The 67,945-nt window shown below is 38.6% G+C and overlaps 1 protein-coding gene and 1 pseudogene across 1 annotated transcript; one reads left to right on the top strand and one right to left on the bottom strand.

Annotated features, from left to right (window-relative positions):
* The first annotated feature begins 29,956 nt into the window (after nt 1-29,956).
* Nucleotides 29,957-30,937, top strand: LOC112856875 (olfactory receptor 2C3). Its single transcript, XM_025920173.2, has one exon. It carries the CDS (start codon nt 29,957-29,959, stop codon nt 30,935-30,937), a length of 981 nt encoding a protein of 326 aa, XP_025775958.2.
* A 35,676-nt stretch (nt 30,938-66,613) lies between these two features.
* Nucleotides 66,614-67,561, bottom strand: LOC112856876 (putative olfactory receptor 2W6 pseudogene; annotated as a pseudogene).
* Nucleotides 67,562-67,945: the final 384 nt, after the last annotated feature.

Raw genomic sequence — 67,945 nt, 5'->3', positions numbered from 1 at the left:
TCTACCATCTGGTCTCCCACTTCCTCCCCTACACCACCCAGCAGAGCCACAGAGTACAAGCTGGCCTCAGTGATAATTTCCAGACAGGCGATTAGCTGACTGCTGACCCTGAGTTGTTGCTGTTGGGGGAATGAAGTAGCTTATTCACAATGTCTCTCACCCAACAGAGTGTAGAACAGATAAAAACTTCAGTTTTTATCCAACAAGGAATTGATTTGCTAACTTCAGAATTATATGCTCATCTATCCCAAAGTGTTTTTTTTAAACTGTATGATGACACCAAGACTGAGGAAGTTTGTTAGTGCTCTCCATCAGCAGAGCTCAAGGGTTTCAAATGCTTTGCAATCATTTCTAAATATTGTATTGCTCTTTTTTGTTTCAATCAGAGCATGGGAAAACTGTATTTGAAGCAGGACTGTCACACACCGCATGCTGGGGTTATGCTTTACCAAATTCATATTTGAGAACTTATGCACCAAACCCTGTTTCCCAGACTTTCACATCTTACCAATCATCAGAGGACTCTGTTAAATGCAAATTCTGATTCTGTCAAACTCAGCTCAACATTCTGCCATTCTAACAAGCTGCTGGTCATGCCACTCCAGCAGTTCCTTTGAGTAGCTAGACACTAGGCCACCAATCCTCCGAGTGTTGTTATTGAATATAGTTACACTCTGGTGAATTTGGCTGTATATACACAGTCATGATAATACCATCATCACAATCAAAGTTATAAGGGTATATATCACCTCCAAAAGTAGTTTCCTTATGTCCTTTTGGGCTGTGTGTGTGTGTGTTAAAAATACTTAATATGAGTTATATTCTTCAAACAAATTTTTAAGTTTTTAAGTGTGCTTTTGCCCCTTTACTTTACCTTGATAAGGTGGTATATAAGCTCTCATATTTTATTGCTCCATTAGAAATTCACTTCCTTGCTGTGAAACTCCATGAATGTAAAACTAAAAATTAATAAATTTGTAAGCTTTGTCTCGGTTAATCTGCCTGTTGTTAGTTTAATTCACAAGACCCCAGGAACCATGTTTTTACTGAAGCTTTTACTAAGTTTTATCTAAAGTTTTCTTCCCTTATAATTTCTTGGCTGATGATCTCTATCATGATCATGATTGCTTTGTGCTTAAGAATTATATAATTGGCCTAATTGGTCCTCATCAGGAATTTGTTGGGAATGTACCTACCTTGGTGGTCACAAAATATTTGCAAATGTAGAAGAAAAATTTCCTATTATGATGCCACTTGCCTGAATATGTCACAATGAAGTGTTGTGTTTCCTCCAGTGCTGTTGCCCAAAAATGACCAGAAATTTGAAGGCTACAAAAGTCAAAGTGTTGGAGGATTTGAGGAGGTCCTATCCGCCATCCTTTTTAGGATCAGAACCTAGTTGAAAACATTTGCCTGAATGATGAATGTTGCAGTTTGGTTTGACAAACTGCACAGATTTGTGGCCTTACTGCATGTGTCCAGAATGCAAGTATTTAACCTTTCATTAGCACACCTGTTATGAACATTCTTCCTGTAACTTCCTGGGAACATTCCTCTCAGCAGATTTCATGGTGCGCTTTTCCCCAGGCATATTGTCTCTTGTCTGGACTACCTCAGCTGCCTTTAGTGCTCTGATACTCTGTTGTTTTCTTTGACACTAGGAATTAACAAATTTTAAGGTTTCTAGTGCTTATGTTCTAACAATATTAGAGGTAAAGCTGTAGAAATTGATGTTATTATGCACTTATCACTGATAGAAAAGCAGGTGGTTTTAGATTTGTTGTAAGTATAAAGTTAAAATTATATATAATTTAGTAATCTTAATTTTGTCACTGTAGAATAACATAAAAATCTCTATTATTCAAAATGTTCTTAGAACAAGCTCTTTTGTCATTCTGCTATGTCCTCAATAATTAATAGGAGAAGAAGAATGAGAAGAAGAGGAGGAGGAGAAGGAGGAAGTCAATAAAAATATTTTCACATATTCCTCAAAATAAAATTTGAACATTCTGTTTTCTTTTCCCGTAGAAAGACACATCATACTGAGGACAATTAATCAGGTTTTATGGTTAAATTACATATGCATGGGCATTTCCTACTCCGATTTTCTTTCTTTTTTAAATTATGTCCATTTCTTTCTTTTTTTAAAGTATGAGCCTGGGTGGCTCAGTTGGTGAAGCGTCCGACTTCGGCTCAGGTCATGATCTCGTGGTTTGTGAGTTCCAGCCCTGCGTAGGGCTCTGTGATGACAGCTCAGAGCCTGGAGCCTCCTTTGGATTCGGTGTTATTCCTCTCTCTTCCCCTCCCATGCTTATACTGTGTCTCTCTCTGTCTTTCAATATTAAATATATGTTTAAAAAAAATTAAGTATGCCAACACCTTTAATTTTTTACTAAGATATACTTGACATATAATATTGTAGAAGTATAAGATGTATAAGATAATGTGTTGATTTGATACATTCATACAGCACAAAATGATTACCACCTGCATTGTCAATTACCTACCAGCTCTATCCTATCACTATGATTTTTTTTCACTTCAAAACCATTTTTAATTGATACAGTTGACATGAAAAGTTAACTTACATTCAGGTGTACAACATAGTGATTCAACAACTTTGTACATTACACTATACTCACCACAACTGTAGCTACCATCTGCCCCATTACAAACTATTATAGTATAATTTACTACATTCCTTATGCTGTCCCTTTTATACCCATGACTTCTTCATTCCATAACTGGAAGCCTGTACCTTCCACTCCCCTTAGCCCATTTTACCCAACACCCCCCACTCTATTCCCCCTGGGAACAATCAGTTTTTTCTTTGTACTTGTAGGTCTGATTCTAATTTTATATTTTGTTCATTGGGTTTTTTTAAGATGCCACATATGAGTGAAATCATATGGTATTTGTCTTTATCAGTTTGATTTTTTTCACTTAGCAGAATACCCACTAGGTCTATCCATGTTGTCTTAAATGGCACAATCTCTTCCTCTGTACGACTAATATTCCACTTAAACTAGACACGAAAATCAATGTGAAAGAATAGAGGGCCCAGAAATAAACCTAAAATTATATGGTCAATTAGTTTATGACAAAGGAGGAAAGAATATACGATGAATAAAAGATGGTCAATTAATTTATGACAAAGGAGGAAAGAATATAAGATGAATAAAAGACAGTCTTTTCAACAAATGGTGGTAGGAAAACAACAGCTACATGCAAAGAGAATACAACTGGATCACTTTTTGACAGCATACACAAAAACAAACTTAGAATGGATTAAAGATCTAAATGTGATACCTGAAACTATAAAAATCCTAGGAGAAGGCACAGGCAGTAATTTCTTTGAAATAGGCGAATGCAACATTTTTCTAGATATGTCTTCTGAGGCAAGGGAAACAAAAGCAAAATTAAACCATTGGGACTACATTAAAATAAAAAGCTTTTGCACAGTGAAGAAAATCATTAAATAAAATGAAAAGGCAACCTATTGGATGGGAGAAGCTATTTGCAAATCATACACTTGATAAGGGGCTAAATCCAAAACATATAAAGAACTTACATAATTTAATGTCAAAAAACAAAAAACCCAACTTTTAAAAATGAGCAGACTTGAATAGACATTCTTCTAAGCAGATATACCAATGGTCAACAGGCTCATGAGACTACACTCAACATCACTAGTGTCAGGAAAACCAAATCAAAACCACAATGAGATATCACCTCACATCTGTCAGTTTGACTATTATTATAAGACAAAAATAAAAAGAATTGGTGAGGATGTGGAGAAAAGGGAACATTCATACACTGTTGGTAAAAATATAAATTGGTGTAGTATAGAGGTTTCTCAAACAATTAAAAACAGAACTACCATATGATCCAACAATTCCAGTTCTAGGTTTTCACCCAAAGAAAGTGAAAACACCTATTTGAACTCATATGTTCATTGCATTATTATTTATAATATCCAATATATGGAAGCAACTAAGTGCCCATTGACAGATGAATGGGTAAAGATGTGATACACACACACACACACACACACACACACACACACACACACACACATATATATATATATATATATATATATATATATATATATATAACTTGGATGGACCTTGAGGGTATTATGCTAAATGGAATAAGTCAGAAAAAGACAAATATGATTTAAGTTATATGTGTAATCTGAAAAAGAAATAAGCAAACAAAACAGAAATAGACTCCTAGAAACAGGGAAAAATATCTGTTGGTTATCAGAGATGGGAGGTGTTGCGAATGGGTAAAATGGGTGAAGGGGTTAAGAAGTATAAATTTTCAGCTATAAAACTAATAAATCTTAAGGATGTAAAGTACATCATAGGGAATAAAGTCAATAATAATTTAATAACTTTGTATGGTGACAGATGGTACCTGGACTCATGGGGATTGTTTCATAACATAAAAAGATCTAATAACTATGACGTATAGCTAAAATTGATTGGATATTGTATGTCAATTATATTTCATTTTTTTTTTATATATGAAATTTATTGTCAAATTGGTTTCCATACAACACCCAGTGCTCATCCCAAAAGGTGCCCTCCTCAATACCCATCACCCACCCTCTCCTCCCTCCCACCCCCCATCAACCCTTAGTTTGTTCTCAGTTCTCAAGAGTCTCTTATGCTTTGGCTCTCTCCCACTCTAACCTCTTTTTTTTTTTTTTTGTTCCCCTCCCCAATGGGTTTCTCTTAAGTTTCTCAGGATCCACATAAGAGTGAAACCATATGGTATCTGTCTTTCTCTGTATGGCTTATTTCACTTAGCATCACACTCTCCAGTTCCATCCACGTTGCTACAAAAGGCCATATTTCATTTTTTCTCATTGCCACGTAGTACTCCATTGTGTATATAAACCACAATTTCTTTATCCATTCATCAGTTGATGGACATTTAGGCTCTTTCCATAATTTGGCTATTGTTGAGAGTGCTGCTATGAACATTGGGGTACAAGTGCCCCTATGCATCAGTACTCCTGTGTCCCTTGGATAAATTCCTAGCAGTGCTACTGCTGGGTCATAGGGTAGGTCTATTTTTAATTTTCTGAGGAACCTCCACACTGCTTTCCAGAGCGGCTGCACCAATTTGCATTCCCACCAACAGTGCAAGAGGGTTCCCGTTTCTCCAATCCTCTCCAGCATCTATAGTCTCCTGATTTGTTCATTTTGGCCACTCTGACTGGCGTGAGGTGATACCTGAGTGTGGTTTTGATTTGTATTTCCCTGATAAGGAGCGACGCTGAACATCTTTTCATGTGCCTGTTGGCCATCCGGATATCTTCTTTAGAGAAGTGTCTATTCATGTTTTCTGCCCATTTCTTCACTGGGTTATTTGCTTTTCGGGTGTGGAGTTTGGTGAGCTCTTTATAGATTTTGGATACTAGCCCCTTGTCCGATATGTCATTTGCAAAGATCTTTTCCCATTCCGTTGGTTGCCTTTTAGTTTTGTTGGTTGTTTCCTTTGCTGTGCAGAAGCTTTTTATCTTCATAAGGTCCCAGTAATTCACTTTTGCTTTTAATTCCCTTGCCTTTGGGGATGTGTCGAGTAAGAGATTGCTACGGCTGAGGTCAGAGAGGTCTTTTCCTGCTTTCTCCTCTAAGGTTTTGATGGTTTCCTGTCTCACATTCAGGTCCTTTATCCATTTTGAGTTTATTTTTGTGAATGGTGTGAGAAAGTGGTCTAGTTTCAACCTTCTGCATGTTGCTGTCCAGTTCTCCCAGCACCATTTGTTAAAGAGACTGTCTTTTTTCCATTGGATGTTCTTTCCTGCTTTGTCAAAGATGAGTTGGCCGTACGTTTGTGGGTCTAGTTCCGGGGTTTCTATTCTATTCCATTGGTCTATGTGTCTGTTTTTGTGCCAATACCATGCTGTCTTGATGATGACAGCTTTGTAGTAGAGGCTAAAGTCTGGGATTGTGATGCCTCCTGCTTTGGTCTTCTTCTTCAAAATTACTTTGGCTATTCGGGGCCTTTTGTGGTTCCATATGAATTTTAGGATTGCTTGTTCTAGTTTCGAGAAGAATGCTGGTGCAATTTTGATTGGGATTGCATTGAATGTGTAGATAGCTTTGGGTAGTATTGACATTTTGACAATATTTATTCTTCCAATCCATGAGCAGGGAATGTCTTTCCATTTCTTTAAATCTTCTTCAATTACCTTCATAAGCTTTCTATAGTTTTCAGCATACAGATCCTTTACATCTTTGGTTAGATTGATTCCTAGGTATTTTATGCTTCTTGGTGCAATTGTGAATGGGATCAGTTTCTTTATTTGTCTTTCTGTTGCTTCATTGTTAGTGTATAAGAATGCAACTGATTTCTGTACATTGATTTTGTATCCTGCAACTTTGCTGAATTCATGTATCAGTTCTAGCAGACTTTTGGTGGAGTCTATCGGATTTTCCATGTATAATATCATGTCATCTGCAAAGAGCGAAAGCTTGACTTCATCTTTGCCAATTTTGATGCCTTTGATTTCCTTTTGTTGTCTGATTGCTGATGCTAGAACTTCCAGCACTATGTTAAACAACAGCGGTGAGAGTGGGCATCCCTGTCGTGTTCCTGATCTCAGGGAAAAAGCTCTCAGTTTTTCCCCGTTGAGGATGATGTTAGCTGTGGGCTTTTCATAAATGGCTTTTATGATCTTTAAGTATGTTCCTTCTATCCCGACTTTCTCAAGGGTTTTTATTAAGAAAGGGTGCTGGATTTTGTCAAAGGCCTTTTCTGCATCGATTGACAGGATCATATGGTTCTTCTCTTTTTTTTTGTTAATGTGATGTATCACGTTGATTGATTTGCGAATGTTGAACCAGCCCTGCATCCCAGGAATGAATCCCACTTGATCATGGTGAATAATTCTTTTTATATGCCGTTGAATTCGATTTGCTAGTATCTTATTGAGAATTTTTGCATCCATATTCATCAGGGATATTGGCCTGTAGTTCTCTTTTTTTACTGGGTCTCTGTCTGGTTTAGGAATCAAAGTAATACTGGCTTCATAGAATGAGTCTGGAAGTTTTCCTTCCCTTTCTATTTCTTGGAATAGCTTGAGAAGGATAGGTATTATCTCTGCTTTAAACGTCTGGTAGAACTCCCCTGGGAAGCCATCTGGTCCTGGACTCTTATTTGTTGGGAGATTTTTGATAACCGATTCAATTTCTTCGCTGGTGATGGGTCTGTTCAAGCTTTCTATTTCCTCCTGATTGAGTTTTGGAAGAGTGTGGGTGTTCAGGAATTTGTCCATTTCTTCTAGGTTGTCCAATTTGTTGGCATATAATTTTTCATAGTATTCCCTGATAATTGTTTGTATCTCTGAGGGATTGGTTGTAATAATTCCATTTTCATTCATGATTTTATCTATTTGGGTCATCTCCCTTTTCTTTTTGAGAAGCCTGGCTAGAGGTTTGTCAATTTTGTTTATTTTTTCAAAAAACCAACTCTTGGTTTCATTGATCTGCTCTACAGTTTTTTTAGATTCTATATTGTTTATTTCTGCTCTGATCTTTATTATTTCTCTTCTTCTGCTGGGTTTAGGCTGCCTTTGCTGTTCTGCTTCTATTTCCTTTAGGTGTGCTGTTAGATTTTGTATTTGGGATTTTTCTTGTTTCTTGAGATAGGCTTGGATTGCAATGTATTTTCCTCTCAGGACTGCCTTTGCTGCGTCCCAAAGCGTTTGGATTGTTGTATTTTCATTTTCGTTTGTTTCCATATATTTTTTAATTTCTTCTCTAATTGCCTGGTTGACCCACTCATTCGTTAGTAGGGTGTTCTTTAACCTCCATGCTTTTGGAGGTTTTCCAGACTTTTTTCTGTGGTTGATTTCAAGCTTCATAGCGTTGTGGTCTGAAAGTATGCATGGTATGATTTCAATTCTTGTAAACTTATGAAGGGCTGTTTTGTGACCCAGTATATGATCTATCTTGGAGAATGTTCCATGTGCACTCGAGAAGAAAGTATATTCTGTTGCTTTGGGATGAAGAGTTCTAAATATATCTGTCAAGTCCATCTGATCCAATGTCTCATTCAGGGCCCTTGTTTCTTTATTGATCGTGTGTCTAGATGATCTATCCATTTCTGTAAGTGGGGTGTTAAAGTCCCCTGCAATTACCACATTCTTATCAATAAGGTTGCTTGTGTTTATGAGTAATTGTTTTATATATTTGGGCGCTCCGGTATTCGGCGCATAGACATTTATAATTGTTAGCTCTTCCTGATGGATAGACCCTGTCACTATTATATAATGTCCTTCTTCATCTCTTGTTACAGCCTTTAATTTAAAGTCTAGTTTGTCTGATAGAAGTATGGCTACTCCAGCTTTCTTTTGGCTTCCAGTCGCATGATAAATACTTCTCCATCCCCTCACTCTCAATCTAAAGGTGTCCTCAGGTCTAAAATGAGTCTCTTGTAGACAGCAAATAGATGGGTCTTGTTTTTTTATCCATTCTGATACCCTATGTCTTTTGGTTGGCGCATTGAATCCATTTACATTCAGTGTTATTATAGAAAGATATGGGTTTAGAGTCATTGTGATGTCTGTATGTTTTATGCTTGTAGTGATGTCTCTGGTACTTTGTCTCACAGGGTCCCCCTTAGGATCTCTTGTAGGGCTGGTTTAGTGGTGACAAATTCCTTCAGTTTTTGTTTGTTTGGGAAGACCTTTATCTCTCCTTCTATTCTAAATGACAGACTTGCTGGATAAAGGATTCTCGGCTGCATATTTTTTCTGTCTAGCACACTGAAAATCTCGTGCCAATTCTTTCTGGCCTGCCAAGTTTCAAAAGAGAGATCAGTCACGAGTCTTATAGGTCTCCCTTTATATGTGAGGGCACGTTTACCCCTTGCTGCTTTCAGAATTTTCTCTTTATCCTTGTATTTTGCCAGTTTCACTATGATATGTCGTGCAGAAGATCGATTCAAGTTCCATCTGAAGGGAGTTCTCTGTGCCTCTTGGATTTCCATGCCTTTTTCCTTCCCCAGTTCAGGGAAGTTCTCAGCTATTATTTCTTCAAGTACCCCTTCAGCACCTTTCCCTCTCTCTTCCTCCTCTGGGATACCAATGATGCGTATATTATTTCTTTTTAGTGTATCACTTAGTTCTCTAATTTTCCCCTCATATTCCTGGATTTTTTTATCCCTCTTTTTCTCAGCTTCCTCTTTTTCCATAACTTTATCTTCTAGTTCACCTATTCTCTCCTCTGCCTCTTCTGTCAATTATATTTCAATTTAAAAAAGAAAAAGAAAAGAAACAATATGAAAATACCTAATTGAATAGATTATTATCAAAATTGCCCTCTCTATGGGTCCCTAGATACATTATAATAAGCCACAGAAAATGGAGCTCATCCAGATGGGGAGCTGAGCTCTGCCTTATCCTGGAAATGAAACAAGCCCATAGAGAGTTATTAAAGCTACTGATTCAAACTTTTACTCTGGATAGTGGATCCAGAATCCCTGACAGTAAAGGGTCTGCATTCTTGAAGCATATCATGTCTGTGGTGCTCATGGTGCACAGCTCATGGGCTATGCTTTGTTAGAATATATGTTGGTGAAAAGGTTCTCAGTAAGAATGACACAGAGCTGGCTTTAGGATGTGGAGTACCCCATACCCCATCTTCCTGGACCAGAGATCAGCATTCTTACTTTCAAAAAAAATTTAGTTAATTAGTTAGTTAGCATTGCTTTTTAAAAAAAAAACTGTATTTATTTAAAGTATACAACATGATGGGGGAGATCTCAGGAAGATGGCAGAGTAGGAGGACCCTGACCTCAGCATATCCTATATTTTCAACTAGATATCATCCACATTCAAGTTAATAAACCAGAGAGGGATCCCAAGACTGACAGAACAAACTCCACAACTAAATACAGAGACATTGAATCTGAAAGATTAAGAAAGGGGAGCTCCTGGGTGAGTTAGTTGGTAAGTATTCAACTCAGTTTAGGCTCAGGTCCTGATCTCATGGTCCCTGAGATCAAGTCCCATGTAGGGCTCTGCAGAGTGCAGAGCCTGCTTGGGAATCTCTTTTCTTCTCTCTCTCTCTCTCTCTGCCCTTCCCACCTTGTGCTCTCTCTCTACCTCAAAATAAATAAACTTTAAAAAAATAAAATCTTAAAAAAATAATTCTTGAAAGGTTAGGAAAGTCAGATAGCCAAAGGGAGGTTGCTTGTAGGAGAGAGAGCAGGAGCTCTGCATTCAGAGAGGGCACAGAAATAGGCCTTCACCAGGGAGCCCAATCAGGAAGACTAATCTTCACAATATTTGCCTTTAATATCCAAAGGGGCTGAATTTCATGAGTTTTTTGGGTTTTTTTTTTTTTGCCTCAAACATTTATTTTATTTTATTTTATTTTATTTATATATGAAATTTATTGTCAAATTGGTTTCCATACAACACCCAGTGCTCATCCCAAAACGTGCCCTCCTCAGTACCCATCACCCACCCTCTCCTCCCTCCCACCCCCCATCAACCCTTAGTTTGTTCTCAGTTCTCAACAGTCTCTTATGCTTTGGCTCTCTCCCACTCTAACCTCTTTTTTTTTTTTTTTTTTCCCTCCCCCATGGGTTTTTCTTAAGTTTCTCAGGATCCACATAAGAGTGAAACCATATGGTATCTGTCTTTCTCTGTATGGCTTATTTCACTTAGCATCACACTCTCCAGTTCCATCCACGTTGCTACAAAAGGCCATATTTCATTTTTTCTCATTGCCACGTAGTACTCCATTGTGTATATAAACCACAATTTCTTTATCCATTCATCAGTTGATGGACATTTAGGCTCTTTCCATAATTTGGCTATTGTTGAGAGTGCTGCTATGAACATTGGGGTACAAGTGCCCCTATGCATCAGTACTCCTGTGTCCCTTGGATAAATTCCTAGCAGTGCTATTGCTGGGTCATAGAGTAGGTCTATTTTTAATTTTCTGAGGAACCTCCACACTGTTTTCCAGAGCGGCTGCACCAATTTGCATTCCCACCAACAGTGCAAGAGGGTTCCTGTTTCTCCACATCCTCTCCAGCATCTATAGTCTCCTGATTTGTTCATTTTGGCCACTCTGACTGGCGTGAGGTGATACCTGAGTGTGGTTTTGATTTGTATTTCCCTGATAAGGAGCGACAATGAACATCTTTTCATGTGCCTGTTGGCCATCCGGATGTCTTCTTTAGAGAAGTGTCTATTCATGTTTTCTGCCCATTTCTTCACTGGGTTATTTGCTTTTCGGGTGTGGAGTTTGGTGAGCTCTTTATAGATTTTGGATACTAGCCCTTTGTCCGATATGTCATTTGCAAATATCTTTTCCCATTCCGTTGGTTGCCTTTTAGTTTTGTTGGTTGTTTCCTTTGCTGTGCAGAAGCTTTTTATCTTCATAAGGTCCCAGTAATTCACTTTTGCTTTTAATTCCCTTGCCTTTGGGGATGTGTCGAGTAAGAGATTGCTACGGCTGAGGTCAGAGAGGTCTTTTCCTGCTTTCTCCTCTAAGGTTTTGATGGTTTCCTGTCTCACATTCAGGTCCTTTATCCATTTTGAGTTTATTTTTGTGAATGGTGTGAGAAAGTGGTCTAGTTTCAACCTTCTGCATGTTGCTGTCCAGTTCTCCCAGCACCATTTGTTAAAGAGACTGTCTTTTTTCCATTGGATGTTCTTTCCTGCTTTGTCAAAGATGAGTTGGCCATACGTTTGTGGGTCTAGTTCTGGGGTTTCTATTCTATTCCATTGGTCTATGTGTCTGTTTTTGTGCCAATACCATGCTGTCTTGATGATGACAGCTTTGTAGTAGAGGCTAAAGTCTGGGATTGTGATGCCTCCTGCTTTGGTCTTCTTCTTCAAAATTACTTTGGCTATTCGGGGCCTTTTGTGGTTCCATATGAATTTTAGGATTGCTTGTTCTAGTTTCGAGAAGAATGCTGGTGCAATTTTGATTGGGATTGCATTGAATGTGTAGATAGCTTTGGGTAGTATTGACATTTTGACAATATTTATTCTTCCAATCCATGAGCAGGGAATGTCTTTCCATTTCTTTAAATCTTCTTCAATTACCTTCATAAGCTTTCTATAGTTTTCAGCATACAGATCCTTTACATCTTTGGTTAGATTGATTCCTAGGTATTTTATGCTTCTTGGTGCAATTGTGAATGGGATCAGTTTCTTTATTTGTCTTTCTGTTGCTTCATTGTTAGTGTATAAGAGTGCAACTGATTTCTGTACATTGATTTTGTATCCTGCAACTTTGCTGAATTCATGTATCAGTTCTAGCAGACTTTTGGTGGAGTCTATCGGATTTTCCATGTATAATATCATGTCATCTGCAAAGAGCGAAAGCTTGACTTCATCTTTGCCAATTTTGACGCCTTTGATTTCCTTTTGTTGTCTGATTGCTGATGCTAGAACTTCCAGCACTATGTTAAATAACAGCGGTGAGAGTGGGCATCCCTGTCGTGTTCCTGATCTCAGGGAAAAAGCTCTCAGTTTTTCCCCGTTGAGGATGATGTTAGCTGTGGGCTTTTCATAAATGGCTTTTATGATCTTTAAGTATGTTCCTTCTATCCCAACTTTCTCAAGAGTTTTTATTAAGAAAGGGTGCTGGATTTTGTCAAAGGCCTTTTCTGCATCGATTGACAGGATCATATGGTTTTTCTCTTTTTTTTTGTTAATGTGATGTATCACGTTGATTGATTTGTGAATGTTGAACCAGCCCTGCATCCCAGGAATGAATCCCACTTGGTCATGGTGAATAATTCTTTTTATATGCCGTTGAATTCGATTTGCTAGTATCTTATTGAGAATTTTTGCATCCATATTCATCAGGGATATTGGCCTGTAGTTCTCTTTTTTTACTGGGTCTCTGTCTGGTTTAGGAATCAAAGTAATACTGGCTTCATAGAATGAGTCTGGAAGTTTTCCTTCCCTTTCTATTTTTTGAAATAGCTTGAAAAGGATAGGTATTATCTCTGCTTTAAACGTCTGGTAGAACTCCCCTGGGAAGCCATCTGGTCCTGGACTCTTATTTGTTGGGAGATTTTTGATAACCGATTCAATTTCTTCGCTGGTTATGGGTCTGTTCAAGCTTTCTACTTCCTCCTGATTGAGTTTTGGAAGAGTGTGGGTGTTCAGGAATTTGTCCATTTCTTCTAGGTTGTCCAATTTGTTGGCATATAATTTTTCATAGTATTCCCTGATAATTGTTTGTATCTCTGAGGGATTGGTTTTAATAATTCCATTTTCATTCATGATTTTATCTATTTGGGTCATCTCCCTTTTCTTTTTGAGAAGCCTGGCTAGAGGTTTGTCAATTTTGTTTATTTTTTCAAAAAACCAACTCTTGGTTTCATTGATCTGCTCTACAGTTTTTTTAGATTCTATATTGTTTATTTCTGCTCTGATCTTTCTTATTTCTCTTCTTCTGCTGGGTTTAGGCTGCCTTTGCTGTTCTGCTTCTAGTTCCTTTAGGTGTGCTGTTAGATTTTGTATTTGGGATTTTTCTTGTTTCTTGAGATAGGCCTGGATTGCAATGTATTTTCCTCTCAGGACTGCCTTTGCTGCGTCCCAAAGCGTTTGGATTGTTGTATTTTCATTTTCGTTTGTTTCCATATATTTTTTAATTTCTTCTCTAATTGCCTGGTTGACCCACTCATTCATTAGTAGGGTGTTCTTTAACCTCCACGTTTTTGGAGGTTTTCCAGACTTTTTTCTGTGGTTGATTTCAAGCTTCATAGCATTGTGGTCTGAAAGTATGCATGGTATGATTTCAATTCTTGTAAACTTATGAAGGGCTGTTTTGTGACCCAGTATATGATCTATCTTGGAGAATGTTCCATGTGCACTCGAGAAGAAAGTATATTCTGTTGCTTTGGGCTGCAGAGTTCTAAATATATCTGTCAAGTCCATCTGATCCAATGTGTCATTCAGGGCCCTTGTTTCTTTATTGATCGTGTGTCTAGATGATCTATCCATTTCTGTAAGTGGGGTGTTAAAGTCCCCTGCAATTACCACATTCTTATCAATAAGGTTGCTTATGTTTATGAGTAATTGTTTTATATATTTGGGCGCTCCGGTATTCGGCGCATAGACATTTATAATTGTTAGCTCTTCCTGATGGATAGACCCTGTCACTATTATATAATGTCCTTCTTCATCTCTTGTTACAGCCTTTAATTTAAAGTCTAGTTTGTCTGATAGAAGTATGGCTACTCCAGCTTTCTTTTGGCTTCCAGTCGCATGATAAATACTTCTCCATCCCCTCACTCTCAATCTAAAGGTGTCCTCAGGTCTAAAATGAGTCTCTTGTAGACAGCAAATAGATGGGTCTTGTTTTTTTATCCATTCTGATACCCTATGTCTTTTGGTTGGCGCATTTAATCCATTTACATTCAGTGTTATTATAGAAAGATATGGGTTTAGAGTCATTGTGATGTCTGTATGTTTTATGCTTGTAGTGATGTCTCTGGTACTTTGTCTCACAGGGTCCCCCTTAGGATCTCTTGTAGGGCTGGTTTAGTGGTGACAAATTCCTTCAGTTTTTGTTTGTTTGGGAAGACCTTTATCTCTCCTTCTATTCTAAATGACAGACTTGCTGGATAAAGGATTCTCGGCTGCATATTTTTTCTGTCTAGCACACTGAAAATCTCGTGCCAATTCTTTCTGGCCTGCCAAGTTTCAAAAGAGAGATCAGTCACGAGTCTTATAGGTCTCCCTTTATATGTGAGGGCACGTTTACCCCTTGCTGCTTTCAGAATTTTCTCTTTATCCTTGTATTTTGCCAGTTTCACTATGATATGTCGTGCAGAAGATCGATTCAAGTTCCGTCTGAAGGGAGTTCTCTGTGCCTCTTGGATTTCCATGCCTTTTTCCTTCCCCAGTTCAGGGAAGTTCTCAGTTATTATTTCTTCAAGTACCCCTTCAGCACCTTTATCTCTCTCTTCCTCCTCTGGGATACCAATTATGCGTATATTATTTCTTTTTAGTGTATCACTTAGTTCTCTAATTTTCCCCTCATATTCCTGGATTTTTTTATCTTTTTCTCAGCTTCCTCTTTTTCCATAACTTTATCTTCTAGTTCACCTATTCTCTCCTCTGCCTCTTCAATCCGAGCCGTGGTGGTTTCCATTTTGTTATGCATTTCGTTTAAAGCGTTTTTCAGCTCCTCGTGACTGTTCCTTAGGCCCTTGATCTCTGTAGCAAGAGATTCTCTGCTGTCAGCTATACTGTTTTCAAGCCCAGCGATTAATTTTATGACTATTATTCTAAATTCACTTTCTGTTATATTATTTAAATCCTTTTTGATCAGCTCATTAGCTGTTGTTATTTCCTGGAGATTCTTCTGAGGGGAATTCTTCCGCTTGGTCATTTTGGATAGTCCCTGGCGTGGTGAGGACCTGCAGGGCACTTCCCCTGTGCTGTGGTGTATAACTGGGGTTGGTGGGCGGAGCCACAGTCAGACCTGATGTCTGCCCCCAGCCCACCGCTGGGGCCACAGTCAGACTGGTGCGTGCCTTCTCTTCTCCTCTCCTAGGGGCGGGATTCACTGTGGGGTGGGGTGGCCTGTCTGGGCTACTTGCACACTGCCAGGCTTGTGATGCTGGGGATCTGGCGTCTTAGCTGGGGTGGGTAGGCAAGGTGCACAGGGGCAGGAGGGGCAGGCTTAGCTTGCTTCTCCTTAGGTGATCCACTTCAGGAGGGGCCCTGTGGCAGCAGGAGGGAGTCAGATCCGCTGCCGGAGGTTTGGCTCCCCAGAAGCACAGAGTTGGGTGTTTGCGGGGAGCGAGCAAGTTCCCTGGCAGGAACTGGTTCTCTTTAGGATTTTGGCTGGGGGATGGGTGGGGGAGATGGCGCTGGCGAGCGCCTTTGTTCCCCACCAAACTGAGCTCTGTCGTCAGGGGGCTCAGCAGCTCTCCTTCCCTTTGTCCTCCAGCCTTCCCGCTTTCTGAGCAGAGCTGTTAACTTATGACTTCCCAGACGCTAAGTCGCGCTTGCTGTCAGAACACAGTCCGTCAGGCCCCTCCGCTTTTTGCAAGCCAGACTCGGGGGCTCTGTTTGGCCGGCGAGCCGCCCCTCCGCCCGGCTCCCTCCCGCCAGTCCGTGGAGCGCGCACCGCCTCGCCGCCCTTCCTACCCTCTTCCGTGGGCCTCTGGTCTGCGCTTGGCTCCGGCGACTCCGTTCTGCTAATCCTCTGGTGGTTTTCTGGGTTATTTAGGCAGGTGTAGGTGGAATCTAAGTGATCAGCAGGACACGTGGTGAGCCCAGCGTCCTCCTACGCCACCATCTTCCCTCCGTTTTTTTTGTTTTTTTAACCAGTGGGACATGGAGCCTGGAACATTAAAAGTCAACTGACTCAGCACTGGACAAGTCAGGAAAACAAGTGATACCTGAGTCACAAATCTAAGATACAGCAACCTGTGCAGAGAGGCAGTATAAAAACTGGCAGGTTACTCAATGCTGGGCACTAATGAGAGACAGATATGTTCATACTGTTTCCAGAGCATGTTGGGGGACTTCTTTAAAAAGTAGGGAGATGGCAGATGCCATTTTCCTCCCCTGCCCATCAGCATAAACACAGAGCCACCTGCGGGAAGTCAGGTTGCACAGACATTTGTAGCCTAAATCCAGGTCTCATGTCACATTATGTTAAATCTCTGAATGGGCCTACCCACCATCACAAACCAGGCCCAGCCATGCCCAGCCATGCCATGGTGCACTGTGCTCAGCCTCACACACACCCACTGCCCCCCGTGAAATCCCCCAGCTGCTACAGTGCTTCAGGGGATCCAGCATAAGAGTAGTGGCTAAACACAAATTCTGCTAATACCACATGCTACTCCCAAGTTCCCTGGCAGAGTTCCTTAGAGCTCATCTGGCAGGGTTTTATAATGCAACAAAGAGCTAGCAAGACCCATAACAGGCAGAGAGTCGGTGCAGAAAACCACACTCAGAAGAAAGGTGACTCAGACACAACAGCAGAGTATAAGCAACACAGATAGGACACTCTCCTGAAGAGCCAGGTTCTGGTGAACAGGTGATAATGCACTGCAGGGCATGACAGGACCTCTCTTCATAAAGTCACTACTGTCAAGAGCACAAGACATAGTTGAATTTCTCAACACAAAGAAACACACACACAACCAAAAACCGTAAGATACCTAGGAATAAACCTTAATCAGAGAAGTAAAAGATCTGTATTCTAAAATCTATAAAACACTTATAAAATAAATTTGAGTTAAAAGGAATAAAGAAATGGAAAACATTTCATGCTCATGGACTCGAAGTACAAACATTTTTTATATACTTTTTTTTTTAATTATAGGTAATTACATTATGATTTACATATTCATAGTAAATAAGGGTGTTCTTTTTGTAATTTACATACAAGTTCATTAGCATATAGTGCAACAATGATTTCAGTAGATTCCTTAATGCCCCTTACCCATTTAGACCATCCCCCCTCCCACAATCCTTCCATCAATCCTCTGTTCTCCATATTTAAGTATTTTATATTTTCCCCCTCCCTGTTTTTAAATTATTTTTGCTTCCCTTCCTTTATGTTCATCTGTTTTGTATCTTAAAGTCCTCATATGAGTGAAGTCATATGATATTTGTCTTTCTCTGACTAATTTTGCTTAACATATGCCCTCTAGTTCCATCCACGTAGTTGCAAATGGCATGATTTCATTCTTTTTTATTGCTGAGTAATACTCCATTGTATATATACACCACATCTTCTTTATCCATTCATACATCAGCAGACATTTGGGCTCTTTCCATACTTTGGCTACTGATGATAGCGCTGCTATAAACATTGGGGTACATGTGCCCCTTCAAAACAGCACACCTGTATCCCTTGGATAAATACCTAGTAGTGCAATTGCTGAGTCATAGGGTAGTTTTGTATTGTTGTTGTTGTTGTTGTTGTTTTTTGTTTGTTTGTTTTTGGTTTTTTTGTTTTTTTTTAGGAAACTCCATACTGTTTTTCCAGAGTGGCTGCCCCCAGTTTGCATTCCCACCAGCAGTGCAAAGGAAATCCTCTTTCTCCACATCCTTGCCAACATCTGTCATTGCCTGAGTTGTTAACTTTAGCCATTCTGACTGGAGTAAGTGTTATCTCATTGTGGTTTTAATTTGTATTTCCCTGATGATGAGTGATGTTGAGCATTTTTTCATGTTGGCCATCTGGATATCTTCTTTGGAAGTGCCCATTCATGTCTTTTGCCCATGTCTTCACTGGATTATTTGTTTCTTGGGTGTTGAGTTTGATAAGTTCTTCATAGATTTTGGATACTAACACTTTATCTGCATTGTCGTTTGCAAATATCTTCTCCCATTCCATAGGTTGCCTTTTAGTTTTGTTGATTGTTTCCTTCACTGTGCAGAATCTTTTTTTTTTTTTTTTTTTTTTTTTTTTTTGATGAGATCCCAATAGCTCAGTTTTGCTTTTGTTTTCCTTGCCTCCAGAGATGTGTTGAGTAAGAATGCTGGGCCAAGGTCAAAGAGGTTTTTGCCTGCTTTCTCTTCTAGGATTTTGATGGCTTCCTGTCTTACATTTAGGTCTTTCATCCATTTTTGAGTTTATTTTTGTTTATGGTATAAGAAAATGGTCTAGGTTCATTTTTCTGCATGTTGCTGTTCAGTTCTCCCAGCACCATTTGCTGAAGAGACTGTCTTTATTCAATTAGATATTCTTTCCTGATTTGTCAAAGATTAGTTGGCCATACATTTGTGGGTGCATTTCTGGGCTCTCTATTCTGTTCCACGGATCTGAGTGTCTGTTTTTGTGCCTCTACCATATTTTTTTCATGATTACAGCTTTGTAATATATCTTGAATGGATGTACAAATATATTTTTTAAGTTCATACTACCCAAAGCAATCTACACATTTAATGCAATCCTTACAAAATACCAATAGCATTTTTCACAGAGCTAGGACAGACCTATGGTACCACAAAAGACCCTGAATAGTCAAAACAAACTCGAAAAAGAAAAGCAAAGATGGAGGCATCAAGATTCTGGACTTCAAGCTGTATATACACACAGATATATAATATATATACATACACGTACAAATAAGAATATTACTCAGCCATTAGGAAGAATGAAATCTTGCCATTTGCAATGAATGACTTGTATGGTGCTAGACTTATTATGCTAAGAAAAATAAGTCAGTCAAAGAAAGACAAATACTATATGATTTCAATTATATGTGGAATTTAAGAAACAAAACAGATGAATATGGCAGAAAGATGAAAAAGGAGAGAGCAAGATAAATCATAAAAGAGACTTTTAAATATAAAGAACAAACCGAGGGTTGCTGGAGGACAAGCAGATGGGAGATGAGCTAAATGCGTGATGGTCATTAAAGAGGGCACTTGTTGTGATGACCACTGGGTGTTATATGTAAATGATGAGTCACTTAATTCTACTCCTGAAAGCAAAAACAACAACAGCAACAACAAAAACAATAAAACAATATTCACCACGCTGTTCATTAGATCGTCAGAACTTAATTATCTAATAACTAAAAGTTTGTACCCTTTGAGTAGTATCTCCCCATTTTTCCCACTCCCTAGCCCTTAACAACCTTCATTTTATTATCTGATTCTATGAGTTTGAATTCCTTCCTTCCTTCCTTTACCTCTCATTTTCTTTCTTTCTTTCTTTCTTTCTTTCTTTCTTTCTTTCTTTCTTTTTCTCTTTCTTTCTTTCTTTCTTTCCTCTTCCCTTTTTCATTTCCACATGTAGATGACATTATACAGTATTTTTTCTCTCTGTATGACTTATTTCACTTAGCATAACACCCTCCGGTTTCACCAATGTTGTTTCAAATGGCAGGATTTCACTTTTATGGCTGAATAATATTCCATTATATATTTGTATATCCATATTTTCTTTATCTATTCACGCTCCAATAGACACAGGTTATTTCCATATTTTGGCTACTGTGAATAAGGTTACAATGAACATGGAAAACCAGGTACATAAAAAGGGGGCTTAACACCACTCGTCATTAGGAATTGAAAATAAAAACCATAATAAGATAGCACTTCACACCTGCTGGAATCTTTATTTTCAAAAAGATAAGAGATAACAAAAATAAATGAGAATGTGGAAAAAAGGAACTTATGTGCATTGTTAGTAGGACTCTAAATTGATACAGATACTGTGGAAAACAGTATGGATGTTCCTCAGCATCCACAGTTTAAATCTCAATTAATTCCATAGATCATGACCAGTTAAGCAAAGAAACAGTAAAAAAAATAATAATAACCAAGTCAAATAGCATCCTGCTTTTGTTTTTCCCAAACCAGCAAGCTGCTCTAATGTATCTGTGGTATTAGAAAAATTTATTTTCTATTTCTGTAAGTAGACTGAATGATACTCGGATGCTAACCTGTGTTTCAGCAAAGATGGTGGACAATAATAGGATGTGTATTTGTGGGTGTATGTGTATGTGAATGTGTGCAGCCACGCACACAGGTATCATGAGTTTTTGCCTAAGTAAAATTTGTCTTCTCAAATTGTCTGGAAGGGATGTAAGAACTCACATGCTAGCCTGAGAGGTGTCCTTTGTGACATTGTTTCTGTATTGCTTGCTTAAATGAGAGTTTTTAGAATTTGTCAGAGCTAACTAACATGAGAGTATAAGCTTTCAGCTATAGGATTCATAAGTTCTGGTGGTGTAATATACAACACAGTGATTGTAGCTAAAAATCCTGTTATATACTTGAAATGTGCTAAAATGGGCACCTATGTAGCTCAGTCAGTTGAGCATCTGACTCTTGATTTCAGCTCAGGTCATGATCTCATAGTTATGAGAATAAGCCCCATGTTGGGCACTGTCCTGAGTGTGGAACCTGCTTAATATTCTCTCTCTCTTCCTCTGTTCCTCTCTCCCACTCCCACTCTCACTCTCTCTCTCTTTCTGGAAAAGAAAAAAAAAGGAATGTGCTAAAAGAATAAGTCTATGTTCTCACCACACACAGGGGCCAAAAAAGGCAAAAATGTGTGGTGATGGATAGGTTAATTATCTTAATTAAGGGAATCATTTTGCAATGCATACATATGTAAAAATATTGCTATGCACACCTTAAATATATACATTTGTCAATCATGTCTCAATAAAACAGAAAAAAAAATTGAACTTTTTCCTCTTAAGGCATTGACCATTGTTCTGAACTTTTAGAATTGAAAAACCACAGTGCTACGGACTGAATTATGTCCCCCCCCCCCATTCATATTTTGAAGGCTTGATTCCAGTACCTTAGAATGCATATTTGAATATAGAATCCTTAAAGCAGTAATTAACTTGAAATAAGACCAATAGGGTGGGTAGTAATCCAAAATGACTGGTGTTATAAAAAGAGATTTGGACACCCAGACACCAGAAATGCACACATAGAGGGGAAAAAAAAGCATGTCAAGACACAAAAAGGTGTTACCATCTACAAGCCAAGGAGAGAGGTCTCAGGAGAAACCAACCTTGATGGAACCTTGATCTTTATAGAACCGTATCCTCCAGAACAGTGAGAAATAAATTCCTGTTGCTTTAGATACTCATTTTTTTCATATTTTGTTCTATCAACATTAGCAAACTAATGCATATGTTCCCATCACAGTTTGCCACACACATATTAACTCACTAACACAAAAACAAGGAAAGAAAAATTAAAAGTGCATTTCTTTCACTGTAGATGGGAGTTACACTGAAGATTGAGGGCGGGGGGACACAATTCAGTCCAAAACACCACCCAAACAAAGATTCAGTAAAGGCAGTTAGCTACATAAATCTGAAGTTTGGCGTAGAGGTGCTGGTCACAGATATAATTTGGAAAGTCTTCAGGATTTAGTATTTGAAGGGATTACACTAGGTCACTAAGGAAGTGCATGAAATATAAAAGAAACATCACTTAGAAGTGCAAGCTTATGTGCAGTCCTTGCTCTACCCTTTAATAGCCATTTGACCTTTAGCAAGCCCATTCAAAGCCCCAGGGGCCCCATTTCTAAGGTGGCATTCATAATAGCCCTTTACAGAGTTAAATTAGGAGTAATCTGGATAATTCAGGGATAATTCAAAAATCAGATAAAATTATTTTGGATGTAAAATGACTCATATTGGAGTAAATCATGTCAATTGCATATTCTAATGACTATATTCCTGTGTTATATCAAAAGCATTATAACACTCCTAACAACCAACAAAACTAAAAGGCAACCAACGGAATGGGAAAAGATATTTGCAAATGACATATCGGACAAAGGGCTAGTATCCAAAATCTATAAAGAGCTCACCAAACTCCACACCCGAAAAACAAATAACCCAGTGAAGAAATGGGCAGAAAACATGAATAGACACTTCTCTAAAGAAGACATCCGGATGGCCAACAGGCACATGAAAAGATGTTCAGCGTCGCTCCTTATCAGGGAAATACAAATCAAAACCACACTCAGGTATCACCTCACGCCAGTCAGAGTGGCCAAAATGAACAAATCAGGAGACTATAGATGCTGGAGAGGAGGTGGAGAAACGGGAACCCTCTTGCACTGTTGGTGGGAATGCAAATTGGTGCAGCTGCTCTGGAAAGCAGTGTGGAGGTTCCTCAGAAAATTAAAAATAGACCTACCCTATGACCCAGCAATAGCACTGCTAGGAATTTATCCAAGGGACACAGGAGTACTGATGCATAGGGGCACTTGTACCCCAATGTTCATAGCAGCACTCTCAACAATAGCCAAATTATGGAAAGAGCCTAAATGTCCATCAACTGATGAATGGATAAAGAAATTGTGGTTTATATACACTATGGAATACTACGTGGCAATGAGAAAAAATGAAATATGGCCTTTTGTAGCAACGTGGATGGAACTGGAGAGTGTGATGCTAAGTGAAATAAGCCATACAGAGAAAGACAGATACCATATGGTTTCACTCTTATGTGGATCCTGAGAAACTTAACAGGAACCCATGGGGGAGGGGAAGAAAAAAAAAAAAAAAAGGTTAGAGTGGGAGAGAGCCAAAGCATAAGAGACTGTTGAGAACTGAGAACAAACTAAGGGTTGATGGGGGGTGGGAGGGAGGAGAGGGTGGGTGATGGGTATTGAGGAGGGCACCTTTTGGGATGAGCACTGGGTGTTGTATGGAAACCAATGTGACAATAAATTTCATATATAAATAAAAAAAAACAAAAACAAAAACAAAAGCATTATAACACTCCTAAACAGAATAGACCCAGAATCATTCATTCATTGATTAATAATAATAATAATAATAATAATGTATATGTATTGGATGCTGTCATATCAAGGCATATATTAGGATAAGGCACAATGTAATAGTAACTAGGGTAAATATAGCCCTTATCTTCACAGAATTTAAAAATTTAGAATTATATTCTGCAAATATTTTAATATACATATCAAAAAATGGAAGGCAAGTAATTTAAGAGGCTAGACTAATAGCCAGAACTAGTTAGTTGAAGTGCAATGTGCAAATCCAGTCTTGACAAATTTCAAAGGCCAAATTCTTAGTAATTATGCTTACCCAAATGTTTACACAAACTGAAGAGTAAATTAATCATGGTTCAGTTGGGGACCAGTGCTAGAGAAATAAGAAATACTATCCAGTGAAATTATTCCATAATATGTGTAAAAGTGTATTGCTGTCAGATAAAGACATTGAAGACAGGAGAATTGCAGAACAATGTACTTTATGAATATAGATACAAAAATCTTCAAAGAAAATAGCAAATTAAATCTTTCAGAGCATACTGAAAACATTATATGCCAAGTCAGATTTATTACAGGAATGCAAAGATGATTCAACATACAAAAATCAATTCATGTAATTTAAGAAGGAAACTGCTTCAACATAATAACGTAATATGTTTTTAAAAACTCACAGCTATGGGGCACCTGGGTGACTTAGTTGGTTGAGCATAGAACATCAGCTCAGGTCATGATCTCACAGTTCATGAGTTCAAGCCCCACATCAGGCTTGCTACTGTCAGCACAGGGCCTGCTTCAGATCCTCTGTCCCCCCATCTGCCCCTCTCCTGCTCACCCTCTCTCTCTCTCAAAAATAAATAAATATTTAAATAAAGTAAAGTAAAGTAAAAATAAAAACCCACAGCTAACATCATACTCAATTGTGAAAACCCAAGATTACTCCTAAATTCAGGAACAAGTCAATGGTGTCCACTTTATCATCTCTATTCAACATTGTGTTGAAGTTCTAGCCTCAGTATTTAGGCAAACAAGAGAGATAAAAGACTTCCAAAATGAAAATTGAGAAGTAAAATGACCTCTACTCACAAATGGTATGATTTTCAATGTGTACAATGCTGAAGAATCCACAAAATTATTAAAGTTAATAAAGGAATTCATTAAAGTTGCAAGATATTTGATCAAACACAAAATGCAGTTGTATATTTGTACACTGTCAATAAACAATTCCAAAAGGAAGTTAACAGAATAATTCTATCTACAACATCATGGGAGAAAAAAAATACTTAGGAATAAATTTAAGGATATTTAAGACTGAAAACAACAAACTATTAATGAAAAGAATTGAAGACCTAAACAAATAGAAAGGCATCCATGTCTATGAATGGAAAGACCTAATATCACTAAGATGGCAATATCCCCCAAAGTGATCTATGGGTTTAATGCAATGCTTATCAAAATACCAATGTTTTCTCTTGTCATTGCTGCAAAAATACAAAAGCCAATTATCAAATTCATATTGAATTACAAAGGACCCAGAATAGCCAAAACAACATTGGAAAAAAAATAACAAATTTGGAGACCTCACATTTTCCAATTTCAAAACTCACTACAAAGCTATAGTAATCAAAAGTGTGGTATTTACATAACTATATACATGTAGACCAGTGGTACAGAAATAAACTCATAGATCTATGGCAACTGATTTTAGATAAGGGTGCCAAGACCACTCAATGGGAAAAGAACGGTTCCTTCAACAAATAGTTCTGGAACAACTGGATAAATATCTGTTTAAATAATGAAGTTGAATCCCTATCTTATGCCATATTTAAACATGAATAATAAATAAGTAAGTAAATAAGGATAAATGACCTAATTATAAGAGCTAAAATTATAAAACTCTTGGAAGAAAATACAGAAGAACCACTTCATGACTTGATTTGGCAATGGTTTCCTAAATATGACACCCTAAACATAAGAAGCAAAAGAAAAAATAGACAATTGGACTTCATAAGGAAAAAAGATTATCAAAACACACTACAAAAAAGAGAGGGGAAAAAAAGCGGCAACACAGAAGAAAATATTTGCATATCATGTATTTGATATAAGCAGAATATATAAATAACTCTTCTCTTAACAACAAAAAGACACAAGTAATGCAGTTAAAAGTGGACAAAGGATCTGAATAAAACTGTTCTAAAAAAGATAAATTCACCAAAAGTACATAAATAGATGCACAATATCATCAATCTTTAGGGTATGGAAATAAAAAACACAATGGAATCTGATTTCACACCCACAGGATTATTACAAAAAAAATGTTTAAGTGGCAAATAAAAAGTATTTGCAAAAATGTGGAGAAATTGGAACATACAGTGCAGTACTTGTAGGAATGTAAATGGTGCAGTCACTGTAAAAAGTTTGGCAGTTCTCCAATAAGTTAAACACAGAATTATCATATGACCCAGGGGTTCCACTCCTAGCTGCACACCTGAAATAACTGAAAAAAGACATTCAAACAAAACTTGTAGAGAAATGTTCACAGAAGCTCTATTCACAATAGCCAAAAGTAGAAACAGCCAAAATATCCATCAACAAATATATCCAATGTTCATCAGCAGATGAATAGGTAAATATAATATGGTGAAGTCACACAATGGAATATTCATTCAGCTATCAGAACAAATGAAATACTGATATATGCTACAGTGTGGATAAACCTTGAAAACTTATGCTAAGTGAAAGAATCCAAACACAAAAAGCCATAAAATATCTGATTTCATTTATGTGGAATATTCAAAATAGGCAGATTCTTAAAGACAGAAAGCAGTTTAGTGGTTGCCAGAGCCTGGAGAGAGAAAGCAAATGAACAGTAACATCTGGGGTGACAAAAAAGTTCTGGAACTAGATGTTGGTGATAGTTGCACTATTTTGTGAATGCACATCATTCACTGATTTGTATACTTCAAAAATTGTTAGGACAGTAAATTTATATGTTGTATGCATTTTAATACAATAAAAAATAATCTCATTTTTAAAGAAAAGATGTTAGCTCATTGCTGTGGTATACACAAATGATTATACAATTAAATTTTTAAAAAATCTATAGCAGCATGTACTAAAATTACTGTAATAAGAAAATATTCAGACTCTCTCCTCCACTGCATGATAAATCTTTGTGTAGAGAGACTTCATTCTTATGTTCTTATAAACAATGTTTGGCAGTATAAAGACAAAATAATGTTTTATTCATAAAAGTAATCAATTATTTTGATTACAATGAAATTATAATTATTCAGTAGGGAAAAAAATCCCCAAAGTTTCTTTCCTTCCAGTTTCACTCCCCTGACATATACATCACCCTCTGTCTCCCTCCTCAATGCTCCAGAGGATAAAATGAATGTCTCATGATTATACAGGTTTTATGACACACTTGGTCCTTTGAGGGTTGGCATGTATATCCCATTCTGGAAACACTGTGAGCCATCCTCATTCCTTTTGCTAACAGTTTTCATAGGAAAAAAAAGTGTTTCTAATTTCAACCTATTCTGATTTTAAAACTCAAGAATGTGTTTTTAGACATGCATTTAAATAGAATCTAACATGTCTTCCATCAATGAGTTGGAGATTTACAATATTTTAGGGCTTCTCAAATCCCATGGCTATTTTCCTACTTTTTAATGCCACATCCACTGAATTTATGGACTTTATCCATCTTTGAAGTAAAATACTCCCCATTATACAACATTTCCAATCTCCATACAGAGAGATGCTGCTGTTAGATCACCATCAGTAAGTGACATTCTTGGCTTTGTTTATTTGTTTGTTTGTTTATGGTATTTAAGGTGAACCGGTGTAACAGAGTTTCTGTCAATTCCAGTTAAGATTGATGAACACTGATCTATTTCAATAATCTGACTTGCTCTTCTTGAGGTCTTTGGTATTTTAGCAGGTTATCTACATCCAGAAGTAGAGTTTGTGACTGCATAATTGACTCAAAACTTGAACTCAAAACATTTTCATAACTGTCTCTATGCTACCTTTCTTTGTCATCATGTCAAAGACTTTGGGCAGGGATCACATTTTCAAGAATTATTATTTATTGTGACAGTTTTGGTGAATCTCTGTGAATGAACAAACCTTCTCCTCTACTTGGAATGCTATTTTTGTACTAAGAATCTGAAAGTCTCTGGTGTAGCTGCAGTACTAGCACTGAGCAGCTATGGAACTTTGGGTAAATCACTGAAAAGTTCTAGAAATAGATCAGGTCACCATAAAGGTCTCTACTTCCTCAAAAATTCTACTGAACTGTTATGTCGTGACTGACCTTATAGCCACCATCTCTGGTGATGTTCATACAGTTTCTTCATATGTGAGTCCATGTGCTTTCCCCATCCCCACAGAGGGTAAGCTAATATCCACAGGCAACAATATAGTTTTCTGTTTTGCCCTTTACTTTTGCATGTCCCCATGCTCACCCAAGATGACTTCTGTAAGGGATAATCACTCTATTGTATCATGGTTCAGTTGCACACATCTGTCCTCATTCACTTCTCTTTCATATCCATATTATGAAGCCATCTATGTTCTCACAACTCTCAATGTTTCCCCAGTTTGAAGGGGGTCCATATCCATCTTCCAGATGCTTTTACAGAGCATCAGTTCTATACTGATCTACTATATAACAATCAGATAATTGTCTCCTAATGTTGGCTGAGTGTCCTCCACATTGGTACAGCTTCTGCTCATATATTTTTGCAAATGGCTGAAGCTCTCTGAGCCCCATTTTTATATATTCATGATGGAAACTGTGTATGTATTTTTAAATATGTGAATGAACATATGTGTTTAAGTTTATTTTCCTTGGTTAACCTCCAGTTTTAGAGATGAGTTTAGAGTTTTAAAACCCCTTGGGATTTTTTTTTTAATTTTTTTTTTCCAACGTTTATTTATTTTTGGGACAGAGAGAGACAGAGCATGAACGGGGGAGGGGCAGAGAGAGAGGGAGACACAGAATCGGAAACAGGCTCCAGGCTCTGAGCCATCAGCCCAGAGCCTGACGCCGGGCTCGAACTCCCGGACCGTGAGATCGTGACCTGGCTGAAGTCGGACGCTTAACCGACTGCACCACCCAGGCGCCCCGAAAACCCCTTGGGATTTTAAAAGAGATGACAATTGAGTTTATAGCTGTTCTGTTCTTCACACCTGGATGGATTGTAGTTATAATGAATTTATTCTTCCTTGTAAAAGACAAGGAAGAAAAATATTAATGCTTTTTTTTAAAGAAGGACCTCAGAACTTTTCATGGACATCTGAAGCAGACTGGAATTGTCCATTTTTCTCTATGTGGATTTCTGGCTTCCCACATTCTCCCTGCTAAGTCATGGTTTATTCTCTTCCACCTGTGTAAGAAGAGGGACTAATCTGGGTCAATAGTTCTTTCCTGAAAACACTGCTGTGAGATTACACTGAAGATTCCTTAATTATGCCTTTATATCATTCTGGTACTTCTTCCATCATGACCATAAACATATTCTAATGACCTGTTTCACAATTTTTCATTCAATTACTATTGATTAAGGGATCTTCATAAGCCACACACTGAGCTAGGCACTGGGGACCCAGAAGCAAAATAAACACAGTCATGAGTCCATGGAATTTATACCCTAGCTGAGTTAGACAGGTACAAACATAATAAATTAGAATAGCATATTTGTTCTATGGTGATAAGTAATACAAATAAAAAGAAAGCAATAAAGGAAGAGAAGGGAGCTGGGAGGTTTTCAGTATTAAATTACACCTTTGCTTCAGTGTATGGAAGGGCTGAATCACTATCTTGTACACTTGAAACTAATATTACACTATAGGTTAACTGATTGGAATTTAAATAAAAACTTAAAAAATATAACACATTTACCTCAATGGAAGATGACTTTTGAAAAACAACCTGAAGAGGGTGAGAAAGCAAGTCTGTGGATGGATGTCTTGGGAGAAAGACACTGCAAGCCTTACTCAAAGAAAATGAGGGTGTTAAGCAGTGGAGACATATGATCACATTGTATCTTAACATAATCTTCTGGCCTCTGTGTTCAGAATGCCCTGAAGGGAACTAATGAGAAAAGCAGAGAGGCAAGTTTAGATACTAGATCAATAATTCAGGTGATAAATGATGGCAGCATAGTCCAGGGGTGTAGCAGTAAGGCTACAAGAAATGATGAGAACCTGAATTTTATGATAAAGCAAAAATTTGTTAATAGTGGGATTTAGGAAAAAGAGAAATGTCACGATGGATTTTATTTGGCCATTAACTGAGAGAGGGAATGGCAAGGGAACAATTTTAATGCCTCTGCAGTGTTTCATCACATGAAATACCATCTGGTACTCAAGAAAAACCTGATCACTAAACACAGGTTGACTCCAGATGTTGCTACTGTAAGCAATATTTCAATAAAATAATCAGGGTACAGATTTTTGTATCAATGTCCATTTTCCCCTAGGTTATGCATATTTTCATGTCTTTCCAAACTAGCCTTCAGAAAGATGATGTAACATCATCCACAGAGCAGTTGAGTAGATGGTTTCAAGAACAATGGATATAAAATTATGCCTAAAGTTTGCTAGCTGACAGAATCATTTTATACCTCATATCCTGTGCCCCCCACTCACTGCAGGTGGTCTTTTAGTCTTACTTCTGGCTGCATGTGATGATGGGAATAGCCAATGCAAGTTCTTCAGAAGTCTTTGTACTCCTGGGCTTCTCTGCACGACCCTCACTGGAACCTATCCTCTTCATCATTGCCTTAGGGTTTTATGTGGTGTCTATCTTGGACAATGGCATCATCATTCTGGTTTCCTGCATGGATGTGCACCTCCACACTCCTATGTATTTCTTCCTTGCCAATCTCTCCTTCCTGGACATTAGCTTTACCACAAGCATTGTCCCACAACTCCTGGTCAACCTCTGGGGACCACAGAAAACCATAAGCTCTGTAGGGTGTATGGTCCAGTTCTACATCTCTCACTGGCTGGGCGCCACCGAATGTGTCCTCCTGGCAGTCATGTCCTATGATCGTTATGCCGCCATTTGTAGGCCATTACATTATACTGTCATCATGTATCCACAGCTTTGTCTCAGCTTGGCCTTTGCTTCCTGGCTTGGGGGTCTGACTACAAGCATAGTGGGCTCCAAACTCACTATGCTTCTGCCACTGTGTGGAAACAATCGCATTGACCACTTCTTCTGTGAGATGCCCCTCATTATGCAACTGGCTTGTGTGGATACCAGCCTCAATGAGGTGGAGATGTATGTGGCCAGCTTTATCTTTGTTGTCTTGCCTCTGGGTCTCATCCTGGTTTCATATGGCCACATTGCCTGGGCTGTAATGAAGATCAGGTCAGCAGAAGGACGGAGAAAGGCCTTCAACACCTGCTCTTCCCATGTGGCAGTTGTGACTCTATTTTATGGGAGCATCATCTTTATGTATCTCCAGCCAGCCAAGAGTAACTCTCATGAACAGGGTAAGTTTGTAGCCCTCTTCTATACTGTTGTCACCCCGATGCTGAACCCCCTGATTTACACACTCAGGAACAAAGATGTGAAGAAGGCTCTCAGGCACATTGCATCAGAGAATTGCTGTGGCTTTGCAGGATCATTGGGGCATATTAGAGATGTGAGTAACTTGTGAGAAGTAAGAAAAAAATTAAAGATAACAAAATTGATTGGGGAGACAGGATATTTGGGATGTAGCTTCTATTCCAATATTTCTTGAGTTCAAGGTAGGTGACAATCTGATATGAATGTGCTCATACATTATTTTCAGACTAAGAGAAAGTATTTTCTGTTTTAATTTTTTGTTAATAATCCTATTGTTTTGTTTGTTGTTTATGTTGTTATATATATGTAATATATATGCTAATTGTCATATTGTTAATTGCTTGTATAGTTATATATATTCATTCTTATTTTTTAATTGCTTTTAGTAATTGCCTTTGGAGATGACTAATCTGTGTGAAGTGTTTTACATTTTTTCCTAATATTTGTAACAAATCCACAAGTTAAATGTTATGAATTTCATAAAGGTTAGGCAATTACAACACTACTAAGATTTTATGCTAAGATTTAACTTTAGATCTATCTATCCATAGACATGCTTACCATTTTGTCTATAACCCCTAACCATACAATAAGAAATATATAGGAATTTGGTCTTTGTGCCTGGAGGCACAAAGCTTCTAGGACCATTGGAATTTCTTGAGTGATTTGGATGAGAGGTACGTCTTTTGTTATTCATAATGAGTCCATTTCACACATTTTCTCTATCCATTTAGTCGAACTATCTTTAGTCTGACCATTGGGAAAACTTCCTTTTACTATCATATTTTAGGACATTCATAGGGACTGTCCTACAATCTTGTTCTTTTCACTCTGCTGCTGGTATAAGATGTTGTTACAGCTGTAAAAATGGTACATGCTTTTTCTTTCTTTGTTAATGGCTAAATATTGTACAACTTTTATGGGCTTTTAGGTAGGAGAAGAGAAGCAAGAAAGGGCAGAGACACATGATAATGTTAGTCCATGAGTCGTGAAGGGAGCAATGGAGTGCATTAACATTTTTAAATTTTATTTAGTACCAAAAAATGAAAAAGAAAAAATGAAGGAAAATAATTTTTAAAGTATTATATAAAAATTTTCAATATCTGAAGAAAAAAACTTTAATCTGAATATTAACTTTCCCTGACTACTCGGAAAGATGAATGAAAATCCTCCAAAGTTTAAAGGCAGTTATTGTCCTTTGCCTGCTTGTGGTTGTGATCAAGCTCAGTAGATAACGTTTTACAGATTCATAATATAGCAGCAAGGAAGGGGCAGGAGGACTCTCTGGTCTCCCCATTTCCCCAAACATGCAGTATCTTCCTGACCTCAAGTCTAGGTCTAACTTAGGACAGCAGTGCAGATTCTCATCAATTTATTCAGAGAAAGCCGAGCACAGAGGTCGTCCCAAAACCATGAAGCACAGCACTGGGCTCTGTTCTGCTCTTCTCTCAAGCCCTGTCTTGTACAGAGGATAATAATAAACATTACTCATATTTTTCTCTACTTTCCTTAAGTGCCTGGGCTGATGGGTCATTTACTATCCCAAATGTTACCTAAATGCTTAACATGAAATTAAGACATCCTGTCTGGAATTCAAGAAGATATACTCAAAGTGTGATTGTGCCTCAGATTGATGTCCAAAATAACTGAAATTAGCACCAAGTATTTCACACACTTTCTGGCCCCATGTTCGTAGAACTTGGGGAAGCCTCCAACAGACCTATTCTGAGTCAGTGCAGCCTGCCTGAGGAGAAGTGAGGAAAGGTCTCCTTATTTAGGAACAGTGAATGCTTATCCTATTTGAGTATATGTCCTATAGTCACAGTAACAGTAGAAAAGATGTTTACATGCTATATTGGAAAGCCAGCCACCTACTTTGTGTATTGAACCCCTTTTCTGCCCAATACATCAGACCTTCTAGATTCCATCGTAACTCTTGTCGCTCCTGCCCCTCTTGCTGCAACCATTTGCACAATCTTTGATAGCTTCTCAAAGAAGCCGAGAGGTCCAGGATCACCCCACTTCCTGTCTGGGTCTCCTTGCATACTGTTTGCTGTGAAGATCATGCTGAAGTTAAGCCTGCACAGCCTTGAAATGAAGACACACTGACCACAAGAACAAGAGGTGATTGAGATGTGATTCCCCTTCATCCCTCAGGGAATTGATCAATGTATTTTGTGTGGGTGTTTTTCTCACATCAGCCAATTCTCTGACACCAGCTGGGTGTTACAATTTAATTCAATTTGTATAATATCTACCTAGAGATAGCATCAGACCCCCAGGTTAAGGACTCAGTCCCAAAGCCTACCCTCACTTTAGAGGCCAAATGCAAATTCAGTTGGTCACCTGTGCTTCTGAGCAACCAGCTATAAATCAGAGGCTCCCACATCTCCCTTCTAAGGTTTGATTACTTTACTAGAGTGGCTGAGAGAACTCAGAACAGTTTCTTAATAGATTACTGATATATTTCAAAGGATATTAAGGGATACAAATAAAGAGCCAGATTAAGTGATACATGGGGGGAGGTCTGGAAGGGTCCCAAGCACAGTTTTTGTACACATGGAAGTTGGAGTGCATCACCCTAACAGCACACGGATGGTTCTTGTTCACCAACCCAAAAGCTCCCCAAGCCCCTTACTTTTGAGTTCTTATGGAGTCTTCTTTACCTAGGCTTTATTGATGAAACTATTGGCCATTAGTGATTGATTCAACTTCTAGCCACTCTCTCCACCCCAGATGTTGGGGAAGTTGTGGGGGCTGAAAGTTCCAATTTTCTAATCACATGAGCGAGTCCCCTGTAAACGACCCTGATCTGGTGTTTATCAAGAAATTTTCCAAAAGTCACTTCATTATCATGAGCTCAAGTGTGGTTGAAAGGATTTTTTTTTAATAAATAACAAATGACAGCCATTTAACCTTTATTGCTATAAAGCTACTTCAGGAATCGAGGGGGAAAAACAATATTATAATGAAAGATTATTGCTCTAATCACTGAGGAAATTACAGGGGTTTGGGGAATTACATGCCAGGAAACGTGGACCATAGACCAAGACTAATGTATATATTTCAACATCACAATACCACAATTTCATACAACTCTCTGGCCCCCATAGGACTGAGCACCAGTCACGCTTGGTCATGGCCAAATCCATCTTTGCCCTTGCCCTGCATCTCTGTTCTTAGAGATCATAGCCCAATTGCATTGGGCATGGCCTCTGCCTTGGGGGCATCCAGACTAAGGCTATTTCCTCAATTTCAGTACACACCAATTTTTCTTCCAGCTTGGGACAGAGCAATGGATGAAGTGTCAGAAGCCATATGGTATCAAAAATTTGAAGGTTAAAAACTATGAGAACACTCAATATGGCAAGCTCCTCATTCCAAGAGAAGAAACCAAAAGTTGAGAAACCTAACCAGAGAAGAGCAGGCTCAAGGCTTCCTGGCAATTTTGGTCACTGACAATATCACAGATATATTTTCATATCAATATATGTTGTGCATGTGCATACTGAAAACATCATTACCAAGGGCATTTTCCCATCTCCACCATTACAAATGAAACTACATTCAATCCATATGTATCAAAATCCCTGAAAATTTGACTACTAGTTCTCGATGATGAATCTTAGAATACTGAAGCAAATGATGTTCATATGTTTATATTTTATGGACATCTTTAAATTATCCTTCAGAAATGATAAATTTATACTTTTACCAATTTAAGAAAGGCATGTAATCTCACAATTTTACTAACACTGGATTCTGTAGACCATTTCAGTCTTTGCTTGTCAGTCTTACTATTATCATTTGATAAAGAGTGAGGTTTTTAATGTCTATTTATTTTTGATAGAGAGGAAGAGAGACAAGGTGGGGGGAGAGGTAGAGAGAGACAGAAAGAGAGACAGAAAATCGGAAGCAGGCTCTGCACTACCACCACAGAACCCAATGCAGGGCTCAAACCCACAAACCATGAAATCATGACCTGAGCTGAAGTTGGATGCCTATGCGGCTGAGCCACCCAGGCACCCTAATCAAGAGTGAGTCTTCACACCTTCTAAAATGTTTTAGGACTATTTGTATTTCTTCATTAACTTCTTTTCTCTTCTCTTCTCTCCTTTCTTTCTTTCTTTCTTTCTTTCTTTCTTTCTTTCTTTCTTTCTTTCTCCTTTTCTTTCTTCTTCTTCTTCTTCTTCTTCTTCTTCTTCTTCTTCTTCTTCTTCTTCTTCTTTTTACTTTTGTTGTATGAATTTATTCCCCTATGTCACTACATAAGCAGTGAATATTTTTTCCCAGTGAAGTATTTATCCTTTTGCTATTTTTGTTTTGTTTTGTAGTACAAAATGTTTAATTTTTATGTATTAAACTCTGTCAATTATGCGTGGGTGCCATCTTGTGTTCATTATTTCATTAAATTAAATGAATTATTATTATTTGAACATATTTTATGTATGTGGCCTGTCTGGAGCTGCAAGACCAAAGAAATGATGTCACTGCTTATAAGAGATCTACACAGTCACCAAATAAGAAAGCCAATAGCAAATGTAGGTGAAGAAAAGGACCAATGATCCAGTGGGATGAACTCAGAGGAGGTAACAGGAGATCTGGGAGCTGCCATATGAGCTCTCCCTGATGAAATAAGGGAGTGAGACACACAACATGGGTGTAGAATAAATCACAAGAGGAAGGAGAGCAAAGGGTTTAGCAGAGGAAGCGCTTTATGTGGAAAGGTGTGGAAAGAGTGGTGGGAAGGTATTTCTGACACATCCTAGAGTTCCAGGTAACTAAGGGTCCTAGAGACTCAAGAGGAATGTCGTCTTGTGTTTTCAGACTTTGGGAAAGGACATGATTTTATAGCTTGGTTCTTGAAATTATACTTAGAGATTTTGTTTACCTTGTTGTTTTATGATTTTCTATTCTATGTTTAGCTTTTAAATCCATTCCATCTGCAATGACTGGGTATGTGAGACAGAAAGAAAGAAAGGATGAAATTTAATATTTCCAAATGTTTAGTCAATAGTCCCCAAACAATTCATTTCATTAGTTACATTTTAACCATTGTCCTGAAATTATACCTTTTCCATATACTAAATGTCCTATGTATATACATTTATTTGGAGAATAAAAATTCTGTGCATGTAATATTTAATAATTTCTGTATGAGTAACCCACTTTTAGTAACTGCGGCTTTATAGGACATTTTATCATCTAGTTGATAAAGGCATGGATAATATTTGTTTCTTCCAGTTTAGAATTTTCACAGCTGTTATAATGTTTGCTTTAGCAGATTAAATGCCACAAGTTCCCTTCCTACTAATCCCAAGAATATCTTATTGCCACTTTGATTGGTATTGTGCTACATTATAAATTAATTTCAGGAGAACTTTTTTTGAGAACTAAGACCACTGTGTGCATAATGAAAATGGTCATGGAGCACAGAATTTGGGAAAATGGCATGAGGTCAGGTCATACTTGCTGTGGAACCTAGCTTTTTAGTGACTGTGTGTTCTCAGTTAAAAACCCACCTTTTTGAGCACTGTTCTCTTCACTATATGCATACATACCACATCTTCTTTACCCATTATCAGTCAAGGGACACTTTGGCTCTCTCCATACTTTGAATATTGTTCATAATGCTGCTATAAACATTGGTTTGCATGAACGCCATTGAATCTGTATTTTGTATCATTTGGGTAAATACCTTATGGTGCAATTGCTGGATTGTAGGGTATTTCTATATTTAGTTTCTTGAGGAACCTCTATACTATTCTCCAGATTGACTGCACCAGTTTGCATTTCCACCAATAGTGCAAAGTGTCCCTGTTTCTCCACATCCTTCCCAACATCTGTTGTTTCTGGTGTTTATTTTAGCAATTCCAAAATGTGTTAGGTGGTATCTCATCGTGGTTTTTATTTGTATTAACTTGGTGATGAGTAATGTTGAGCAAATTTTTCATGTGTCTGTTAGCCATCTGGGTATCTTCTTTAGAAAAGTGTTTGTTCATGTCTTCTGCCCATTTCTTAACTGAATTATTTGGATTTGGGGTGTTGAGTTTGATAAGTTCTTTATAGATTTTTGATATGATCCCTTTATCTGATGTGTCATTTGCAAACGTCTTCTCCCATTCTGTAGGCTGATTTTTAATTTAGTAGACGATTTCCTTCAATATGTATATGCTTTTTATTTTGATGAAGTCCCAATAGTTCATGTTTGCTTTTGTTTCCCTTGCTTTCAGCAACATGTCTAGGAAGAAGTTAAACCAACTGACGTTAATTAGGTTGCTGCCTTTGTTCTCCTCTAGGATTTTCATAGTTTCCTGTCTTACATTTAGATCTTCCATTATTTTTTTTATTTATTTTTATATATGGTGTAAGAAAACGGTCCAGTTTCATTCTTCATCATAATGCCATCCAGTTTTCCCAACACTATTTGTTGAAGAGACTGTCTTTTCTCATTGGATATTCTTGCCTGTTTTGTCAAAGCTGACTTTACCATATAGTTGTGGGTCAAGTTTTGGGTTTTCAATTCTGTTTCATTGATCAATGTATCTGTTTTTGTGCCAGTACCACACTATCTTGATGACTACAGTTTTGTAATATAGCTTTCAATCCGGAATCATGATGCCTCTAGTTTTTTGTTTTTGTTTTTGTTTTTCAGGACTGCTTTGGTTATTCAGGGACTTTTGTAGTTTTATACAAATTTTAGGATTGTTTGTTCTAACTCTGTGAGAAATGCTAGTGTTATTTTGATAGGGATTACATTAAATGTGTGTATTATTTGGGTAGTATAGATATTTTAGCAACATTCAATCTTCCAATCCAAGACATGTAATGCTTTTCTATTTCTTTGTGTTCTTTTAAATTTCTTTCATAAGTGTTCTATAGTTTTCAGAGTACAGATCTTTTACCCCTTAGTTAGATATATTCCTAGTTATCTTACTGTTTCTGGTGCAATTACAAAAGGCATTGAGTCCTTGAATTCTTTTTTTTTTTAAATATATGAAATTTATTGTCAAATTCGTTTCCATACAACACCCAGTGCTCATCCCAAAAGGTGCCCTCCTCAATACCCATCACCCACCCTCCCCTCCCTCCCACCTCCCATCAACGCTCAGTTTGTTCTCAGCTTTTAAGAGTCTCTTATGCTTTGGCTCTCTCCCACTCTAACCTCTTTTTTTTTTCCTTCCCCTCCCCCATGGGTTTGTCTTAAGTTTCTCAGAATCCACATAAGAGTGAAAACATATGGTATCTGTCTTTCTCTGTATGGCTTATTTCACTTAGCATCACACTCTCCAGTTCCATTCACGTTGCTACAAAGGGCCATATTTTGTTCTTTCCCATTGCCCTGTAGTATTCCATTGTGTATATAAACCACAATTTCTTTATCCATTCATCAGTTGATGGACATGTAGGCTCTCCATAATTTGGCTATTGTTGAGAGTGCTGCTATAAACATTGGGGTACAAGTGCCCCTATGCATCAGTACTCCTGTATCCCTTGGGTAAATTCCTAGAAGTGCTATTGCTGGGTCATAGGATAGGTCTATATTTAATTTTCTGAGGAACCTCCACACTGTTTTCCAGAGCGGCTGCACCAATTTGCATTCCCACCAACAGTGCAAAAGGGTTCCCATTTCTCCACATCCTCTCCAGCATCTATAGTCTCCTGATTGGTTAACTGGGGACTCTGACTGGTGTGAGGTGATATCTGAGTGTGGTTTTGATTTGTATTTCCCTGATAAGGAGCGACGTTGAGCATCTTTTCATGTGCCTGTTGGCCATCCAGATGTCTTCTTTAGAGAAGTGTCTCCATGTTTTCTGCCTATTTCTTCACTGGATTGTTTGTTTTTCAGGTGTGGAGTTTGGTGAGCTCTTTATAGATTTTGGATACTAGCCCTTTGTCCGATATGTCATTTGCAAATATCTTTTCCCATTCCCTTGGTTGCCTTTAATTTTGTTGGTTGTTTCCTTTGCTGTGCATAAGCTTTTTATCTTCATAAGGTCCCAGTAGTTCATTTTTGCTTTTAATTCCCTTGCCTTTGGGGATGTGTCAAGTAAGAAATTGCTATGGCTGAGATCAGAGAGGTTTTTTCCTGCTTTCTCCTCTAGGGTTTTGATGGTTTCCTGTCTCACATTCAGGTCCTTCATCCATTTTGAGTTTATTTTTTGAATGGTGTGAGAAAGTGGTCTAGTTTCGTTCTTCTCCATGATGCTGTCCAGTTCTCCTGGCACAATTTCATAAAGAGACTGTCCTTTTTCCATTGGATGTTCTTTCCTGCTTTGTCAAAGATTAGCTGGCCATAAGTTTGTGGTTCTAGTTCTGGGGTTTCTATTCTATTCCATTGGTCTATGTGTCTGTTTTTGTGCCAATACCATGCTGTCTTGATGATGACAGCTTTGTAGTAGAGGCTAAAGTCTGGGATTGTGATGCCTCCTGCTTTGGTCTTCTTCTTCAAAATTACTTTGGCTATTCGGGGCCTTTTGTGGTTCCATATGAATTTTAGGATTGCTTGTTCTAGTTTCGAGAAGAATGCTGGTGCAATTTTGATTGGGATTGCATTGAATGTGTAGATAGCTTTGGGTAGTATTGACATTTTGACAATATTCATTCTTCCAATCCATGAGCAGGGAATGTCTTTCCATTTCTTTATATCTTCTTCAATTTCCTTCATAAACTTTCTATAGTTTTCAGCTTACAGATCTTTTACATCTTTGGTTACATTTATCCCAAGGTATTTTTTGATTCTTGGTGCAATTGTCAATGGGATCAGTTTCTTTATTTGTCTTTCTCTTGCTTCATTATTAGTGTATAAGAATGCAACTGATTTCTGTACATTGATTTTGTATCCTGCAACTTTGCTGAATTCATGTATCAGTTCTAGCAGACTTTTGGTGGAGTCTATCGGATTTTCCATGTATAATATCATGTCATCTGCAAAAAGTGAAAGCTTGACTTCATATTTGCCAATTTTGATGCCTTTGATTTCCTTTTGTTGTCTGATTGCTGATGCTAGAACTTCCAGCACTATGTTAAACAACAGCGGTGAGAGTGGACACTCCTGTCGTGTTCCTAATCTCAGGGAAAAAGCTCTCAGTTTTTCCCCATTGAGGATGAGGTTAGCTGTGGGTTTTCATAAATGGCTTTTATGATGTTTAAGTATGTTCATTCTATCCCGAGTTTCTCGAGGGTTTTTATTAGGAAAGGGTGCTGAATTTTGTCAAATGTCTTTTCTGCATCGATTGACAGGATCATATGTTCTTATCTTTTCTTTTATTAATGTGATGTATCACGTTGATTGATTTGTGAATGTTGAACCAGTCCTGAATCCCAGGAATGAATCCCACTTGATCATGGTGAATAATTCTTTTTATATACTGTTGAATTCGATTTACTAGTATCTTATTGAGAACTTCTGCATCCATATTCATCAGGGATATTGGCCTGTAGTTCTCTTTTGTTACTGGGTCTCTGTCTGGTTTAGGAATCAAAGTAATACTGGCTTCATAGAATGAATCTGGAAGTTTTCCTTCCCTTTCTATTTTTTGGAATAGCTTTAGAAGGATAGGTATTATCTCTGCTTTAGACATCTGGTGGAACTCCCCTGGGAAGCCATGTGGTCCTGGACTCTTATTTGTTGGGAGATTTTTGATAACTGATTCAATTTCTTCGATGGTTATGGGTATGTTCAAGCTTTCTATTTCCTCCTGATTGAGTTTTGGAAGTGTGTGGGTGTTTAGGAATTGGTCCATTTCTTCCAGGTTGTCCAGTTTGTTGGCATATAATTTTTCATAGTATTCCCTAATAATTGCTTGTATATCTGAGGGATTGGTTGTAATAATTCCATTTCCATTCACAATTTTATCAATTAGGTCATCTCCCTTTTCTTTTTGAGAAGCCTGGCTAGAGGTTTATCAATTTTGTTTATTTTTTCAAAAAACCAACTCTTGGTTTCATTGATCTGCTCTACAGTTTTTTTTAGATTCTATATTGTTGATTTCTGCTCTGATCTTTTTTTATTTCTGTTCTTCTGTTGGGTTTAGGCTGTCTTTGCTGTTCTGCTTCTATTTCCTTTAGGTGTGCTGTTACATTTTGTATTTGGGATTTTTCGTGTTTATGGAGATAGGCCTGGATTGCAATGTATTTTCCTCTCAGGACTGCCTTCGTTGCATCCCAAAGCGTTTGGATCGTTGTAGTTTCATTTTCGTTTGTTTCCATATATTTTCTTAATTTCTTCTCTAATTGCCTGGTTGACCCACTCATTCGTTAGTAGGGTGTTCTTTAACCTCCATGCTTTTGGAGGTTTTCCAGACTTTTTCCTATGGTTGATGTCAAGCTTCATAGCATTGTGATCTGAAAGTATGCATGGTATGATTTCAATTCTTGTATATTTATGAAAGGCTGTTTTGTGACCCAGTATGTGATCTATCTTGGAGAATGTTCCATGTGCACTCGAGAAGAAAGTATATTCTGTTGCTTTGGGATGCAGAGTTCTAAATATATCTGTCAAGTCTATCTGATCCAATGTATCATTCAGGACCCTTGTTTCTTTGTTGACCATGTGTCTAGATGATCTATCCATTTCTGTAAGTGGCCTGTTAAAGTCCCCTGCAATTACCACATTCTTATCAATAAGGTTGCTTATGTTTATGAGTAATTGTTTTATATATTGGGGGCTTCTGTATTCGGTGCATAGACATTTATAATTGTTCACTCTTCCTGATGTCAGACCCTGTAATTATTCTATAATGCCCTTCTTCATCTCTTGTTACAGCCTTTAATTTAAAGTCTAGTTTGATATAGTATGGCTACTCCAGCTTTCTTTTGACTTCCAGTAGCATGATAAATAGTTCTCCATCACCTCACTCTCAATCTAAAGGTGTCCTCAGGGGGCGCCTGGGTGGCGCAGTCGGTTAAACGTCCGACTTCAGCCAGGTCACGATCTCGCGGTCCGTGAGTTCGAGCCCCACATCGGGCTCTGGGCTGATGGCTCAGAGCCTGGAGCCTGTTTCCGATTCTGTGTCTCCCTCTCTCTCTGCCCCTCCCCCGTTCATGCTCTGTCCTCTCTGTCCCAGAAATAAATAAACGTTGAAAAAAAAATTAAAAAAATAAAAATAAAAAAATAAAGGTGTCCTCAGGTCTAAAATGAGTCTCTTGTAGACAGCAAATAGATGGGTCTTCTTTTTTTTATCCATTCTGACAACCTGTGGCTTTTGGTTGGTGCATTTAGTCCATTTACATTCAGTGTTATTATAGAAAGATATGGGTTTAGAGTCATTGTCATGTCCGTAGGTTTCATGCTTGTAGTCATGTCTCTGGTACTTTGTCTCACAGGATCCCCCTTAGGATCTCTTATAGGGCTGGTTTAGTGGTGACGAATTCCTTCAGTTTTTGCTTGTGTGGGAAGACGTTTATCTCTCCTTTTATTCTAAATGTCAGACTTGGGGCACCTGGGTGGCGCAGTCGGTTAAGCGTCCGACTTCAGCCAGGTCACGATCTCACGGTCCGTGAGTTCGAGCCCCGTGTCGGGCTCTGGGCTGATGGCTCAGAGCCTGGAGCCTGTTTCCGATTCTGTGTCTCCCTCTCTCTCTGCCCCTCCCCCGTTCATGCTTTGTCTCTCTCTGTCCCAGAAATAAATAAACGTTGAAAAAAAAATTATAAATAAATAAATAAATAAATAAATAAATAAATAAATGACAGACTTGCTGGATAAAGGATTCTTGGCTGCATATTTTCTGTTCATCACATTGAAGATCTCGTGCCATTCCTTTCTGGCCTGCCAAGTTTCAGTAGAGAGAGCCATCACAAGTCTTATCAGTCTCCCTTTATATGTTAGGGCATGTTTATCTCTAGCTGCTTTCAGAATTTTCTCTTTATCCTTGTATTTTGCCAGTTTCACTATGATATGTCGTGCAGAAGATCGATTCAAAGTTACGTCTGAAGGGAGTCCTCTGTGCCTCTTGTTTTTCTATGCCTTTTTCCTTCCCCAGATCAGGGAAGTTCTCAGCTCTTATTTCTTCAAGTACCCCTTCAGCACCTTTCCCTCTCTCTTCCTCCTCTGGAATACCAATTATTTCTCTTTAGTGCATCACTTAGTTCTCTAATTTTCCCCTCATACTCCTGGAATTTTTTATCTCTCTTTTTCTCAGCGTCCTCTTTTTCCATAATTTTATCTTCTAGTTCACCTATTTTCTCCTCTGCCTCTTCAATCTGAGCTGTGGTCGTTTCCATTTTATTTTGCAGCTCATTGATAGCATTTTTTAGCCCCTCTTGACTGTTCCTTAGTCCCTTGATCTCTGTAGCAATACATTCTCTGCTGTCCTCTATACTGTTTTCAAGCCCAGTGATTAATTTTATGACTATTATTCTAAATTCACTTTCTGTTATATTGTTTAAATCATTTTTGATCAGTTCATTAGCTGTTGTTATTTCCTGCAGATTCTTTTGTGGGGATTTCTTCCATTTGGTCATTTTGAATAGTCTCTGGAGTGGTGCGGACTTGCACTGCACTTTCCCTGTGCTGTCTTGAATAACTTGCGTTGGTGGGTGGGGCTGTAGTCAGACCTGATGTCTGCCCCCAACCCACCGCTGAGGCCACAGTCAGACTGATGTGTACTTTCTCTTCCCCTCTCCTAGGGGCAGGATTCTCTGTGGGGTGGGGTGGCCCGTCTGGGCTACTTGCACACTGCCAGGATTGTGGTGCTGGGGATCTGGCGTATTAGCAGGGGTGGATAGGCAAGGTGCAAGGGGGCAGGAGGGGCAGGCCTAAATCGCTTCTCCTTCGGTGATCTGCTTCAGGAGGGCCTCTGTGGCAGCTGGAGGGAGTCAGACCCGCCAGAGGGATGGATCCACAGAAGCACAGTGTTGGGTGTTTGTGTGGTGCAAGCAAGTTCCCTCGCAGGAACTGGTTCCCTTTGGGATTTTGGCTGGGGGATGGGTGAGGGAGATGGCGCTGGCGAGTGCCTTTGTTCCCCGCTAAACTGAGCTCTGTTGTCCCTGGGCTCAGCAACTCTCCCTCCCGTTGTCCTCCAGCCTTCCCGCTCTCCGAGCAGAGCTGTTGACTTATAACCTTCCAGGTGTTAAGTCCTGCTCTCTGTCTGAACGAACTCCATCCAGCCCCTCTGCTTTTGCCAGCCAGACTCGGGGTCTCTGCTTGGTCAGCTGGCTGCCCCTCCGCCCCGGCTCCCTTGAGCCAGTCCCTGTAGCGCACACTGCCTCCCCGCCCTTCCTACCCTCTTCTGTGTGCCTCTCATCTGTGCTTGGCTCTGGAGACTCCATTCTGCTAGTCTTCTGGCGGTTTTTGGGTTATTTAGGCAGGTGTAGTGGAATGTAAGTGACCAGCAGGACGCGGTAAGCCCAGCATGCTCCTACGCCGCCATCTTTTCTCCCTTGATTTCTTTTATTGCTGCTTTGTTATTGGTGTATAGAAATACAACAGATTTCAGCACGTCGATTTTATCTCCTGCAACTTTGTTGAATACGTGTATTGGTTCTAGCAATTTTCGGTGTAATATTTAAGGTTTTCTACATAGATTATCATGTCATTTGCAAATAGTAAAAGTCTGAATTCTTTCTTGCCGAATTGTATGCCCTTTATTTCTTTTGGTTCTCTGATTACTGAGACTAGGAGTTCTAGTACTATGTTAAATAGTAATGATAAAAGTGGACATCCTTGTCTTTCTCCTTACTACAGGGAAAGATCTCTCAGTTTCTCCCCACTGAAGATGATGTTATCTGTGGGTCTATCATATATGGTCTTTATGATATTGACATGCATTCCTTACACCACTACTTTCTTGAGGGTTTTATCAAGAATGAATGCTGTATTTTGTCAAATGCTTTCTGCATCTATTCACTGAATCATACAGTTTTTATCCTTTCTTTTATTAACGTGGTGTCTCATGTTGACTGATTTGTGAATATTGAACCAGCCTTGCAGCCCAGGAGTAAATCTCACTTACTCATGGTGAATAATTTTTTGATGTATTGCTGAATTTGCTCTGCTAGTATCTTGCTGGGAATTTTGCATCCATGTTCATTAGGATTACTGGCCTGTAATTCTCTTTTTTTAGTGAGGTCTCTGGTTTTGAAATCAAGGTAATGATGGCTTCATAGAAGGGTTTTGAAACTTTTTCTTCTATTTCTATTTTTTGGAAGAGTTTGAGAAGAACAGGTATTAACTCTTCTTTAAATGTCTAGTAGATGGGGCGCCTGGGTGGCGCAGTCGGTTAAGCATCCAACTTCAGCCAGGTCACGATCTCGCGGTCCGTGAGTTCGAGCCCCGCGTCGGGCTCTGGGCTGATGGCTCAGAGCCTGGAGCCTGTTTCCGATTCTGTGTCTCCCTCTCTCTCTGCCCCTCGCCCGTTCATGCTCTGTCTCTCTCTGTCCCAAAAATAAATAAACGTTGAAAAAAAAATTAAAAAAAAAAAAATAAATGTCTAGTAGAATTCCCCTGGGAAGCCATCTGACAAGAACTCTTGTTTGTTGGGAGATTTTTGATGACTGATTCAATGTCCTTGCTGGTTATGAGTCTGTGCAAATTTTCTACTTCTTCCTGTTTCAGTTTTGGTAGTTTGTGAGTTTCTCAAAATTTGTCCATTTCTCTCAGATTGCCCAGTTTTTTCCAGATTGTATAATTTTTTTTATAGTATTCTCTTATACTTCTTTGCTTTTCTACTTTTGGCTGTGATCTCTCCTCTTTCATTCATGATTTTATCTATCATGGTCCTTTCCATTTTCTTTTTGATAATACTAGGACTTTATCAATTTTGTTTATTCTTTCAAGAAGCAACGCCTAGTTTTTTTGGTCTGTTCTACCAGAATTTTTGTTTGCTGGTTTATTTATCATTTATTTCCACTCTAATCTTTATTATTTCGCTTCTTCAGCTGGCTTGTGGTTTTATTTGCTGCTACTTTTCTAGCTCCTTTTGATGTAAGGTGGGTTGTGTATTTGTGAATTTTCTTGCTTCTCTAGATAGGCCTAAATTGCAATATAATTTCCTCATAGGACTGCCTTTGTTGCCTCTCAAAGGTTCTGGACTGTGGTGATTTCATTTTTCATTTGCTTCCTTGCTGGTAGCCCCTCATTATTTAGTAGGATGTTCTTTCACCTCCATGTATGTTATTGAGGGCTTTCCAAATTTTTTTCTTGGGGTTAACCTCAAGTTTCATAGTGTTGTGATCCAACAAAATGCATGGTATGATTTTTATCTTTTTGTAATTGTTGAGGGCTGATTTGTGACCCACTATTTGATCTATTCTGGAGAACGTTCCATGTGCATTTGAGAAGAATGTGTATTCTGATGCTATAGGCATAAATGTTCTGAATATATCTGTTAAGTCCATGTGTCCAATGTGTCATTCAAAATTATTGTTTCCTTGTTGATTTTCTGTTTAGGTAATCTGTCTATTGCTATAAGTGGGGTGTTACAATGCCCTACTAATATGGTACTATTATAAATGAGTTTATGTTTGTGATTAATTGATTTATATATTTGGGTTCTTTCAAGTTGAGGGGTATAAATATTTACAATTGTTAGATCTTTTTGATGGGTAGACCCCTTAATTATGATATAATACATCTCTTCATCTCTTGTTATACTCTTTGTTTTAAAATCCAGTTTGTCTGGTATAAGCATGGATACCCCAGCTTTCTTTTGATGACAATTAGCAAGATAGATGATTAGCATCTGGAGATGTCTTTAGGTCTAAAATGAGTCTCTTGCAGGTATCACATGATGGGGTCTTTTTTCTTATCCATTCTGATATCCTTCATCTTTTGTTTGGAGCATTTAGTCCATTTACATTCACAGTGACTACTGAAAGATATGACTTTAGTGCCATTTTTTACCTGTAGAGTTGGTGTTTCTGGTGATGTTCTCTGCTCCTTTCTAGTCTTTGTTACTTTGGTCTTTTATTCCCCCTCCACTACTCTTTAGTGGGGATGGTTTGTTGGTCACGACCTTAAAATTTCTTGTGGGGATGGTTTGTTGGTCACGACCTTAAAATTTCTTGTGGGGATGGTTTGTTGGTCATGAACTCCTTTATTTTTTATTTCTCTGGGAAACATTTTATCTGTCCTTCTATTATGAATGACATGGCTGCATATTTTTCACATCCAGTACGTTGAATATGTCCTGCCATTACCTTATGGTTTCCCAAGTTTCAGTGGACAGGTCCGCTGCTAACCTTATGTGTTAACCCTTGTAGGTTAAGGATCCTTTATTCCTAACAGATTTCAGAATTCTCTCTTTATCTTTGTATTTTGCAAGTTTCACTATAATATGTGTGATGTTGACATGATTTGGTTGATTTTGTTGGGAGTTCTCTGTGCCTCTTGGACTTGAACGGTTGTTTCCTTCCCCAGATTAGGAAACTCTTGGCTGCAATTTGCTCAAATTGCCTACCTTCTTTTTCCACTTTTCTTCTGGAACTCTTAAGACATTTATATTATTTCACTTTATGAGTTGCTGAGTTCTATAAGTCTGCCTTTGTGATCTAAGTTTTCTTTCCCTCTTCTTTTCAGATTCATTGTTTCTATACTTTTATCTTCTATATCACCTATTTTCTCTTCTCCCTCAACCTATTATGACTAAATCCAGTCAGTTTGCCATCTCAATTATAGTCGTTTTTATTTCAACCTGAATAGCTTTTAGATCTTTGATCTCTGCAGCAATGGTTTCTCTGGTGCCTTCTATGCTTTTATCTAACCTACTTAGTAGTTTTATGACTACTGTTCAAAATTTCTGTTTAGAAATATTGTTTATTTTTGTTTTGAGCAAGTCCTTGGCTATGATTTCTTTTTTATATTTCTTTTGGGAAGAATTTTTCCATCTTGTCATTTTGGCCAAGTTTCTGTCTTTTGCATATTTGAAAGCTATTTCTGTATCCTGAACCTGAGGGCAATACTATCTTTAAAAAGGTAATTCCCTGTCCAGGACCTGGAACTTCATGAAGTGCTTCTGGTGTATGCTGTGTGCACTGTGCTGTTGTTCTTTAGTTGCTCTTTCCCACTGCTCAGTCCTTGCTAAGCTCCTTCTGGCTTGCAGTGAGGAGGATTTGGACCTGGAAGTAGATATGCTTTTATTTCTTTGTTAAAATAAGCCTCAAAAAAAAAAAAAAAAAGAAAGAAAAGAAGAAAAGGGGGGGGTATACCTGCTTTAAAAAATAGGAAAGGAAATGAATGAGAAAAAAGCAAACAGACAATCAAACACTAAAAGCTTTATTCCAAACAGAGAGAAATAAAAAGAAGACAAAAGAAAGGGGGAAAAAAAGTAGAGAAAAAGAAGCCTGATTCAAAAACAAGAAGAGAGAAAAGAAAATGAAAAAAAATGAACAAACAAAAAACTATAAACCTGATAGCAAAGAAAAAAAAAGAAGATTAAAAAGGAAAAAAAAATCTGGTCTTATTTCCACTAGATTTTCAAGTGAAGCTTTAAAGCAATCTATTTTCAATACACTTGGTGCATGCAGGGTGCTTCCTATTCTTGCCTTCTGAAATAAAGGCTCACTGCACTGGCTCAGAGTCAGTTTTGACCTGGTATATAAGCAATTGCCAGTCACTGGGGATGGGGTTTGATGTAAATGGGTTCTGTCTCCCATGGGGCTCAGGTGTTGCTCTCTGAAGTCCAACCCTATTGTTGTTGAGGGGGAAAATGGAGCCATCCCACACTCTCATCTCAAAACAGGGGATCTCACATCCCTGTTTTTCAGGAAGCCCTCACAGAATAGTGAGAGGTGTCAATGTTCCCTGCACCACAGCTCTCCTGCCTTTTATCTTTTGGATGAATCTGGGATACAAAACACAAAACCTTAAAGGACTCAGCACTACACAGCCTCTCCCCCTTCCTCTGGATTAGAGCCTCTCCATGCTATCTCTGGGGACAAACAGTCCCAAGCCTATGCAGTGTGTGGAATCTATGGTGTAGCACCATGAAAATCAGCAACCAAGTTATCTGCCCTCTGTATATGCCTCTGTCCCTTGCTGATGAAAGGCCTATTGGTGGTGTCTGTAGGGATTTTTGTCCTTGGAGAGATAATATGCCTTCTTCTAAATGTACTCCAAGAGGAAAGTTTTCTCTTAGTGCGACCCAGAAAGAGCCTACATCATCCTATGCACTCCAGGTCCGGTGTCCTCCTTTTTCCCAGGAGCGCCTGTCACAGCTCCACTCCAGAGAAAGTTGTACATTTCTAAAACCCTAGTTTGAGCTCCACATTCTATTAGAAAAAAAACATTGATCTCAGTACCTCTAGCTCCCCAATCCATGCTCTGAACTGTTTTTTTTTCTTTTCTTTTGCATGCCCAACACTACATTCTCTCTTAAACAAAATAGACTTTAATAAAGGACTAAATATTCAGAGGGGAAGATGGCTGTGTACAAGGACGCTGGGCTCACCTCGTCCTGCTGATTGCTTAGATTCCACCCACATCTGACTAAATAACCCAGAAAAACACCCAGCAGAATGGACTCTCTGGAGCCAAGCATAGACAAGAGGCCCACAGAAGAGGGTAAGAAGGGCTGAGAGGCAGTGCCTGCTACATGGACTGGTGGGAGGGAGCCAGAGGGGAGGAGGGGCAGTCCACGAAGTCTGGCTAACAAAGGCAGAAGGACCAGACTCCGTAAGTTCTTACAGCCAAGGGGACTTAACATCTGGAATGTTATAAGTCAACAGGTCTGCTCTTGGAGAGCAGGGAAGGTGAAAGGACACCGGGAAAGAGAGTTGTTGAGACCCAGAAGAAGAGCTCAGCTCGGCAGGGGAACAAAGCAAGCACCATCTCCCTCTCTCATCCCACAGCCAATATTCCAAAGGGAACAAGTTCCCATCAACGAACTTGCTTACACCTGTGGATTCATCCCTCTGATGGGTCTGCCTCCTTCCTGATAATGCAGGGACCCTCCTGCAAGGGACCACCCACAGCAAAGCAAGCTGAGCCTGCCCCTCATGCACCTGTGCACCTTGAAAATCCACCCCAGCTAAAATGCCACATCCCATCAAAAAAACACCACAAGCCTGGCAGTGTTCAAGTAGCCTGGACAGGGGCCACACCACTCCACAGTGAGTCCTGCCCCTGGGAGAGGGGAAGATAAGGTAAACACCAGTCTGACTGTGGCCCCAGTGGTGGGCTGGGGACAGACATCAGATCTGACTGTGGCCCAGCCCACCAACACAAGTTACTCCAGAAAGTGGAGTAGTTTGCAGTTTGGCACCACTGCAGTTTGGGAAAGTGCCCTGCAGTTTGGCGCCACTGCAAGCACTACACAAAATGATGAAATGGAAGAATTATCTTCAAAAGAAACTCCAGGAAGTAGCAACAGCTAACGAATTTACCAAAAATGATTTAAGCAATATACTGCAACAAGAATTTAGAATAATAGTCATAAAATTAATCGCTGGGCTTGAAAAAAGCATAGAGGACAACAGAGAATCTATTGCTACAGAGATCCAGAAACAAAGAAATAGTCATGAGGAGTTACAAATGTTATAAATGAGGTGTAAAATAAAATGGAGTCCATCACAGCTCGGATTGAAGAGGCAGAGAATAGGTGAATTAGAAGGTAAAATTATGGAAAAAGAGGAAGCTGAGAAAAAGAGAGATAAAAAAAATCCAGTAGTATGAGGGAAGAATTAGAGAACTAAGTGACACAATCAAATGGAATGATATCCTTATCATAGTAATTCCAGAAGAATAAGAAGAAGAAGAGAGAGAGAAAGGGGCTGAAGGTGTACTTGAACAAATCATAGCTGAGAACTTCCCTGATCTGGGGAAGTAAAAAGGCAGTGAAATCCAAGAGGAACAGAGAACTCCCTTCAGACTTAACTTGAATTGATCTTCTGCATGACATATCATAGTGAAACTGGCAAAATAGAAGGATAAAGAGAAAATTCTGAAGCAGCTAGGTATAAACATGATCTAACTTATAAAAGGAGACGCATAAGACTTGTGGCAGACCTACCTACTAAAACTTGGCAGGCCAGAAAGGAATGGCAGGAAATCTTCAATGCGATGAACAGAAAAAATATGCAGTCAAGAATCCTTCATGTACCAAGTCTGTCATCCAGAATAGAAGAAGAGAAAAAGGACTTCTCAAACAAACAAAAACTGAAGGAATTCATCACCACTAAACCGGCCCTACAAGAGATCCTAAGGGGATTCCATGAGTGAAATGTTGCAAGGACCACAAAGTCCAGAGAAAACACTACTAGCATGAAACCTACAGAAATCACAATGACTCTAAACCCATATCTTTCTATAATAACACCAAATATAAATGCACTAAATGCTCCAAACAAAAGACATAAGTATCAGAATGGAAAAAACAAAAAAACAAAAAAAACAAAAAAACAAGACCCATCTATTTGTTGTCTACAAGACTCCTTTTAGACCTGAGGACACCTTCAGATTGAGAGTGAGGGGATGGAGAACTACCTATCATGCTACTGGAAGTCAAAAGAAAGCTGGAGTAGCCATACTTATATCAGACAAACTAGACTTTAAATTAAAAGCTGTAACAAGAGATGAAAGAGGGGATTATACAGTAATTACAGGCTCTATCCATTAGGAAGAGAGAACAATTATAAATGACTATGTGCCAAATACAGGAGCCCCCAAATACATAAAACAATTAATCACAAACAAACCTTATTTATAAGAATGTGGTAATTGCAGGGGACTTTAATATTCCACTTACAACAATGGATAGATCATCTAGACACAGGATCAATAAAGAAACGAGGCTCATGAATGATATATTGGATTAGATGGACTTGACAGATATATTTAGAACTCTGCATGCCAAAGCAACAGAATGCACTTTCTTCTCCAGTACACATGAAACATTCTGCAAGATAGATCACATACTGGGTCACAAAAAAAGCCCTTCATAAGTATACAAGAATTGAGATGATACCATGCAAACTTTCAGAACACAATGCTATGAAGCTTGAAATCAATCACAGAAAAAAGTCTGGAAAACCTCCAAAAGCCTGGGGGTTAAAGGACACCCTATGAAAAAATGAAAGGGAAAGCCAGGCAATTAGAGAAGGAATTAAATTTTTACGTAAATGAATGAAAATGAAAATACAACAATTTAAATGCTTTGGGATGCAGCAAAGGCAGTCCGGAGAGGAAAATACATTGCAATCCAGGCCTGTCTCCATAAACAAGAAAAATCCCAGATACGAAATCTAACAGCACACCTAAAGGAATACAAGCAGAAAAGCAAAGATACCTCAAACCCACCAGAAGAGAAATAATAAAGATCAGAGCAGAAATAAACAATATAGAATTTTTTAAAAAACTGTAAAGCAGATCAATGAAACCAAGAGTTGCCTTTTTTTTGTTTATTTATTTATTTATTTATTTATTATTTTTTTTATTTATATATGAAATTTATTGTCAAATTGGTTTCCATACAACACCCAGTGCTCATCCCAAAAGGTGCCCTCCTCAATACCCATCACCCAGGCTCTCCTCCCTCCCACCCCCCATCAACCCTTAGTTTGTTCTCAGTTCTCAACAGTCTCTTATGCTTTGGCTCTCTCCCACTCTAACCTCTTTTTTTTTTTTCTTCCTTCCCCTCCCCCATGGGTTCCTGTTAAGTTTCTCAGGATCCACATAAGAGTGAAACCATATGGTATCTGTCTTTCTCTGTATGGCTTATTTCACTTAGCATCACACTCTCCAGTTCCATCCACGTTGCTACAAAAGGCCATATTTCATTTTTTCTCATTGCCACATAGTATTCCATTGTATATATAAACCACAATTTCTTTATCCATTCATCAGTTGATGGACATTTAGGCTCTTTCCATAATTTGGCTATTGTTGAGAGTGCTGCTATGAACATTGGGGTACAAGTGCCCCTATGCATCAGTACTCCTGTGTCCCTTGGATAAATTCCTAGCAGTGCTATTGCTGGGTCATAGGGTAGGTCTATTTTTAATTTTCTGAGGAACCTCCACACTGTTTTCCAGAGCGGCTGCACCAATTTGCATTCCCACCAACAGTGCAAGAGGGTTCCCGTTTCTCCACATCCTCTCCAGCATCTATAGTCTCCTGATTTGTTCATTTTGGCCACTCTGACTGGCGTGAGGTGATATCTGAGTGTGGTTTTGATTTGTATTTCCCTGATAAGGAACGACACTGAACATCTTTTCATGTGCCTGTTGGCCATCCGGATGTCTTCTTTAGAGAAGTGTCTATTCATGTTTTCTGCCCATTTCTTCACTGGGTTATTTGCTTTTCGGGTGTGGAGTTTGGTGAGCTCTTTATAGATTTTGGATACTAGCCCTTTGTCCGATATGTCATTTGCAAATATCTTTTCCCATTCCGTTGGTTGCCTTTTAGTTTTGTTGGTTGTTTCCTTTGCTATGCAGAAGCTTTTTATCTTCATAAGGTCGCAGTAATTCACTTTTGCTTTTAATTCCCTTGCCTTTGGGGATGTGTCGAGTAAGAGATTGCTACGGCTGAGGTCAGAGAGGTCTTTTCCTGCTTTCTCCTCTAAGGTTTTGATGGTTTCCTGTCTCACATTCAGGTCCTTTATCCATTTTGAGTTTATTTTTGTGAATGGTGTGAGAAAGTGGTCTAATTTCAACCTTCTGCATGTTGCTGTCTAGTTCTCCCACCACCATTTGTTAAAGAGACTGTCTTTTCTCCATTGGATGTTCTTTCCTGCTTTGTCAAAGATTAGTTGGCCATACGTTTGTGGGTCCAGTTCTGGGGTCTCTATTCTATTCCATTGGTCTATGTGTCTGTTTTTGTGCCAATACCATACTGTCTTGATGATGACAGCTTTGTAGTAGAGGCTAAAGTCTGGGATTGTGATGCCTCCTGCTTTGGTCTTCTTCTTCAAAATTACTTTGGCTATTCGGGGCCTTTTGTGGTTCCATATGAATCTTAGGATTGCTTGTTCTAGCTTCGAGAAGAATGCTGGTGCAATTTTGATTGGGATTGCATTGAATGTGTAGATAGCTTTGGGTAGTATCGACATTTTGACAATATTTATTCTTCCAATCCATGAGCAGGGAATGTCTTTCCATTTCTTTAAATCTTCTTCAATTACCTTCATAAGCTTTCTATAGTTTTCAGCATACAGATCCTTTACATCTTTGGTTAGATTTATTCCTAGGTATTTTATGCTTCTTGGTGCAATTGTGAATGGGATCAGTTTCTTTATTTGTCTTTCTGTTGCTTCATTGTTAGTGTATAAGAATGCAACTGATTTCTGTACATTGATTTTGTATCCTGCAACTTTGCTGAATTCATGTATCAGTTCTAGCAGACTTTTGGTGGAGTCTATCGGATTTCCATGTATAATATCATGTCATCTGCAAAAAGCGAAAGCTTGACTTCATCTTTGCCAATTTGGATGCCTTTGATTTCCTTTTGTTGTCTGATTGCTGATGCTAGAACTTCCAGCACTATGTTAAACAACAGCGGTGAGAGTGGGCATCCCTGTCGTGTTCCTGATCTCAGGGAAAAAGCTCTCAGTTTTTCCCCGTTGAGGATGATGTTAGCTGTGGGCTTTTCATAAATGGCTTTTATGATCTTTAAGTATGTTCCTTCTATCCCGACTTTCTCAAGGGTTTTTATTAAGAAAGGGTGCTGGATATTGTCAAAGGCCTTTTCTGCATCGATTGACAGGATCATATGCTTTTGCTCTTTTTTTTTGTTAATGTGATGTATCACGTTGATTGATTTGCGAATGTTGAACCAGCCCTGCATCCCAGGAATGAATCCCACTCAATCATGGTGAATAATTCTTTTTATATGCTGTTGAATTCGATTTGCTAGTATCTTATTGAGAATTTTTGCATCCATATTCATCAGGGATATTGGCCTGTAGTTCTCTTTTTTTACTGGGTCTCTGTCTGGTTTAGGAATCAAAGTAATACTGGCTTCATAGAATGAGTCTGGAAGTTTTCCTTCCCTTTCTATTTCTTGGAATAGCTTGAGAAGGATAGGTATTATCTCTGCTTTAAACGTCTGGTGGAACTCCCCTGGGAAGCCATCTGGTCCTGGACTCTTATTTGTTGGGAGATTTTTGATAACCGATTCAATTTCTTCGCTGGTTATGGGTCTGTTCAAGCTTTCTATTTCCTCCTGATTGAGTTTTGGAAGAGTGTGGGTGTTTAGGAATTTGTCCATTTCTTCCAGGTTGTCCAATTTGTTGGCATATAATTTTTCATAGTATTCCCGGATAATTGTTTGTATCTCTGAGGGATTGGTTGTAATAATTCCATTTTCATGCATGATTTTATCTATTTGGGTCATCTCCCTTTTCTTTTTGAGAAGCCTGGCTAGAGGTTTGTCAATTTTGTTTATTTTTTCAAAAAACCAACTGTTGGTTTCGTTGATCTCCTCTACAGTTTTTTTAGATTCTATATTGTTTATTTCTGCTCTGATCTTTATTATTTCTCTTCTTCTGCTGGGTTTAGGCTGCCTTTGCTGTTCTGCTTCTATTTCCTTTAGGTGTGCTGTTAGATTTTGTATTTGGGATTTTTCGTGTTTCTTGAGATAGGCCTGGATTGCAATGTATTTTCCTCTCAGGACTGCCTTTGCTGCATCCCAAAGCGTTTGGATTGCTGTATTTTCATTTTCGTTTGTTTCCATATATTTTTTAATTTCTTCTCGAATTGCCTGGTTGACCCACTCATTCGTTAGTAGGGTGTTCTTTAACCTCCATGCTTTTGGAGGTTTTCCAGACTTTTTTCTGTGGTTGATTTCAAGCTTCATAGCATTGTGGTCTGAAAGTATGCATGGTATGATTTCAATTCTTGTAAACTTATGAAGGGCTGTTTTGTGACCCAGTATATGATCTATCTTGGAGAATGTTCCATGTGCACTCGAGAAGAAAGTATATGCTGTTGCTTTGGGATGCAGAGTTCTAAATATATCTGTCAAGTCCATCTGATCCAATGTCTCATTCAGGGCCCTTGTTTCTTTATTGACCGTCGGTCTAGATGATCTATCCATTTCTGTAAGTGGGGTGTTAAAGTCCCCTGCAATTACCACATTCTTATCAATAAGGTTGCTTATGTTTGCGAGTACTTGTTTTATATATTTGGGCGCTCCGGTATTCGGCACATAGACATTTATAATTGTTAGCTCTTCCTGATGGATAGACCCTGTCACTATTATATAATGTCCTTCTTCATCTCTTGTTACAGCCTTTAATTTAAAGTCTAGTTTGTCTGATAGAAGCATGGCTACTCCAGCTTTCTTTTGGCTTCCAGTAGCATGATAAATAGTTCTCCATCCCCTCACTCTCAATCTAAAGGTGTCCTCAGGTCTAAAATGAGTCTCTTGTAGACAGCAAATAGATGGGTCTTGTTTTTTTATCCATTCTGATACCCTATGTCTTTTGGTTGGCACATTTAATCCATTTACATTCAGTGTTATTATAGAAAGATATGGGTTTAGAGTCATTGTGATGTCTGTATGTTTTATGCTTGTAGTGATGTCTCTGGTACTTTGTCTCACAGGGTCCCCCTTAGGATCTCTTGTAGGGCTGGTTTAGTGGTGACAAATTCCTTCAGTTTTTGTTTGTTTGGGAAGACCTTTATCTCTCCTTCGATTCTAAATGACAGACTTGCTGGATAAAGGATTCTCGGCTGCATATTTTTTCTGTCTAGCACACTGAAAATCTCGTGCCAATTCTTTCTGGCCTGCCAAGTTTCAAAAGAGAGATCAGTCACGAGTCTTATAGGTCTCCCTTTATATGTGAGGGCACGTTTACCCCTTGCTGCTTTCAGAATTTTCTCTTTATCCTTGTATTTTGCCAGTTTCACTATGATATGTCGTGCAGAAGATCGATTCAAGTTACGTCTGAAGGGAGTTCTCTGTGCCTCTTGGATTTCAATGCCTTTTTCCTTCCCCACTTCAGGGAAGTTCTCAGTTATTATTTCTTCAAGTACCCCTTCAGCACCTTTCCCTCTCTCTTCCTCCTCTGGGATACCAATTATGCGTATATTATTTCTTTTTAGTGTATCACTTAGTTCTCTAATTTTCCCCTCATACTCATGGATTTTTTTATCTCTCTTTTTCTCAGCTTCCTCTGTTTCCATAGCTTTATCTTCTAGTTCACCTATTCTCTCCTCTGCCTCTTCTATCCGAGCCATGGTGGTTTCCATTTTGTTATGCATTTCGTTTAAAGCGTTTTTCAGCTCCTCGTGACTGTTCCTTAGTCCCTTGATCTCTGTAGCAAGAGATTCTCTGCTGTCAGCTATACTGTTTTCAAGCCCAGCGATTAATTTTATGACTATTATTCTAAATTCACTTTCTGTTATATTATTTAAATCCTTTTTGATCAGCTCATTAGCTGTTGTTATTTCCTGGAGATTCTTCTGAGGGGAATTCTTCCGCTTGGTCATTTTGGATAGTCCCTGGCGTAGTGAGGACCTGCAGGGCACTTCCCCTGTGCTGTGGTGTATAACTGGAGTTGGTGGGCGGAGCTTCAGTCAGACCTGATGTCTGCCCTTAGCCCACTGCTGGGGCCACAGTCGGACTGGTGTGTGCCTTCTCTTCCCCTCTCCTAGGGGCGGGATTCACTGTGGGGTGGGGTGGCCTGTCTGGGCTACTTGCACACTGCCAGGCTTGCGATGCTGGGGATCTGGCGTCTTAGCTGGGGTGGGTAGGCAATGTGCACAGGGGCAGGAGGGGCAGGCTTAGCTTGCTTCTCCTTAGGTGATCCACTTCAGGAGGGGCCCTGTGGCAGCAGGAGGGAGTCAGATCCGCTGCCGGAGGTTTGGCTCCGCAGAAGCGCAGAGTTGGGTGTTTGCGCGGAGCCAGCAAGTTCCCTGGCAGGAACTGGTTCTCTTTGGGATTTTGGCTGGGTGATGGGCGGGGGAGATGGCGCTGGCGAGCCCCTTTGTTCCCCACCAAACTGAGCTCTGTCGTCAGGGGGCTCAGCAGCTCACCTTCCCTTTGTCCTCCAGCCTTCCCGCTTTCTGAGCAGAGCTGTTAACTTATGACCTCCCAGCGGCTAAGTCACGCTTGCTGTCGGAACACAGTCCGTCAGGCCCCTCCGCTTTTTGCAAGCCAGACTCAGGGGCTCTGCTTGGCCGGCGAGCCGCCCCTCCGCCCCGGCTCCCTCCCGCCAGTGCGTGGAGCGCGCATCGCTTCGCCGCCCTTCGTACCCTCTTCTGTGGGCCTCTTGTCTGCGCTTGGCTCTGGCGACTCCGTTCTGCTAATCCTCTGGCGGTTTTCTGGGTTATTTAGGCAGGTGTAGGTGGAATCTAAGTGATCAGCAGGACGCGCGGTGAGCCCAGCGTCCTCCTATGCCGCCATCTTCCCTCTCCTGCCTTTTGAAAAAATAAACAAAATTGATAAACCTCTAGCCAGGTTCCTCAAAAAGAAAAGGGAGAGGACCCAAATAGATAAAACCATGAATGAAAATGGAATGATCACAACCAATCCCTCAGATATACAAGCAATTATCATGGAATACTATGAAAAATTATACGCCAACAAACTGGACAACCTGGAAGAAATGGACCAATTCCTAAGCACGCACACATTTCCTAAAGTCAAACAGGAAGAAATAGAAAACACGAACAGACCCATAACCAGTGAAGAAATTGAATCAGTTATCAAGAATATCCCAATAAATAAGAGTCCAGGACCAGATGGTTTCCCTGCAGAATTCTACCAAACATTTAAAGCAGAAATAATACCTATCCTTCTCAAGCTGTTCCAAAACATAGAAAAGGAAGGAAAACTTGCAGACTCATTCTATGAGGCCAGCATTACTTTGATTCCTAAACCAGACAGAGACCCAATAATAAAAGAGAACTACAGGCCAATATCCCTGATGAATATGGATGCAAAAAATTCTCCATAAGATACTAGAAAATCGAAATCAACAGCATATAAAAAGAATTATTCACCATGATCAAGTGGGATTCATTCCTGGGATGCAGAGCTGGTTCAACATTCACAAATCAATCAATATGATATATCACATTAATAAAAGAAAAGATGAGAACCAAATGATCCTGTCAATCGATGCAGAAAAGGCATTTGACAAAATTCAGCATCCTGTCTTAATAAAAACCCTCAAGAAAATGGAATGATTTTCCATTTTCCAATGGAAAAAAAGTAACTTCCAATTGGATAGAAGTAACATATTTAAACATCATAAAGCCATTTATGAAAAGCCCACATCCAATATCATCCTCCATGGGAAAAACTGAGACCTTTCCCCCTGAGATCAGAAACATGACAGGGATGTCCACTCTCACCAGTGTTGTTTAACATAGTGTTGGAAGTGCTAGCATCAGCAATCAGGCACCAAAATTGGCAAAGATGAAGTTAAGCTTTCACTTTTTGCAGATGACATGATATTATACATGGAAAATCCGATAGACTCCACCAAAAGTCTGCTAGAACTGATACATGAATTCAGCAAAGTCGCAGGATATAAAATCAATATACAGAAATCAGTTGCATTCTTATACACTAATAATGAAGCAAGAGAAAGACAAATGAAGAAACTGATCCCATTCACAATTGCACCAAGAAGCATAAAATACCGAGGAATAAACCTAACCAAAGATGTAAAAGATCTGTATGCTGAAAACTATACATAGCTTATGAAGGAAATTAAAGAAGATATAAAGAAATGGAAAAACATTCCATGCTCATGCATTGGAAGAATAAATATTGTGAAAATGTCAATAACACCCAAAGCTATCTATACATTCAATGCAATCCCAATCAAAATTCCACCAGCATTCTTCTCGAAGCCAGAACAAGCAATCCTAAAATTCATATGGAACCACAAAAGGCCCCGAATAGCCAAAGTAATTTTGAAGAAGAAGACCAAAGCAGGAGGCATCACAATCCCAGACTTTAGCTTCTACTACCAAGCTGTAATCATCAAGATAGCATGTTGTTGGCACAAAAAGAGACACATAGACCAATGGTATAGAATAGAAACCCCAGAACTAGACCCACACAAGTATGGCCAACTAATCTTTGACAAAGCAGGAAAAATATACAATGGAAAAAAGACAGTCTCTTTAACAAATGGTGCTGGGAGAAATGGACAGAAACATGCAGAAGAATGAAACTAGACCACTTTCTTACATCATTCACAAAAACAAACTCAAAATGGATAAAGGACCTGAATGTGAGACAGGAAACTATCAAAACCCTAGAGGAGAAAGCAGGAAAAAACCTCTCTGATCTCAGCCGCAGCAATATCTTACTTGACACATCCCCAAAGGGAATTAAAAGCAAAAAGGAACTATTGGGACCTCGTGAAGATAAAAAGCTTCTGAATTGCAGAGGAAACAATCAACAAAACTAAAAGACAACCAAAGGGATGGGAAAAGATATTTGCAAATGACATATTGGACAAAGGGCTAGTATCCAAAATCTATAAACAGTTCACCAAACTCCACACCCAAAAACCAAATAATCCAGTGAAGAAATAGGCAGAAAACATGGATACTTCTCTAAAGAAGACTTCCGGATGGCCAACAGGCACATGAAAAGATGCTCAACGTCACTCCTCATCATGGAAATACAAATCAAAACCACACTGAGATACTACCTCGTGCCAGTCAGAGTGGCTAAAATGAACAAATCAGGAGACTATAGATGCTGGAGAGGATGTGGAGAAACTGGAACCCTCTTGCACTATTGGTGGGAATGCAAATTGGTGCAGCCACTCTGGAAAACAGTGTGGAGGTTCCTCAAAAAATATATTAAAAATATATTTTATTTATTTTATATATTTATTTCTAAATAATATATATATATATATATATATATATATATATATATATTTATACACAATGGAATACTACATGGCAATGAGAAATAATGAAATATGGCCTTTTGTAGCAAGGTGGATGGAACTGGAGAGTGTTATGCTGAGTGAAATAAGTCATACAGGTAACGACAGATACCATGTGTTTTCACTCTTATGTGGATCCTGAGATACTTAACAGAAGTCCATGGAGGAGGGGAAGAAAAAAAATAGAGGTTAGAGAGGGAGAGAGCCAAAGCATAAGAGATTCTTAAAAACTGAGAACAAACTGAGGGTTGATTGGGGGCTGAGAGAGAGGGGAGGGTGAGTGGTGGGTATTGAGGAGGGCACCTTTTGGGATGAGCACTGGGTGTTGTATGGAAACCAATTTGACAATAAATTTCATCTTTAAAAAAAAAGTATATGGAAGTCAGTGAAAATGATAACACCACAATCCAACACCTCTGGGACACAGCAAAAGCACTCATAAGAGGGACGTATATAGCAATCCAGCCCTTCCTAAAGAAGGAAGAAAGATCTCAGATACAGAACCTAACCTTACGCCTTAAGGAGCTGGAAAAAGAATGGCAAATAAAACCCAAAACCAGCAGAAGACAGGAAATAATAAAGATTAGGGCAGAAATTAATGCTTTTGAAACCAAAACCAAAACCAAAAACAAAACAGTAGAACAGATCAATGAAACCAGAAGCTGGTTCTTTGAAAGAATTAACAAAACTGATAAACCACTACCCAGTTTGATCAAAAAGAAAAAGGAAAGGACCCAAGTAAATAAAATCAAGAATGAAAGAGGATCCATCACAACCAACACATCAAAGATAAAAACAATAATAAGAGAATAATATGAGCAATTATATGCCAATAAAATGAGCAATCTGGAAGTAACAAACAAATTCCTAGAAACATATACACTACCAAAACTGAAACAGAAAGAAATAGAAAATTTGAACAGACCCATAACCAATAAGGAAATCGAATTAGTAACACGTCGAGCAACATGTCTCTGGAGGCAAGGGAAACAAAACACGACGTGCTACTAACACGTCGAATTAGTAATCAACACGTCTCTGGAGGCAAGGGAAACAAAAGCAAAAACGAACTACTGGGACCTCATCAAAACAAAAACCTTTTGCACAGCGAAGGTAACAATCAGCATAACTAAAACACAACTGATAGAATGGGAGAAGAGATTTTCAAACGACATATCAGATAAAGGGTTAGTATCCCAAATCTATAAGGAACCTATCAAACTGAACACCCCCATAAAACAAATAATCCAGTGAAGAAATGGGCAAAAGACATGAATAGACACTTCTCCAAAGAAGACATCCAGATGACCAACCGACACATGAAAAAATGCTCAACTTCACTCATCATCAGGGAAATACAAATCAAAATCACAATGAGATACCACCTCACACCTGTCAGAATGGCTAATATTAACAACTCAGGCAACAACAGATGTTGGTGAGGATGCAGAGAAACAAGATCTCTTTTGCACTGCTAGTGGGAATGCAAACTAGTGCTGCCACTGTAGAAAACAGTATGGACATTCCTCAAAATTTATATATATGTATGTATGTATGTATGTGTGTGTGTGTGTGTATATATATATATATATATATATATATTTTATTTATATATATTTGAGTATTTTCAATGCTTTGTGTTTGCCCAAAGAAAATAAAAACACTAATTCAAAAAAATATGTGCACCCCTGTGTTTTTGCAATGTTAATAGCCAAGACATGGAAACAACCCAAGTGTACATCAACTGAAAATTGGATAAAGAATAAGTGGTATATATACACAATGCAATATTAGCCACAAGAAAAAATAAAATCTTGCCATTTTCAACGACATGGATGGAGTTAGAGGGTATAAAGCTAAATAAAATAAGTCAGTCCAAGAAAAAATACCATGTAATTTCACTTGTATGTGGAATAATAAAAGTAATGAACAAGGTTAAAAGAGACAAACAAATAAATAAAAATCAGAGAACAAAGTGGTGGTTGCCAGAGGAAAGGTGGGAGGAGGGTGAGGAAATAGATAAAGGGGATTAAAAGCATACTTATGATGAGCACTGGGTATTGTATGGACATGTTGTATCACTATATTGTACGTATGAAACTAATATAACACTAATGCTAATTATACATGAATGTGTATATTAAATAAATAAATTTTAAAAATAAAAAGGAACAAGATACAGAGATGAAGTTGCATGGACTAACAATATGATATTCCTCAACAAAAATCCTACTGGGAACCATGTATACAAACTGGAATCATATCCAATGTTAAACCTTGAAAAAACCTTGACACAACAGCATTTGTGATGCAAAAAGATTTCCTTTTGTTTAGAAAAGGGTATACTTAGAGACTAAGTACATAAAACTATCCAACAATTCAATTATTCAAATCTGCGTTTTTTCAAAATGAAGAAAAATCTGTGTCTACATATATTTACTAAAAACCTTCCAGGTACTTTTTGGTAAGACTTTTTAATATTTATCTCTTCTATATGTTAGCAGTGTGAAATTGTGTATGTTAAAGTATTTATTAGAAAAAAATGTTTATGGGGGCACCTGTGTGGCTCAGTCACTTAAGCATCTGACATAGGCTTAGGTCATGATCTTGCAGTTCATAAGTTTCAGTCCTACATCAGGCTCTGTGCTGACAGCTCAGAGTCTGGAGCCTGCTTCAGATTCTGTGTCTCCTTCCTTCTCTGCCCCTCCCGTGCTCATGCTCTGTCTCTCTGTGTCTCTCAGCAATAAATAAATGTTAAAAAATTTTTAAACTAAAGAAAAGAAAAAGAAAAGCATGTTTACATTTACTGGTAGTTATGAATTGTGTTTTTCATAAACAGTTGAAACATGCTAACAATCTTATCTTAATTGACCTTTACCAATCATGTTAGAATTAATATGGTATGTATATAAAATTGGGTGGATTCTCTAAATAGAAAGAAGCTATAGGATTATTTCCTGGCAAAAATAAAAAAAGAAAAGAAAAGAAAAGAAAAAAGTAAATTGGTAATTCTAAATGACTTATTTCAACATAGGCTAAAACATTGTTTTAACACTGTTGTTTATACAGGCCCACACTAAATGCATGTGACATTGCACCAGAAGCTACCCAGAGAGTACACGTGACCTATACTTACAACTTGCAATGCCTAGTACATTCAAGTATAAATGTATCAAAACCACCAAAGGCAAAAACATTAAAAAGGATTCAGAGATTTCCTAAAGACACAAAAGAAAAAAAATTACAACAAACTTTCTTCTATTTAGAGAAATCGGAAAATAAAGTAGCACACATATAAACTAACTTGCCCTCCTAATTCTTTGCAATATTCACATGTTTTTCTAATTTCTATTAATCCAGTAAAGAAGTGTTGGCTGAAAATAAAAAATAACGGGGCATCTTGTGGTTCAGTCGGTTGAGGGTGCAAATTTGGCTCAGGTTGTGATCTCATAGTTCATGAGTTTGGGCCCCATGTCTTGCTCACTGCAGTTAGTGCAGTGTCTGCTTTGGATCCTCTGTCCCCCTTTTTTCTGCCCCTCTCCTGTTCACGCTCTCCCTCTCACTCTTTCAAAAATAAATAAACATTTAAAAATTAATAAATAAAAGCAAAGCTTCTCTTGTTCAAGGAAATGGTTGTTGAACATAAGAAAAGAAGTATTAAAACTGAGCATGAACATAAAGAAGATGGGATTTAAAAAAATAAGTAAAACTTATGCAAAATTAAATCTAGACATACTTATTTTTTAAAGTATTTTTAAAATATCAGAGTTCTCCAGAGAAACAGAATCAATAGAATGCACAGATACAGATAATAGATAGATGAGAGATAGAAAGATGATAGATAGATAGATAGATAGATAGATAGATGATAGATAAATAGATAATGATACAGACACACATTGGTAGACAGGTAGATAGGTAGACAGGCAGAGGGAGTCACAAGTTGAAAATCTGCAGGACAAGCTGAAGACCCAAGAAAGAGTTGATGTTGCAGCCAAAGTCCAACCATGGTCTGAAGGCAGAATTCAGTCTTTCTAGGGGGAACTCAGATTGTTTTATCATAAGACCTTCCACTAATTCCAGAGTTCTCCACATAATGGAGAGCAATTGATTATTCAAAGTCTACTGATTTAAGTTTTAATCTCATCTAAAAATACCTTCGCAGAAAATCCTGACTGGGGTTTGAAATACCCAGATATTATGGCCTAGTCAAGTAGACACATAAAATTCAGAATTACAGAGACTAATTAGTTCCCAGAAATGGTTGAAAGTTTATTAATTTCATTAATTTTTACAACTTAAAGATTCTCATTTTCACCTTTTACAACAAAGTCTAAGAAAAAAAATATTGCAAAGTAAACCGTGGCTTGCCATTAAATCTTGAATCGTTTCTACTTCAGAACAGTCAGAAGGTGAAAATACATGGGTTAATGAATGAACTATACTTCCATATTCATCATAATTTAATATCATCACCATCATTATAATCATCATCATCATTAGCATCATTTATCCTGGCAAATGTTCTCATACTAAGCAGCTGTGGCCTGGTTACTTTCCACACTGTTCCCATCCACATGTTAACATGACACTATTTCCTTCTATGACCCTCTGCTCTTGAATTGTTAAGAATTGTATCCCTAAAAGAAAAGAGAGAGAGGCAATCCAAGAAACAGACTCTTGACAATAGAGAACAACGTGATGGTCACCAGAGGAGAGGTGGGTGGGGGGATGGGCTAAATATGTAATGGGGATTAAGGACTGGACTTGTTGAGATGAGCACTGGGTGTTGTATGAAAGTATTGAATCACTACATTGTACGTCTTAAATTAATATTGCACTGTATGTTCACTAACTGGAATGTAAATAAAATCTTTAAAAAAGAAAATAAAATAATTGTATCCCTAATTTTTTCCCACTGCAGGTGTACTGCCTTCTTTGAAACTTGTTTCAATAAAGACTTTTCAAGTCAGTGACTTTCAAACTTTTGTGTCAATGATTCATGTAGGTAAAATATTTGATACACATACACACATAGACATTCACACAACTGACTTACCCTACCTTGTACAATCCTCTCTGAAATTTCCTATTCCATTTCATGCTAACTTAACTCACTGTTAAATGCCTGTTGCCTTAAATGCTTGTCAAATTGATTTAATGACCAATAAGTGGCATATAACCTGGAATTTTAAAGAAATACTGTTCCTAGAGAAGCAGTTATAAATTATTTGCACGGGGAAGGAGGAGGCAGACAACAGCCTGAATTAGTAATGGTATACTTTCCACAGGGATCTAGAATTTTTGGAACAAAAGAGTATATGGAATGGAACAAATGAACCTCAAAATACCAGTCACTCTCTCACACATACATGCACACATTTTTCTGCCTGAAGGCTCCTTCTCCTTAGATCTGAATCAATAGTAGAGCACTTGGGGGGATCAGTAGGTTAAATGTCTGACTTCGGCTCAGGTCAAGATCTTGTGGTTCAAATCAGGCTCTGTGCTGACAGCTCAGAGCCTGGAGCTTGCTTCAAATTCTGTGTCTCCCTCTCTCTATGCCCCTCCCCTGCTCTCTCTCTCTCAAAAGTTAATAAACATTCAAAATTTAAAATAAATAAATAAATAGATCTGACTTAATAGTCACATTATAGTTTTCTGGAATCATAGTCTAAAGTTAGCTGCAAAGAAATAATTATCACCCTATAAACCCCACTAAGCAAAGAGGAAGTAGCATTTTTTTCCACCAGCACATTATCTTTTGAGTCTGTCACTTGGAAGGACACAGGGGTTCTCTCCATCTACCAGCAAGCAAAGATACAAGTTATTTAGTTTGGGATCCCTGAAAGAGAGAAGACCTTGCTCTGTTCACATTCTAGCATCTGATATGACATTGTGCATACTTATTACCCTGGAACAAAGAGCTTTCATGGACAATAAGTATCTCAGGATGAGTGATACCTGCCGCATCAGTGCCCTATTGCATCCAACAGGCTGTGGTCTTTCCCAAGAACCTTCCACATGGCTCCCTTCACATCTTTGTTTCTCAGTGTGTAGATGAAAGGATTCAGAGTGGGGGTCACCAGACAGTAGAAGAGGGTTAGGAACTTGCCCTGGTCCTGGCTTGCCACATTCCCAGGCTGCATGTACATGTAGATTATAGTGCTATAGAAGAGAGACACTACAATCATGTGGGAAGAGCAGGTGTTGAAGGCCTTGTGCCTCCCAGCTGCAGACTGGATCCGCAGAACTGTGGCTATAATATAGCCATAGGAAACCAGTATCATGGCGAGGGGCACCAGGACAATGGGGATGGCCAGGAAGAAAACCAGGCCTTCAACATGCCTAGTGTCCACGCAGGAAATGTGGATGATGGCTGGCATCTCACACACAAAGTGGTTGATGTGATGGTGACCACACCGCTTCAAGGACATTGTCAGTGGGGACATGAGGATGGAATTGGCAATCCCAGTGAGCCAGGCACAGGCTGCCAGTCGCAGGCACAGCTGTGGGTGCATGATGGTCATGTAGTGAAGAGGCTTGCAAACAGCCACAAAGCGGTCATAGGCCATGACAGAAAGAAGAATGCATTCAATGCCACCCACAGACAGGAATGCAAAGAGTTGTATGACACAGCCCATATAGGTAATGGTCTTTTGTGGGCCCCAGAGGTTGACCAGCATCTGAGGAATGCTGCTAGAGGTGTAGCAGAGATCCAGGAGGGACAGGTTGCAGAGGAAGAAGTACATTGGCCTGTGCAGCCGAGGGTCCACCATGGACAGGAAGATGATAGTCGAGTTTCCCATGACAGCCAGAAAGTAAAACACCATGTTAGTGAAAAACAAGACCATCTCCAGCTTTGGCCGGTCAGAGAATCCAAGCAGAATGAAGTTTCTAGAGCTTTCATTTCTTTCCATCACACTTGGCTTGATAAACCTGTTTAGGGAGGCTAACATGTGTTATTACTCATACAGAAAATGAGGTACCACATTTTTTCCCAAGAAAATAGTTTTGTTCCACCTATTTAACTGGGACACTTGCTTGTGCATTGCCTGGAATTATAGGGTGAGGGGCTAAAAATATTTGTCTGTAAAGTGATGGAAGCTGTAACTTTTGCCTATATATCTTCTAATCTGGTTAAGTGAGATAAGTGGATACATCTTTTAAAAAAAAGTCTTCTTTGGAAAGAAGAGTTAAAATGGTGGATCAGCATGGAGACCCTGAGTTGCCTGGTCTGTGAAACATAGGTATATCACTACCAAACCATTTTGAACATCTAGTAAATCGATCTGAGGTTTAAT

This window comes from Puma concolor, chromosome A1 (assembly GCF_028749965.1).
Source record: "Puma concolor isolate L17-30 chromosome A1, mPumCon1.1.hap2, whole genome shotgun sequence".
Taxonomy (NCBI): Eukaryota; Metazoa; Chordata; class Mammalia; order Carnivora; family Felidae; genus Puma; species Puma concolor.
This window is presented reverse-complemented; position numbering and strand designations above follow the sequence as displayed.

What these genes read in the sequence shown, in the direction of transcription:
- LOC112856875 (XM_025920173.2), top strand. Translation starts at nt 29,957, where the DNA reads ATGATGGGAATAGCCAATGCAAGTTCTTCAGAAGTCTTTGTACTCCTG.